This window comes from Anopheles cruzii, chromosome X, assembly GCF_943734635.1.
Source record: "Anopheles cruzii chromosome X, idAnoCruzAS_RS32_06, whole genome shotgun sequence".
Classification (NCBI taxonomy): Eukaryota; Metazoa; Arthropoda; class Insecta; order Diptera; family Culicidae; genus Anopheles; species Anopheles cruzii.
The window spans coordinates 6,497,501-6,558,448 of record NC_069143.1 but is presented as its reverse complement, the minus strand read 5'-3'; the positions used below and the strand labels follow the sequence as shown (position 1 = coordinate 6,558,448).

Genomic DNA, 60,948 nt, shown 5'->3' with positions numbered 1-60,948 from the left:
CCATTTTTGTGCGCCAGGCTTCGTTCCCCCGTTGGATGCATCGATATTTTTGCACATTTCAGATGAAAACAAAAGGGAGCAAAACAAACCGATAGCGAAGGCGGTTCGATAAAAAGAAGAAGAAGAAGAAAACATGTGGTGGTCTATCACCACTTGTTTGGCATTTTGTACTATAAGAAGAACTGTGTCGTCACTGCGCTACACTATACTTGGACGATCAGGATGCGACAAATGGAACTGGTTGTAAATTGAAGCTGGACTGCGGACTGAAAACTGGACTGAGGTCTAGGGGTATGTGGGGGACCTGGTTTGCTGACACTTCCCGTTCCGTGTAGTCTAGAGAATAGAATCCTGCCTGGGCCAAATTCGGTCTGTTTCGAAGTTCGAAGATAGTAGCAGCAGGAGACTCGCACGGCAGCAGCAGCAGCAGCAGGGCAAGTAAGGTAGGGTGGGAAGGGGGGGGGGGGGGGGGGAGCATTACTACTGTAGTAGCAGAAAAAGAGAGGTAGAGATAAGCAACAGTTACAAAAAAAAACGCAAAGGAGGCACCGATCATCCGAGCAGTCCTGCGAGCGCTACATGGGAGCCGCAGACTGTATTTTGTTTTCTTAGTTAGTAGTACACACACAGACACACACACATACACATTCGTGCACTATTCGTGGTGTACACAGTATGCGGTGTGTGGCTCATAGAAACAAAGGCCCCAGCGACGGTCGCCCGTTACACAGCTGACAGACAACACCCGGCCTGTCGGCTAATGGCGGCTGATCGCACACTTATATAGAAAGGTTTCACGGCGGACTTAAACACTTTGATGCTAATACTAAATAATAAAAATATAAGAATACTAAAAATATTAATACAAATAATGATAATAATGATAATAATATTACAACTACCAATACTACCACTTAATAGAGACTGGTCGAGGCGACGCGTAACACTCCCGTGCGGGGTGTACGTCCGGAGTGAATGGGATAAACGGGAGCCAACAAAGTAGTAGACAAAACACGACAGCCCAGGATGAGCCCGTGTGCATGCGTGTTTTGCGCGGGTGTGTTTGAGTGGGACGAATATAGTAGCAGCGCGTTAAGGACGAAGCGACAATTCCAGCGGCACGAAAGAGTCGAGCCGCCGAGCTTGTGTAGTGATGTGTGGTGATCGCAGAAACAATTTAAAAAACAAAAACCATTCACTATTTTCACCGGGGGAGCGTGACGCGTATGTTCGATCATCTCTACCCAGGATCATCATCGGCAGGAGCATAGATGTTTCTCTCTCTCTCTAGGGCCGTGAGGTGTTTTTAAAACCCCTTGGAATGCTTAAATCTTGTTAATTTTTTCGGGGTACGGAATGCGGAGTTTCAACTTACCGGTCGAAGGAAGGAATTAAAGCAAAACCTATACTAGTTAGTTACTACTTGTAAATACCATTAGCAAGTGAACCATTCTAATCAGATGTACAAGCAAACATACGCCCACACATACACACAGAACTAGGCACGCACCAACAGACAACAACACGTACACAACCTCACACATAGTCATACACACATGATTAAAATTTGAAAAAAAAATAAAATAAAATTTAACTAACATTCGAGAAAATTAATACCTATTGAATATCACTTAAGAACCCGAACAATGCGGAGTATAGCTATGCCAAAAAAAAGAGTGTGTAAACAACGAACTAGCGAAACGTATGTAGCGAGACACCCGATCCACATACGAAGAACACGGCTAAGTCGCTGGGAACTGGGAATGAAACCCGCCAAGAAAGCGAGCGTGAGGAGTGTGAAGAAAAGCGTAGAGGACGAGTAGCGTTATACCAAGTAATTACAGCAATTACACGTTTGTGTTACAAAACAGCTGAATATGAGATTTATATACACGCAACACCACCACTACCATTAAGCAAAACAAAACAACAAACATGATCCAAAGGGCAAGCTACGGTTTGCTGTTTTCTTTGAATTACAAATGGCTCTGTTCGGTTAGGGAAAGTGAAGATGAAACTCCAGTTTTTAGTATATAACAATTGCCAACAGCAAAACGATGCGCACGAAAGATGGCCCATCAGCGCTCGCCAACAAGTGTTAAAGGAAAAGGAAGGAGCGATGGGAGCCGGTAGGGACGAACTACCGCGACGATTCCAAGGGAAGAACAGAAGCTTTGCAGTAAGAAAGGGTTCACAACGTCAACAACGTGAAAACGATACATATATATTTATATATATAAATTTATATATATTTATATACATATATATATAAATTTATGTATATTTATATATATTTATATATAAAATATAGTGTCTTTTATTGAATTTACATTAATTGTCAAAGCTTATGAATTAGTGATTTATCAAACCGGAATAATTTAGCTATTGAAATTCATGTGAAACAAGAAACGGTTGCGGGAACCCATACGAACGGACGAATGCTTTGAAAGTTGCTAAATAAGGTTTACGCCACGGTAGGCGAAAGCAAGGGACAACAGGCGACACTACATCATCCGGTAGATGCCTCCCTGCGCACTATTCAAAACTGTTAAACATAGTATATTTAAACATTTAAATTAAGCGAGCACTTAACGAGAGCAAGAGATGGCACGAACAGTGAACGCAGGGGCCAGCGAGTGTCAAAGTGCAGTATACCTATTGTTACACATTTCTATAAAAACAAACATTCGTGAAGCTAAAGATGGTAGACCCACCACACACAATACGCACGGAAGAGCATGCAACGAAACTAAATTTAGCTTTGTTCAATCGACTATTTCAACGGGCCATTTTCTTTCAACGCTAGTAATGTAAGAAAGTTAAAGGATTAAACGTGCGAAGCGAAACATTCAACAAAATCCCGAAACACATATTGAGAATAGGAAAACAACATAAAACTGATCATTCCAAAAAATTTACGTCAGCAACCAATGACGAAACTTAGGTAGAAGAAACAGGAAACAAAACGGAAACCAACATATAACACAACAGAAGGAAAAACACACAACACAGGAAAGACAACAGAAACCAATATAGAAAGAGAGTGAAAAGAGACAGGAAGAGAGAGAGAGAGAGAGCGAGAGCGAGAGAAAGATAGAGAGAGAGAGGAGAGTAGGACTCTATCTCTCGTATACAATATACACATATACAACAGAAATATTTAAAAATACGCAGTCAAAAGTCTCTTTATGTGTTATTAAATAATTTGACTTGTTACAATCCTGCGTTACAAGAAAATCACTACAGAACAACACATCTGGTGAACGAACGAGAAACACACATACAAAACAATGAAAAAGAAGAAAACCACACACACACAAACGACCAGAAAACTTTTCTATGCTATTCATTACCAGAAGTTAGCAAAAACTATGCTGAAGCGTACCAAGTCAGACAATAAAGATGAAAACAAACTTACCAATATAAGTTAAACTCTAAACGCTGTCTTTCCATTAATTGCACTGTCTAATTCTCATGCATTCCAATATTGTCTGTAGCCTGTTCATATGCAAATTGTGTTACGGTGTTTGGTGTTCATAGTATACGGTACCTGAATGAACTTTTAAAATTATTGTTTTTTAAGTTGTTCCTATTGCGGGAAACCCTTTTCTGTTACCCCCACCGCCTCTTGGTCGTCGCGGATATTACTGCTTTTGGTGGACCGCGTCTATCGTCCGCTTAGCACCGATCGCCGCACCCTGTTGACGGTTGTAGCAGCATGGCGTCCGCAAATCCGAAGATCCGCCCGCCCTCCGGAAGTCCGAAGCACTGGATGTCATCGTGTTGAAGCTTAACCCAGTTGAAGAGTTTCACACACAATTGAGAAGGAAGAAAACACGTGTAATCGATACGAAGTCTCACGAAGGAGAGAGATTTATTTGCACTCATGAATTCGGAAGTTACAGTCGTAGGCGACTAACAGTAGTGCTACGGTAACGTTTCGTTGCACACGGCAGCTAGACCACGGCTGGGAGACACCGGCTCACGTGCGGGATGCGTTCAAGTTGCCTAACTAATCGGTCATCGAAGAAAACCTTTTTCATTTGTTCCCAATGCGCGCGAAACATTTCGATGGCCCACCCGCAGCTGGTTTCTGACGTTTGGCCGGGAGCACGATTATTCATCGCCCTATATTGGTACCAATACCGTAGTAATGTAGTAGTATAATCACCGAATTGCACTTGGTTATTTGTTCATTACTCCTAAACGCTATAAACTGCGGCTATCATCTGTCCTATCAGCCGGCTCGCCACATCGTTTGCCGTTCGTTGCGGCGCCCTGGCGCCTCCCTCAGAGGTCGGGCCCATCGGGAATGTGATGTACGACGACGTCCTGTCCATCGGGCTTCCGGAGGGTGTGAGGTGGTCATCGGATTCACGGACGACGGCATGACGACGCTACTACCGTCAACAACACGTGCGGTGATCGATGCTGAGCGGGCGATAGACGCGGTCCAGCGACGATCCAGTCAATCGGTGACGCGGGCGCTGCCGGCCTTGATATCCCGTTGCGCTAATCTCTGTCATTCCTGCTACCGCTGCTGCCAATATCACTGAAAAAGCTTCCTTTACTTCTTATCGGATAGAGCGTAAAAATCGCGTAGATACCCAGCAGGCGCCTTTTGTCACTGTGTGGGCTTTACGGCTGTTTCCTGTGGGACATAGCTACCCCGGATGCAACCCGTTACGATGCGGAACATATTCCATTTCCTGGTGGCCTAGAACTGTCGTTGTCCGTTAAATTAGTTCGCTCTTTTTAGTTAGTAAGTAAGTGATGAGTAAGTAACTGAAAGACTAGGCTCTTGCTCTGAAAGGTGGATTCCTTGTTGTTGGTTGTTGTGGTGCTTCCTACGAAGCCGACAGCACTCGGCCCCATCGCGGAACAGTGGAATATCGCAACGTCCTTAGCGACTAGATCTGACGTTTTGCAGTGGCCTTGTTCGTTTAGTCCTTGTACCTGACGTTCGTCTCGTCCTTCTTTGCTGCAAAGAACGGCCACGTGACTCTAGAATGTGAGGCAGGAGACAACTCACCCTGATTGTCCTGAGCCACGATGCTTGGCGTGGTGCACGTCACGCCTGCGATGAACTGTCCCGTACCCCGCTACCCCATCTCTTAAAAAGATGGTGTTACGCTGATGGTTCGGAAGCACGAGTTTGGTGTACGAACGATGAACACCGGCTGTGTATTCAAACACAGATTGTTTTGGCGTTTTTGCCCAGCACGATGCATAATGTTCCATTGCAACTCGCATGCGCATTCCGAACCAGGCGATTTTTTTATTTTCTTTCGGTCTACCATTGTATTCGCTTGGCAGCTCTCGCTAAACACAAACAGACCGTACCAGCTGGAAGTGTATTGAAGATTAAATAGTTCTACTGCAACTATTGTGCTGGTGTTGTTATGACCATTGGCAATTACGTTGGCAATAGGCGGCGTGCTGAAGTGCGTGCTTGGTTTCGGAACGAGGAGCTTTGGTCAACAGGGACCAAATAAGATGTAAATAAAGTGGAGGCGCGTGTGACCGAAACACCTTTCACCTGTGAACTGTACCGCACCCCTAGCAAAACAAAAGTCGATCAAATAGAAGCGCCTCAACATACGACCACCGTGTAACTGCGCAAAATAACTTCATTACTGTACGGGGTGTCTTCTGGAACACCTTCCGGAACACCTTTGCTATGGCAACCACTGCACCGAATGTTACGGAAGACCCGTCGAAGATCAGCTACTCGTACGCTACACCGAGCGGTATTTGTGTGCGCTTCCGCCAAAGCCTGGCCCAGTTTAGCGATTTGTTTAGCGAGTTCAACAAATACATCGCGCCGGCCTATCATCATGACCGGTGCGAACGGTCTGTCCACATGCGTCTCTATTCCATGAACAAACGCGAATTTGCAACCGTCTTTTTGGCATTTTTCGCGTGCTTCGGACTTGCCATCTTCATCGGGCTCGCAGGTCCACCGATCACGGTGATGACACAGGTGAATGGGAATACGCTGCTGTCAAACGCGAGCGATGATGGTGGACCCAGCAGGAGCAATACTGATTTAAGCCATCTTGCACGTGGCCCGTTCGTGATACACACTCCGCTAATGACGACCTACTCGCAACAATTGTGGATTATTGCAAAGCTGACGACTGACAATACGGACGACGAGATGTTCGACAAACGGTTCCATGTAAACGTGCAGATTGCGGGCCTTTCGACGGACCATAGACCGATGCCGGTGCGTGGAGCGGGCCCAAATGGCGCGGCTGTTCAGTTACAGAACCGTACGCGTCATCTCACCTGCAGCGATCAGGACTGCGCCGAGTTCACTGTGTTGCATATTGGGTTTCTCGACTACGCCCACTACATCCTCACGGTGCGGTTCTACGGGTTGGAAGCCTTCCACCAGCGCTACACCATTCACACCGTAGAGTTCTACCTTAAGTCGTATAATCCGGCCTTCACGCAGATCGAGATATGGTTCCGGTTCATATTCGTCCTTTTCACGTTCATTGTCACCTGTTGGTTCGCGCACGCGCTACGTCGCTTTCCGCTAGGCGACTGGTCGATTGAGCAAAAATGGCTCTCAATACTCCTGCCACTGCTGCTGCTCTTTAACAGTGCGTTCTGGTTTCGCTAACCAAGCAAGCTAAAATGATTTATAATTCAAAACATTCTTTTGCTCGTTTTTCTCCACTATACAGACCCCATCTTTCCGCTCATCTTTATCGCTAACAGTTGGTTTCCTGGGATGACCAACGCGCTGATGCAGGCCACCTTCCTGTGTGCCATCCTGACGTTCTGGCTATGCGTCTATCATGGGATGCGGCAAAATGAGCGCAAGTTTTTAATCTTCTATCTTCCGAAACTGATTGTAGTGCTACCAATCTGGCTCGGTGGAGTGGTACTTAGCATCTGGGAAAAGTGCGACGAGCTGAACGATCCCACTTACAGCCACTTTGATGATTCGGAAAACTACAATGTATGTGCGCGTGATGCGGCTCAAATCATCGATGGTTTTCAGACAATTCGTTCCTTCCCATTTTGCAGGGCTTAAAAATATTCGTCTCCATCGCAGGTGCCATGTATTTGTTGTACCTGGGGCTCTTAATGCTGAAAGCCTATTCAGAGCTGCGCTCGATGCCATACTTTGGTAAGAAGTAAACATTTTAGCCCACTGTTGGTGTCTCGGTTTTAACTTGTCGTGCCGTTTTTGCGATACAGATATGCGCCTGAAGTTTCTCACGCTGTTGATGGTGATTGTTGTGTCGATCACACTGATCGTAACGCTGCAGCATTTTGGTTTCGACCCGTTGGAGGACAATTTTACGGCGCAACTTTCCACGACGTATAAGAGTTCCGCTCAATTTATGTGTTTCTACGGATTACTGAATTTTTACATCTACGCTATGGCTTACGCCTACGCACCGAGTGGACCGGCCATTCACGGTACGTCCCTGCGTCCAACTGTAAACGGCACTGAGTCTGAGGCAGTCTTAATACAGCTCCGTTTGCCTTCGCAGAGCCCACAATCGCCAAGGATAATCCTACGTTCTCGATGACCAACGATTCGGATGAGGAGGTCATGTACGGGTCCGATGAGGAAAGCCGCCGACCATTGAACGCAACTTGCCGAAAGGGCAACGATTACGACAGTGACTAAACTTATGCAGTAGAGTCATCGGTGTGCTCCCAACCATCCATTTGTTGATTCCTCAACCTCAACGACCATACAAACCGTTTGTTTTCGTCAAACAGACCACTGCAACGGAAAGACACATTATTCATTAGGTTTTCAGTGACTGCGCTATGCTGTGTCCATATGCCTGGGTGAAACAGAACTTTAACGTTTTTTTTCTGAGAATCGGTTCCGACAATTGTGTTTGGAATGGGTCCTGGTAATCGACAGCAAAACATAGAAATACCGATCATGGCTTTCTAATTTCAACATTCCGGCTGAACTTGAAACATAAACAATACTCGCCAAAGCCACACTGTCGTTTATGACCCCGGATTCGATACTGCAGCTGTCAGTAGACTATTTACACCTCCCTAGGCGAATTTCTTTAAACCATTAAAATAAACCTTCAAAAAGAATATTGCTTTGGTTTTACTACACAAAAGCATAGCACAACGAGGAGTTTTTCTTTAGCGCCAAAGAAAGCATCAAATGTTGCCAATTCACTATAAAGTCTTTTTGCATAGCCGACTGTGGTGTAACGCAAGGCACGGTGTAACGAACATTGTCCTATAAAAAGTTTGAGCCACGCTCATCGTTATAAAGGAACTAAGGTTGTAAACAATTCAACAACAACCCCACTCCAGCATTTTCTTTTGTTCCCGATACGGGAGGACCTTAAAAGAGTTTTCAAAATCACATTTGACATACATATACAGATTAATTCATAAGTTTAAACCATCTTCTGCCATGCCATCATGTGGTGTAATGTTTCTTTCAACCAGCTATTCAACCGCTCTGGCGAAAAGTAGGGCACAAGAGGCAATGGCACAACGTTCAGCGTTCATACTCCAGGATCTCTATAGTAACTAACTGACAGACGCGTCGTAACGGTGCCGGCGTAGGTGTGTTGATGATGATGCAGTGCAATTTCCATAAAGCTACGTGTGCCATATTCTCCTTCCAGGCGCATCTTTTTCAGTAGGCCCTGAACCGTCAAACGGTGTGGAGTGAGATAGTGAGAATCGGTGATCGAAGCGCTTCGCACTTCCAGCTGCTGGTAACAAATCCCCTCTGGTATAGTTGTTAAATTAGCAAACGAATCATATCGAATTGAAATATTACATCAAAGAAAAGCCATCGGGCAGCGGCTCGTGCGGTGTCGTACGTAATTTAAAAACGGTTTAAATTTATCCAATACCGGACCGCCGTCGTGTTTAGTATCGCTTTCGGTGTTTTGATATGTTACAAGTTTGAAGCAATAAAACAGCGAATGGGAAGAACGAACCGAAGATAATATTAATCGTTCGCAAGGATCTATCGTTGGGTATGCGGTGGGCGAGTAAGAAGCCATCCCTTCCATTCGAGTGTGTGCTTTCGTTTGTGCGGAAGTGGGTGGGTGGCTTTATGTGCATGCGGTCAGGTTAATGCATGGGAGCGTGTGTGTGCCGCTTAGCGAGAATCGCTCTTATAACAATCAATTACCAGCAGCAACAGCAGCAGCACCACCACTACAACACACAACTATAACACAATTTCCCCAAACCCATTTACCCGGAAACGGTTTCTGTGCCGATGCATGGCGGGGAGCCCTATTCATAAGCCCTACGCTTGTGTATGGCAACGTTGGCGGCAGCTGCTACTACCCCAAACTTGCGCTGTATTGGGCGTAACATACACAAACGCAAAACTTTTTTCCGCCCGGTTGCAAACAGATACGGGAACTTTGCTACGTGGATTTTCGAAACCGGCGGTCTGACTGAACTTGATGAGACACGGTGGGGTAGGCACCATTAAATTAGTGAATGGTCGGCTAGAACACCTTACCGCAGGAGCACCTGACCGGGAAAATAGTCGCAGGTAATTGAATCCGCTTTCCCGGAGAGAAAATGAGCCACGTAACACACATCATGTACTTTCCTGTTTCTTTTGTAGCGATTGCTTCCGCGAAACAAGACCATAATATATTTGTGTTAACTCAATTATTTCAACATTCAGGTGGATATGATGTACATTAAAGTCAGTTGCCTACTAGCACGGCTGTACGTTGCCTACACGAAGTCCGGGCGATGATACATAGCCGTGGCTTTTAGGTTCGTTTCCTAACAAGCATAGCCGCTGTATTGTCCGGCAATTACAACCGCTAAGCTGTTTTTGGCCTGCAACAGAGACAATGTTAATCTCTGTTGCTTACTGTAACGTTGTCTTGTTACGGACGGGGTTTTTAGCCTCACGCCGGCTTCGGGAATCGAACCTAGGTTACCGACTCATCCATCAACGGTGCATTAAAATCGATGACATTACAGTAGTACCAACAAAGTTACCTACGATCCTTAGCCAATTAGCCAATGCCCACCAGGGCTGCACTTTGCGGCAGGGGCCTCCGTTTCATATTTTATATATGAAGTTGCCATGGTACAGTAATGCGATTGATAACGGAAGCATGTTTTAAGATTCCCTTGCAGTTCTTGAAAATGGTTAATGGTATTTTAAAGAACTTGGCCCACGCCAAAAATAAATCGTCAGAATCTGTTATTACAGTTATCTTATACTTTACTATAGCGATAACTTTGATAACAAGTAACGGCATTAAGGGGAATTTCGGGATTCAGTGCAAACCAAATTAGTTTTGTGAACTTTTTTTAAAGCATGAGTTGAGCTATTTTATCCCAACCTTTTGTACATTATTAACAATATTCTGTAATTTTTTCAAGCGGAAATACCATATCCAAGAGTACGTAAAACTGCCTATAGGTTCTCTAACGTTTCAACGTTTTCTAATTATTTATTTTTTCATTAATAAACATTTCCATTGGCTATCTAATAAATGTACACGGTAATTTTCCTTGAAAAACTCCGCCCCTTGTGGCTGGGAAATCCTCTTAATGTTGAAAAAAACCTTTAACGAAACGTTGGGGGGAGTTATTTAGTATGTTGAAAATGTTTGCCAAGTGGTCAATGTATCGGTCAAGTAGTTTTCAAATGGCAGTGAACACGGACTCTGTGAGTCAGTGTGAGGCCTTTATGTGAGTAAGGTAAGGTGCGGCGTTGGAAAAAGATAGCTAACTCTATGCTCGGCTATCGCTTAGTCTTGTAGAGGTGTTGGTTCCGCTGTCTTACCTTAGAGGTAAAAAAACCCACCGTCCACTTGATGATAAGAAGTCACGAAATGCTGCTCTTTATCGCCCTTCCGCGCACCGTTGATATGATAGCATCCACTTGATGCCCTACTTTTTTTGCTGACCTGTCAGCAGAACGGAACACGGACACAGGACGGAAATGTCAGATCTCAAACGATGATTTGCCATGGATCCGATCTTATAGCCACGAGGCCAGGTATTCTTCTTCTTGTTCGGCTACAACAGCCGAGCGATCTTTGTCTGCACCAGAGGCAATGTCAGTCTCTGTTGCTTTCTGTAACGTTGAAGTCACGGTACACTACAAAGGCGGAATGGCAGGCAACAGCAGAAGCACATGGATACCGGCAAAAAAGTCGGCAGCAATGTCCTTGCATATCTGTGGATGATGGGGGTGGGTGGTGGGGGGAGCGTTTCAGCGTAAAAAAACTTTTTGTGAATTGTTTTAAAGCAAGGAAAGGATTGAGGAAATTTATCCAAACCTTTTGTACATTATTAACGATGTAACGTGACAGAGCTTGTCCCAGAACGTCTTAGACGAAAAAAAAAATGTATGGTGTTTACCGTTAGACGAAACTCGTCTATCCCTCATGCAGAGCACTTGCCTAATTTTCATCACATCGTGTTGGGATCGTGGAATATAGCATGTACTGAATGCATTCCACATTCGCAATGCTTTCCACACTGTCGTAATAGCATTACCGATTCTTCACGGAGCGTATGTGTTCCGGAGGGTGCTGCTGCCGGTGTGCATGGTCACAAAGTGGAGCAAGTGCCGGATGGCAGTGTGCGGGTTACTCGTGCCCTAGCTTCACAGCATACCACCCGTGTTTAAAGGCATCTTTCATCACGATCATTTTGATGTCGTGTGTCGGTTCACTTGTGCAGAATAGGCACCGCAATCGTATCAACCATATGATTGATGCTGTAATACGCGCCACCCCTTAGGGTTGCCCAGTGCTTTGCTGCAAACACGACCGTCAGGTGATCATTGTCGACGATCATCTGGCTAATACAGCTAATGTTATGCAGTTCGATACTGAGAAACATAGAAAACTGTCCAGCTCATAATCTACATATCGTTCCATCATACGAAAACGCATGCGAACTGGCACCACACACCCCAGCAATTAGAACTATTAGCATATTTGACGTCGCCGGTGTGATTGTTGTTGGTGGTAAATTTTTCAAACTCGTCCATCGCTTTGTTCTGCAAATTATTCCGGCAATTGTCTTGGCAGAAGGCCGAGGAAAATAGCAACATTTTGCGTGTTCAAATGATCCGCGGTCGATGACCGGACGATGATGGATTGACACTAAATTTTTGTAAACAAACCGGAGGCCCACAGAGCAACTGAGGTGGTCAACACACTCATACTAGCACAAAGTCTAGCTAAAGTTCCGGTAGCTATTGTTCCGCACGCATTCCGGTCCACGCGCAAACCTCCGGTAGAAGTTGCAGCCACGAGGCTGTGGGTACATCTCACAGAAAACCCAAACCTCGGAAAGCTGTGTGGGATGTTGCCGCCAACAGCCATACAATTCCAGTCTGTCTGCTTTGTGCCGATTTTCCTGCGTATTTTATATATTGTTTTAATTTGGCCTCAATTTCCCAACCAGCCAATTTGGGCTATACCAAAGAAATCCGTTGCGCGGTACCCCACAACTGATGGTCCACTAGCTCAGCGGAGAACTATCTCTTCAAAAATGTGAAATCTTGGGGAACTTCTTTACTTATACTGTGCGTTGCCTATGTGCTATGTGGACCTACACTTAGCGGTGGCACTACGTTGCCGATCTGGTTTTGCAACTACGTCTAGCTACGAAGCAGCGACACACACGCGCCCCACCTAATGGTTTACCGTTGTAGAGGAAATTTGGGTTACACAGGAGAGAGGTTCTTTTTCAGCATAACAAATTTAATGGGGTCAACATGGGAGCAGTAACCAACATTGGTCCCCAATTTAATTTTTCATTTTGTTGATCGAAGAGACTTCAGCGATCGAAACATACGATCTGTCTGTCGTACGAATGTGTTTCTTGGAACCACATCCCGCGGACACTATAAAGAAATAATACACACCACACACATTCAAGGAACTAATTGATTAAATAATGGCTTTGGAGGTATGCTCTGCAGAGGTAATCCAGCTGAGATGGCGCTAATATATCGTCTTAGCCTGAACAAGAGAAACAGTGCAGAAAACATAATATTCAAATTGCATCATGCGGCGTGGTGATGACTGTGGGCGCATAGTTAAATGTCGTTTGTGTTCTCATTCTCACGAGGGAAGCCGATGAAGAGCAAGCCACGTCATAGAAGTAGTTACTTCAAACGCATCGGTAATGGGATACATTTTAAAACATTTGCCCCTGCGCTACAATTTGTGAATGCGCTGCTGGTGAGCGTGCGGCGCATAGTGCAAGGACTCTGTGTTTTGCCTGGATCTGATCGAGTCGTGTTACAGTGCAGTTACACTGGGGAAACAGAGCCCCACAGAGAGAGAGAGAGATGTAAAGGAAGAGTGAGAGTATCAGTGGTAATAATGTAATAATGAGCCTCAAATTTAATTGTAGGACACGCTTATTTGATCACCCCACCAGAGAACGCATGTGTAGCCGTGTTTGTGAAACAGCTAACAGAGCTGGGAAGCAAGTTGCTAGACGCTGTCAAGACTTTGGACGCTTCGGTCTAGTTAGCTCGATTTAAGATTACTTTACACTTTACAGGATATACCAAGAGCGGGCTGGTTTGGGCTAGGTTCGTAAAAAAAAGCATTGATGGTAATGCCAATGCCAATATTTTGGTTCCGATGGTCTTCTTGAGCAGATTGGAATCTATTTTAATAATTATTAAATAACATAACAACGGTCGTTATCAATTCCATTAAATCTGAGGTTAATGATTATGTTACATCGGAACAATGAATAAGTCATAACCTTGCCCTCGGTAAGCGCCTGACGGTTACAGGCGAGCGCGTCAGGTGCAGCACCGCGTTGGGTTAGCTCGGGCATCCGCCATCCGACCTTTTCTCACTTCCATTCGAAAATAACGTGTTCCACATTTTTCTCGATCCCAGGGCACCGGGTGCAGTCAGGGGATCGCAAGAATCCCTTCCCGTGTACGAACTCTCGGAAAAATCCATGCCCCAGGACCACCTGGAGTAGGTCGAAGTTCACGCGTGTATGTTTCCTACTGCTCCATTTGACTTGTCACGTTGGCCATGATCATTGAAACAAGTCTGGAGGAAAGTTTGGACGGTATTCTTAGGCTTACGGTTTCATGCAATTTTACTCTGGCTCTGGCTATCGTTTGCCGCCTTGAAGTCGATGAAGTGGTTGTGAGTGGTAGCTTATTTCATGTGCCATTACGAGCGAGTTATGGTCCAATAAAACCACACCATAGTTTGGTTTCCGTTATTGATAACACCAGTATTATCCGCGCCGGTGATTCACTGTGAAAAGCTCACGCAGTGACAGGGAGCCAACGGAGGTGGGTGGGGATGTGGGTACGCGGTGAAATCATTCATATAAGAGCAGCGTACGCTTATTACAGAAAGTTTTTTTAGTCGAAGATTGCTTTGATCAGCTGCCATCGGTTGTCGTAACGGCTTGATGTTGGCACAAGGCGTTAGGTGCTCTTAAGAAACTCAATCTTTTTGAAAAGTTGTGCAACATGGTAAAAACAATGCACGTACAACACAACATGCACAAAACAATGGCCGTTTTTGCAACGAACCGTGCAGTTGTGTTGGTGATAGCCTTACAGGTTACGCCGTTTATTGTTATTTAATGGTTTCGGCAATTCCATAATTTTTTTCCGTTTGACTTTCTCTAGCCATGGTACGGTGCTCCTAGTAATCAACTGCATAGGAGTTGTAAGGTCAAATAAATTAGTGGAGAAATGTTTCAAGCCATTTCGAGTTGTTTTATTTGATACTTTCTCCTCTGAAACATTTATCTCTTTTTCAATCTTTTACGCTCTGGTTTGACTAATAGAGAGAAAGAGAGAACGAGAGAGGGGAGAGAAAGAAAGAGAAAGGGGAGGACGTAACGGAGTGCGGCGAAGAGAGGTAGCGATCGATGACTGTTTGCCTCCAACTCTTGATTTGCTTTCCACAATTTTCATTTTTATTATGCATCCATTGCACAGTTGCTAGCGGCATGAATGTAGAGAAAACGCTTGAGGTGTTTCTATGATGTCGGCTCCCCATCTTCCTATCTCTATTTGACTAGAATAGCGTCGATCGGCACGAGAAGAAAAATGTACTGGTTTCCGCTCAACACAGCGCACAAGCAAGAAAGCGCACTGCGTACAATTTTGTCCATCTCAGCAAATTCAGAGGAGTTCTTTATTTGGTGTAATAATGCAAAACAAAATTTAGCTTACGCACTTTAACATGTTATTGAATGTAAAAATTAGCACTGATGTTGTGAAATGATCCCTTATGATCATATTTTCCATCTTCGATACAACAAAACGAAACATCATAACATTTACACGTACGTGAATCAAAACATCTTTCGGTACATGCTTGGCGCTACTTGCTGGTGATTTGAGTTTATGAACATTTGCTTATTACTGATACTTCGAATTGGAGGAAAGTAACCCTGTGGTACGTTTACGTTTAGGAATCTTCGTACAGCACCAATCGCGATAAATCTGTTCGGCTCATCTGCATGCGGCCGTAAAATGGATTCTCAGCTGGTCTGGGCACGCGACATACAAGATGGCTACGTGCAGGGTCGCATCACCGAGATCGGAAGTACCGAATATGAGATCCAACCTCTCAACAGCAAGTTGCCCAAGCGAAGCTGCATACCGGAAGACATATTTCCTTCTTGTGAACTTCCCTCCGACCACGACGACAATTGTAAGATCGTTTCCTCTGCACCACTTCGTTTTCTTTCCAGTCATTTCTTGTTAAACTCGTTTTTTTCCCTTCTAAACCTTGACAGGTGAGCTACTTTTTCTCAACGAGGCCACACTGTTGGATAACATTCGGAACCGGTACTACAAAGATAAAATTTATGTGAGGTGCAGTTATGGTTTGATATCAGCTTCATTTTTATTCATTCGGTTTTTGTTTAATCTCCAGACATATGTGGCGCATATTCTGATTGCAGTCAACCCGTACAAAGAGATCTCTGGTCTGTACTCTCACGAGACCCTCAAACGTTACAGTGGGCGATCAATCGGAGAATTGACACCTCATGTGTATGCTATCGGTAAGGGTTTTATTGTCCATCTAATGCGTAACCAGCGCACTCTCATGTTGTTGCTGTATTCTCTCTTCGTCGCAAAACCAGCTGACAAAGCAATTCGCGACATGCGAACCCTGAAAATGTCGCAGTCGATCATAGTGTCCGGGGAGTCGGGAGCTGGTAAAACGGAGAGCACCAAGTACCTGCTCAAATTTCTGTGCGATTCGGGTAGTGCGGCCGGCCCAATCGAGCAAAAAATCCTCGACGCTAACCCAATCCTCGAGGCGTTCGGTAACGCGAAAACAACGCGCAACAACAACAGCTCTCGCTTCGGAAAATTTATCGAGGTCCACTATGACCGACACTGCCAAGTGGTCGGTGGTCATATTTCGCACTATCTGCTGGAGAAAAGTCGCATCTGCACGCAGAGCCCGGACGAGCGGAACTATCACGTGTTTTACTTACTGTGTGCCGGGGCGCCAGCCGCATTGCGTGAGAAGTTAGCCCTAACGCGACCAGACGACTACCGTTACCTGGCGGGCTGTACGCAGTATTTCACGCGTGCGCAAACGGAGGCGGCGGTGTCAGAGTCTTGTAAATCGCGGATCCACCTAAAAAAAGGACCACTGCGCGATCCGGTACTGGACGATTACGAAGACTTCCGCCAGTTAGAAGAAGCACTTGGGAGGCTCGGGCTGAGTGAAGCTGAGCGCATCCAAATTTACTCTCTGGTGGCGGCCGTGCTGCACCTCGGAAACATACGCTTCGAGGAGAACCCGGAGGACATGAAGGGTGGCTGCCGGATCATGCAGGAGTCGGAAGCATCACTAAAAGTGACGGCTCGGCTGATCGGATTAGATGCGTCCGAGCTACGTCAGGCGCTCATGTCGCGGGTGATGACCAGCAAAGGCGGCGGCGTAAAGGGTACCGTTATCATGGTATTACTAAAAGTGCACGAAGCGAACAGTGCACGGGATGCACTCGCGAAAGCACTCTATTCCAAGCTGTTCGATCATATAGTCACCCTGATCAACCAGAACATCCCCTTCCAAGCATCCAGCTACTACATCGGTGTTCTCGACATTGCAGGCTTCGGTAAGGATATAAACGTATAACATTTGGTATACCGCTTTTCTAATTGTTTTTCTAATATTGTCTGCCATAGAGTACTTCACGGTCAACTCGTTCGAGCAGTTCTGCATCAACTATTGCAACGAAAAGTTGCAAAAATTTTTCAACGACAATATTCTCGCTGCTGAACAGGTCCTTTATTCCCGGGAAGGCCTCAATGTTCGCGAAATCAAGTACACTGATAATCAGGATATTATTGGTAAGCGTTTGTGGTGATTTGTGTGCGTAGTTCTATCAAAAGAATCTATCGTAAATAAGTTGAAAAGCAAATTGTTGGTTTAATTTAAAATCAAAAATAGCGTTATCGTACCTATGAAGTAACACATTAACTTGTCTCTATTTTTGACAGATTTGATAGAATCGAAATCGAACGGTATTTTCAACTTGCTCGATGAGGAGTCGAAGCTACCACGACCCTCGTTTTCTCATTTTACTACCGAGGTTCATGCCGCCTGGAGCGGCCATTATCGACTTTCGCTGCCGCGTGCCTCTCGCCTAAAGACCCACCGTTCCCTGCGCGATGACGAAGGATTTTTGATCCGCCATTTTGCAGGTGCCGTCTGTTATAATACGGTAGGTGTTTTATGAGCACACACGATGTGGTATTTTATTGATGTAAATGTTGTGAAGTCCTGTCACTAATGGTGTTGCTGTGTGGCGTCACATTTCAGAACCAATTCATCGAGAAAAACAACGACGCACTACACGCATCTCTGGAAAGCCTTGTGCAAGAGTCAGAAAATGCCCTCCTAAACGCGTTGTTTAGTGGAGGGTCGCGGGGCGGAAAACCAACTACGGCAAACGTTGGTAAACTTTCCTTCATCTCTGTTGGCTCTAAGTTCAAATCGCAACTGAGTGAGCTACTTGAGAAACTGCGTAGTAACGGAACGAACTTCATACGATGCATCAAGCCAAACAATCGCATGACGGACCATGCATTCGAGGGAGGTTTGGCGCTCGCCCAGCTGAAGTATTCGGGTACAAACTCGGTATTGGAGTTAATGGAATATGGCTATCCATCGCGCGTACCTTTCACCGAGCTGTACAACATGTACAGCAGCTATCTGCCGGTCGAGCTGGCACGCTTACAACCGCGCACTTTCTGCGAGGCGATGTTGTACTCGTTGCGGCTGAACTCAACGGATTTTAAATTTGGCATCACAAAAGTATTTTTCCGACCGGGCAAATTCGTCGAGTTTGACCGCATTATGCGTTCGGATCCGGAGAACCTGAAATCAATTGTTGCGAAGGTGAAACGCTGGATGGTGCGTTCGCGCTGGACAAAAAGTATTCGTGCGACGCTTTGCGCGATCAAAAGTACGAGTGTCGTTTCCACTGCTCCAGTGTCTCAGTTTATTTTAGCATACAATAACGGTTTCTTGTTTTATCCTTCATGGACTCCATTATTCCCTTCATTTAGTCAAAAATCGAATGATCTACCGCGGGAAATGTATCGTGTTGCTGCAGAAAACGATTCGAGGGTACCTGGCACGTAAACAACACCAAGTAAGGCTTCGGGGCATTACTAAAGTGAAAGCAATCAATGCCAATCTTGGCAAGATGCACGCAATCGCAGGGCAGCTACGGTCATCTGATCGGTATAGGATGCAGGAACGTATTCGAGTCGTTCAAGGTTTGATTTCTGAAGCCATAGCACTAATTAAGGCGAACCCGGTGATCAGTGCTACCAGCATCGACCTGCAGTACAGTAACATTATGAAACGTTTCGACGAAGACATGAAGCTAATCAACGTGAAGCTACAGGAGCAAAGAAACGCCGAAGAGCAAGAACGGCTAAATAATATCAAACTAGCCTTGGAAGCTGAACAGCGCCGAAAGGAGGAAGAAGAGAGGCGCCAGCAAGAGGAGGAGGAAACTAGAAAAAGGTGGTTATTCAAAAATCGCTTCTCGCTCCCACAGCTATAAGTGTTTGAATTCATTTTTGCAGAAAAGCGGAAATCGAGACTCGCCGCAAGGAAGAAGAGCTGAGGCGTTTGCGCCAGGAAAATGAGGATCGTAAAGCAGCGCTTGCTCTTCAGGTTAGTCATAATTTCTCATAAATCTGAGTAGTAATGCTTTCATGGGTAGAAGAATATAACAAGAATACAATTTTTCGTATCTGTTATCATTGTTCACCTTTTACTTATTCGTTTTCAGGACCAACTGGAAAAAGAGGCACAGGAAGATATACATTACAGACAACAGCTGGAGCAGGAACGGCGTGATCATGAGCTTGCCGTACGTCTGGCGCAAGAATCAAATGGACAGGTTGAAGAGAGTCCTCCCGCGCTGCGCAAGTATGAAGCCTACTATTCTCTATTTGCACCATGCACTAGATTCACGACACATTGCATATTGAACACATTAAACTCAATTGTTGCATTTTTCAATCATTTTTTCTGAACACCCACGATTTTTTCTAGTTTTCCTTAATCATGATTCACGTTTTGAACACTACAATTCCTGAAAACATTATTATCTGCGAAGTATATAGTCTATTGCCAAAACACATTTTTTCTACTCATTTTTTCATTTCACACATTTTTCTTCTCATTCGTTTTGTTCCGTTTGTTTTTGTTTTGAAGAAATACATCACCTGTATAAAGCGCTTCGCACTAGCTGTCAAGATTGGGACTTTATATACACTTAATAATATAATATAATATCAACCATTTTATTGGGTGTTGGTAAAATTGGGTGACGGTTTTCTGGGTTGTGTTCAGAATCTATTTTCTGCCACAACGAGCCTAGCACTACTTTGGTTTCTTTTTTTCCACTTAAGCATACACTCACTATAAAGCATTCCATAATTTCAGTTTAGTTAGTCATATTCTCTGACTCATTTTCAATGCATAGAATACAATATTTTAGCATGTGTTGCCGGTCGCAAACCGTTGTTGCCACACGATCACACTCACAATTTATAAAAACAACATTCTTTGTTTGTTTCCATCGTGTTCTTCAATCGCCAATACTCTAGCGGTACTCCAGAAGTCGCGCCCCTGGGCAACGCAAATCGATTGATAAGGTACATTTGTAAATTTTCAACATTTTATCCCGTCCACAAACCCAAACCCACTTCCGATCGCTTCTCTATATCTGTTGTCATTTCTTTTGGTTTTACGAGATATTGACGGTTTCCCACCGTCCAAATTTCTACCACACGCAATTTCGAACGCAGTAACTATAGCAAAACACCAGAATCCGTTCCGGTGTTTTTGTATCTCTTTGGTGCATTTTTGATAAAATATGGAATAACATGGATTTATTGTCGAGAAAAAGTAAAACGAAGCATCATAATTGCAACACATTTTGCAAAATGCAAAAGCATCCTCCATAGCGGCCAAACATAAGACACTCTTACCAAATTGACTAAATTCTCTGGAATCGTGCTGTAAAAATGTGTAAATACAGGGTAAACTTCACAGCTCACCGTGTGTGTGTATGTGTTTGTGTGCGCAAAGATACTGTATCTTGTCTTTTACCAATTTATCAATTTCCATTCCCAACCCCGGCACATCTTACATCCCCGTGATACACGCCAACAACAACTAATTCCGCTTGTGTTTTAGTTTTTCGAGAGGTGTGGAATTACCGCTAATGATGAAAAGCGCAAACTATTGCTGTTGCGTTTGCGGTGACCGTTTTCCGATCTGTACTTAGCTGTTCTTTGTTTCTCACGTTTTACTTACGTCGCCGTTACGTATGCTACTTTGTTTCTTATTACACCGGCAGATCGGAAGCAATCCGTGCTCAGCAGCAGCTTGTTGAAAAGCAAAAGCACGATCTTTCGAAATGGAAGTATTCGGAGCTAAGAGATGCGATCAACACGAGCTGCGACATCGAGTTGCTGGAAGCGTGTCGCCATGAGTTCCATCGTCGGTTGAAGGTGTATCATGCCTGGAAGGCTAAGAACCGTAAACGCACTATAATGAACGAGAACGAACGAGCACCACGCAGCATCATGGAAGCTGGTAAACAGATCTAGGACATTTTGCTAGAGACTGGTTGGTTTGGTGATTTGTATTTTTACCTTTATTTGTCTTTCTCCAATCGTCAGCGACACGCTCGCCACCGTTGCTGTCGCCGCGGCAGGAAGTCGTGCCGACCGGTAGCGTCCATCGCTACTTCCGCATTCCGTTTGTACGTCCGTCTACTGGTGGGGGCGGCACCGAGACCTTCGACAGAGTGGGGGATGACAACAAGCGTGGTTTGTGGTTCGCCCACTTCGACGGCCAGTACGTCGCACGCCAAATGGAGCTGCACGCAGACAAACCACCGATCCTGTTGATCGCTGGCAAAGACGACATGCAAATGTGCGAACTAAGCCTGGAGGAGACTGCCCTTACACGAAAGCGTGGCGCCGAGATACTCGAACACGAGTTTAACCGCGAATGGGAGCAGCACGGTGGCAAGCCGTACAGTCGGTTGAATGGAAAGAAAATGTAAGATCCTGCAGTGATTGAAAAATATATGAAGGAAGGGTAGTAGCATTCGCGGCAACATTGGCCGCGTACATTTCGTTAGCCCAGTATTCACTTCTTGCGTTAACTTCTTGCCGATTATTGGTACTATTATCGTATTACTGTTTGTAAAAGCGTAATGCCCGCCAGGATTGTACTTGTAGCTTTTGTCCATCGTATTAAACTTATTAGATTGGTGCTACCTATCGTACGCATAGCAACAGCAGCGTACATGATGGAACCGCTGCAGATGGAGTGTATACCGTGTCTTGATCAGGTGCCTTTTCTTCCGACAAGTTAAATTAAAAAAAATACAAAGAAAACTATATATTGAGTATTATGAAATGAGAGAGAGCAAGAGACGGGGCGAGTCTAGGATGCAATAAGTCGAGTTTCTAAGTTGTTTGCATTGATAGTTTACTTCCAAATATCCGTATACCTTCAAGCCTCGACTTATTTTTGAAAATATTTAAAATCCAGATTTATGCAAAATATAATAGTAGCGTATGTATGGGGTACGTTGGCGAATCGGAATTCGATAGAACAAATTATTACTATTATAACATTTTAAACTATAATCAGTGAAGAGATCGAATTTTGCAATTTAACTGACAATATAACATTATATATATGACTTCGATTTCATACATCTTTGTTTGTTCTTTTGTTTTCATTTACCGTGCGAAGTGCTAATATTTTAAAGCAGTGGCTGTGTGTTTCATGCTCTCGGCGTTTTGGTTTGAGCAGAAAATTCCGATAAAGATGACCGCAGTGCTTGTGATAAAATGATTAATTACAATAAAAACTGAAATACATTTAGGTTGACGTTATATTAAGATCTTGTAAACATTCGATTTCATGGCTCGTCCGTAGATCATCCATCTCCCTGCACCTTCTAATCGGATTTTAAGCGAAAAACGTCAGTTAGAACCCTGACAATGCAACTTGAGTGCAGAATTTTAAGACGGTGTTTACGGCTCGGCTCTGCCCGTTCGAATAATAATAAATAAATAACTCTTCCGATTTCTTGATAGAAATATGCACATTCTGCTCAGAGTGTTAAATTGATTGCTGTTTTGTATACCAGGTTTAAAATACGAAAATCTGATACTTTCCAAAGAAATCAAATGGTTATTACATTGAAATGAAAAAAACCTATTTCATTGAAAGTATGTGCCATGGCTAGATATACATTTCTAAGGCCGCCCAGCAGTTGTCGCGCCAAATAAGAAAGAGAAGAAGAAGAGACCCGTTATCGTTAGGGACGGAAACTCTCAGTTTCCAGTAGTTCATTATTAACCTGAGTTGTTTCGGATGTAGTTCTTTTGTACACCGCGTTTGTCCGATGCGTTTGTACATCGACAGAATTCTTTTAGGCGACCGATCTTCTCTCGACTTCTTTTCACTGTTAGGTACTAGCACCAGGCTAGATGGTGCTAGTCCGTTTGAAACCTCAGGAGTCGATCGGTTCAAAGGGCAGGGCATCTGTGCAGATGATTCAACGCAGGAACCGAGATCTTTAAGAGTTCCGAGTGCGTTTGGACCTACGCTCCTTCACGCAGTACATACAGATATGCGGATCGGATACAGTCGGTGTATTGGCGGTATACTGGCTCCTTACAGACTTTAGCCCGAAGCGATGATCAATCGATGACCCATGAGCAAGCCAGCTCTGAGCATGTGATTTGCACACCACTAGCTAGCCAGCGCATTTGCTGAACTGCCATTTGTAGCGTAGCTATGGTTTCATCAAGTCGTTGCGCTTCTCAGAATGCATATGTTCCATGAATTTTGTTTCATAATCGTGATTCTTTTTTGTAGCGTGAGTCTGTCGTCGCTAAAACCAACGCTTTCAATTGAGCCAAAAACACAACCAGCTTAAATAAAAAAAACTAAAATGATTGTATTCAGTGAATATAGTTTTCGGTGAATTGGTACTTTGCCTTCATTCACAATCATCTCTTCGAAAAACGCTGTCGTCGCTTATAATAAACATAGGGATAATTGGTTCAATGGTTACTGTGTGTGATACGCTAAGAGAGGGGAAAACAAAACAAACAAACAAAAAATTTAAATCAAAACGATTGACATGGATGATACTGCACACGCCTAATGCGAAACAAATCTACGAACTGTTTTCCTATAGGCCTAGTATATTTATATATTTTTCGGAATACAACAAACATTACACATACGATTACGAAATCAATAAATGCTCGCCGCCGTGGCAAGGTTTGGTCTCTCTTATTGAATCCTTGGGCTATCCCTGTATGCCTGACACAACACGCTCTCATCTTCAGTTGCCTATATAATATGAACGTTATCGTAGATTTTATTTATTTGAACGGAAAAAAAATAAATAGTAAGTTCAAAAAACTGCTCATGAAACAATCGATTTGACTGTCACTCGGTGATCACTAGACTTCGTTGTATCTATTGTGACCCTCCAAAACTTTATGGAAGCCACATGTATCCTACAGGGTACTGGTACAAGTGCGAGCCAAGGATGTCTGCCTGTGTGTGTTTTTGAGTGTATCATTCTTATACTCAGCCTTTTCATGTGTTTTTCTAAAAAATTACGGCTTGTTAAATTAAACATAGCGACGACAAAGCAGACACCTAAACGAAAAAGTAAAACCAAAGCATTTCTCACATATCTAAAACGAAACAAATGAGAATACTTACTTTACAGTCACAAAGATGTTTCGCCTGTGTTACGGTAATGATCGAGTAAATTATTCATAAATAACCTCGATCTTCAACCTCTCCTAACTCTCCTAACTGCCTACCAAACTGTCAGGTTGGAGCGATATGATTGCACCAGTTTAGGTCGATGTCTGCAGCTAGGGGAGGATCAGTACTACTGAGACGAGGTTTAGTTTTCAATATATCTTCAAGTTTCAATATACGCTTTCTCACGCTATGTTGATTGTACCGAAAGATTTAACGATGTCTAATCCCTGCTGTAACTGGACGATAGTTCAATAATAGTAATAAAAGGAGCAACCGTGACACACGTTTATTGCACTGCTGAAAAAGTAGGTATAAGGGATTGAGGATGGGCGATGTTGTGAATTTCAATAAACGGAAAATGTTTGCTTTGTTCTGCTGATTTCTAGATTTTCCTTTTTCTGATTTCGCTTTTTGTTATAATTATGAAAATAACTCTATCGATTTATTTTATAGCTTCATGTTTAACCACGTTAGACATAACGGGTCTGCACGCCCGGTCACCTAATGCTGTTGACTATTTTCACCCGTTTCCTTACGTTTATTGCAATCCTCAAGAGTAATCAATTTCAAAGAAGAGAATTTTTCGTTTTGCTATTGACACTACATGATAAGTAAACACTCTAACAGCTAAAATGTCCTATTTATTCCAACGCTCCATATTCTATCGTTGCTACGCAGCCGAATTTTGATGACGGGTTCAAGTGATTGCACATCAACCTGATCAGGGATGTTTTAAGCCGGCCGTAAAAGTGACTATCCGAAGTTTGAAAGTAAAAATACCGACGTCGGTGTAGTGATTTGTTGTCGTTCTCGTATAATGAATTTTGCATTTTCGTAGAGTGCGTATAATCATCACGTGACTACTGTCAATTTAAGGTTTCAGAGAATATGCTTTACCCATACTGAATGTTATTACGGACTTGCAAGCTCATGGATCATGACAAATATAACTTTCGCTTCAAATAGACGGAAACAAATTAGATTCCTTCACGACAAACCAGAAGGTTACTGACCAACATGTTTCTTTTTGGATGCCGCAAGCAAGCACAACAGTGAACACCCCTGTAACACCCATGAAACTACAATAAAAAAAATTTTAATTAAAGTAAACAAAATCACGTAAAACAGCATGCAGTAAAGATATGTTCACCTGTTCACATACGCAACACTAGAACATAATAATGAAAATGAGGAATAAATAATAAACTATTTTTTTCTAACAAAGAAAAGGAATTATTGATTGACTGTCGCGATGGAACTACATTGGATTGAGGGATACGATACGATACATGGATTCTCCATAGAAAATGGCTTAAGCAAATCTTCTTAATCCTCCAATTTGCCATTTGTCCTCGGAACCGGCCGTTGACAATATTATAGAAAGAAAAGAATTATTTACTTCAATTTGACGCCAAGCCGTACTAGAAAACGTGCCAAGACACTCTACCTTAAACCACCAGTCTGTCGTGGTGCAAGATCGCCCGTAGTCATCCCCCAGGCTGCTGTACTGATCTTTCATTCCATTCTGAGTACAACTGTTTAATAACGTATCCCATGTATGTGCAACTAAAACGTGTGTGTTTAATACTTGTCGAGCGCTTTCATTTTGTTTTAACTCAAATACTATGTTCTGATGTAAGTCGTCCGTAGATCATAATTGGCAGGCCATACTACAATGAACAACGGTTTGTGCATTTCTAGAGTTCTGCAAAATCGTGACATTCTTTTTGATCCATAGGCATAGTGATAGACGCAGAGCAAACACATAACTTTACAAATAAAGTTATACAAGGAAAATTATGAATTTCAAACAGGCAATGTATGCATATCATAGGGCGTATCTACTGTAATGGCAACAAAGGATTGTCACTTTAGTACCACTGATCGGCATATATCTGTAGTTTTCTTAAAATAAGAGAATATTTCAATGACCACGACAAACAATACCCGAAAAATAATAGGGCTTACTGATTATAGGGCTTCTAAAAGAGCCATTTGATACTTTCCTAACTGATGGTGTATAACCATTAAAAATATCTCCTTCATATAATACTATGCACAATAGAAGAATAGGAACCACACGCATTCACGATAGAATTGTTTAGAGTTAGATATCTCTGTACGTTAATGTAGGATCGCGCAGACGGTAAGTTCACTATCCTTTTTTTCGTTTTATATGACTTTCTATTTTAACCACAATCCCTATTAGCCTTCCAATATTTAACACTCTACTTTTCATCTTTAATGGTGACCAAAGCCTTACGCTTATTCTTTTTTTAACATAGATTGGTTGCTACAGTGATGTGACACGCTTTGCAAATCACTCATTTTTGGAATTTGTGTCTTGTTTCCCATTATTTTATCGATCTGGACTATAATTTGAATAATGGGTTGGCCGCACATTGCGAGCGTATAACCGGGCGTATTATAATAGACAAGCGACCATATCCAATTGTCCAATCCAATTATATATAATCCGCACTAAGTGTGCGGACCAGAATTTCTAAACGCAAAAACACGAAAACGTCAGCTTTTTCGCAGAAAAGCTAGTTGGAGATGAAAATTTAGTCCTTTATGACTACAGAACAGCCGCAGCATTTTCTTCTGCTTCTACAAGCGTCACTCACTAGCCAAAAGTCATTCGATCTCCTATCGATCATTCGATGTGTTGATGATTAGCAATAAAGGAAACAAAGTTTATTAATAATATTATTAGACATTATCGTAGTAATAGTATGGTGCATGTAACGATCTTGGTACGATCTGCGCCCGCTTTTAAAAGATAAAGCAGGATCTAATGCTTTCAATCATGATGGTTGGCTGCATAAATAATGAAATGAATTTTAAAAAAATTAAATATTTTGTGGTTCGGAACGAAATCTTAACGATACAATCATTCCTTCTGCTTGCAACCGTACTGTCCAATTTATCCAATCCCATGTATGTGCATGCATGTTTGTGAATATAGAAATGAATGATTCTCATCTGTTTTTAGATAGTGATCGTTTTTTGAGCAATGGGAGTAACAAAAACTATAAGACACAGGCGTATAATACTCCCATGACTCGTCAGCCAAATTCCTGCGAATCATCCGAACGATACATAGCAACTCCACCGTGCTCATACTTGTTTCCAACACCACCAGCTCGAAGATTGTTTGTTACTGCCACAGCCGCAGCCTCTACTTCGCCCTGTTGCTCGATTGTTGACTGATGTTGGTGGATAATGTTGCCAGCAATAGTGCGACGCCCTACTTCCTGCGGCTCAGAAGAACCACTAATCATCGATGTATCAGAACTATCGTCCTGGCTTCCAAGTTCCGCATGGTCCACACTGAGGCGGGAGCTTAACAAAGTATAGTACGTACGGTAGCGCTTAATCTGATCGGATAAGTATACGCAGAAGAGTTAGATATACAAATAAAATCTATAAATTGCCTACGTTGATGCTCTTAATGCCACTCACCTCGAAATCGAGATACTGCTCCTTATCTCGATAATTTTGCAGGTTCAAACCCTTATTGCCAGTTACGGGGTTCGACTTATGCTCCTCAAGCAGGCGCTTATGTTTATCAATCTGATGGTAGTGCGAAGCTAATTGTTCACGCTGAGAGCAGAAAAAACCATGTGACGACTAAAGAGCTTAATTCGAAAGAATTCTCGAGCAACTCACCATAAGTAACTTGCTCTGCATGCTGGGTAACAGTGGGCGTTGGAATCGCCGTTGACTACCTACGCCACCCTCAAGTGGTGGAGCCGAAAAAGCAGCACAAACGAAATTGATTGTGTCTATCCATGACTGAAGCTCCTTCGAGTCTCCCGCTTGGAATAGAAACTCCGATTGATCTGCAGTCTGAAGACGGAAGACGTGTTCCTTCTTTGTATAATCGATCGCTCGAGTGGCCAAAGCATGGTGGATTCGAATTGCATTATGAACGTGATCGGACATTTGGTATTTTCTGAACGTATGCTCGTCTTTATGTAGATAGAGCGCCAGATCACGTACCGTGCAGAAGACCATCTTCCATGACCGACGTCCAAAAGGAGCTGTGCGAAGCAAAAAAGATTAACATGAAGTGGTTTCATGCAAAACTGTGGTTCAAGCGTACACCAAAATCACCTTACTCTCGCTGTTGTTAACCTAGTATACTTACTCCGTTTATTGTTCGCTTCACTGCAACATTTCCGCATAATATAGCCTTTTTTATACTCCACGGCGGCCATCATCGAAGGCGTATCGAAGAAGGAGTTCGAACCAATCGCAGGACCCTGCAAACTTCCTCCGCCACCTCCAGCGTTAGCTACACTACCACCACCGATGCCTCCTCCTCCACTTCTCAAAATACCACTAGTTTCATTACTAAGAATTACACTGCCGCTATTATCTCCCACACGCCGGTCCTTTGCTTCTGGTTCATCGTCACTGTAGAGAAATGAACGGAAGAGTATGATAATATCTATTTATCTATCTTATCTATTTATTCAACACTTACACGGCCCACTCGAATGGTTGATTTTTTATTGCATGGTACAGGTGCTTGAGCACATCTTTAGGAAAGTTAATTCCATCATTGAGTTCTTTTAGATTTTCGATAAACTCTGTGCATGTCATGCGAGCTCGCCCCATGTTGGGACCATGAAGATCCGTGTTTAATAGCATGATTGCGCACGTTAGCGTGTGCACAGAATCTGCAACAGCCAAACAATACAAAAAACAAATTTGAAAATTTCACAGATTATAGATTTGATATTGGTTGTGTGTTCATATTATTTACCTTGAGAACGAAACGAGTCTGGGTTACAATCTAAGTAGCGACGAGAGAAATGGTTTAGAACACGTTCCCGTTCTTGTGTTTCACCAGATAGCGAAAACTGGTTTAAAAAGATGCGCAACGCCTCATCCAATGACTGGTTTTCAAAGTTAAAAAACTTCAGGTATTCTTCAGCAACAGCGCGGGTGAATTCGTTGCTAGAAATAATGTAATAAAACAGAGAAAATGTAGGGTGGCAAAATAACAACGTACTCCATTTCACTAGGCATTTGCAATAGAATAGGCTTACTTTTTGCTCAAATGCCGCGAAACATGACTTTTTTTGAAGCCCTCCAGATTAAACAGGCGCTTGGCTAATCGTTCTGCTGACGGAATATCTACACCTTTCGGTGAGTATTGGAAAGAGTGCAACGACTCGACGTCACTGCCATCATCCGAAACGGGCGGCGACGCCTCACGTGTTAAAAGTCCAACATCAGCAGCACCCACACTTACGTTGGCAGTCTCATCAATGGGTTCATATGCGCCAATGGGAAATCCACGTTTGCTATCAGTGTCGTTTTTAAATGCAGCACTATTAGTCTGAACGAAGTTGGCTTTAAGGTTACTACCTATAGCACCACCAATCGATCGTTTCTGCGAGGCACCAGTATTGATGTCTTCTTCCATAATCCCCCCTCTAGTGTCTTTAGTAGCGTCGCCAGATCGTACTGGAATTACGACACGGTAATCGCGTTCGACACTGGGGTATTCGCCACGAGTGAAAGCCTCTGACAACAAGATCGTCGAATCGGAATCTTCGCTTGGATCGCTAAGTATTAGATCCATTAGTTCACCCGTAGTAAGCAAATCTTCGCCGTTATCCTGAAAGTCTGGACTTGAGATGGCCTCGGACAAACTTAGATCCGTTCCGATTGACGTGTTTGCTATACCCGATCCCGAACCGCTACCCATTGTACCGGCTTGCAACGCGACAGCGCGTCCTGCTGTCTGCTGTTGGTGGCCTACAATATTTGGGCATCCGAGCGCTGATGAGATGTTACCGGGAGCACTAGTGGCACCTGGTTCTAACTGGCCACCATTGCCATTTCCCTGGTGTGAATGTTCTCGTGAACCGCCAGATGAGGTCATCACGGACGAAGAGACGGATGTGGGCGAAATCGGACTACCGCTTGGCGAATGATGTGTTGAAGAACTTGGCGAGCTTGAAAATGACACTACGGCACGTACGGCCGTCGTAGCCGACGCAGATCCCGGTCCCATCCTTTTATCAATATCGCCAGCTACATTGCCACCTATCTTGAAGGCACCAACGATGTCAGTCTGATGCGCTGATGGTCGATCATTTATCGATTTTTGTACAAGTTCGTGCTCGGAAATCTGCAAACAGAATGCGCCAATCAATAAATGTACTCCTCTTTCATGGTTTTTGATCTCAACCTACCATGGGATCCTCAGGAGCATCGTAGCGTGGGTCGAGCAAAGTATTCAGCGAGCTATTTACGTCCTCGTCGATGTCGATCGAAACAACTGCACCGATGCCTCCATCGCGTTGCGACTGTTGTAAATGATCCTCTGATCGGCTAGTCCGGAAGCCCACCGCATAACGTTTACGGATAGCTCCTCCATTCCCTGCATCAACAAATGCAGAGCCTACCACATCGCTATTGGTCGATACAGCACCCGCTCCTCCCCCAGTACCATCTAAGGATGCAAATTCCTGATGCTGTGATGAGACGGAAACAGGAAGCGCTCGTAAAGCTTGCGCAGCCTGTTGTACGTCTTCGTCATCATTCTCGTACAACCTTGACAGAGGAATAAGGCTTCCAACAGATCCTGGAGGATGGGCAGTTTGATAACTAATGCTTTCGTCAAAAATGCCTTTTACCATCATATAGTCTGGGCTGGTTGGTAACGAACTAACAGCTATCTCGTTATTAGATCGCTGTAACCCACTGGAGGAGTTACCACTCGCACCTCCACTGTTGAATTGGGATCCACCAGCAAATTTCAGCGTTGGTAGCTTCTCCCCAAAATCTTTACCATCCGAGACAATAGAAATCTGTGACGACTTCATATTGTAACTGTTGCTCAAGCTAACGAGGTTATCATCTATGACACTCTTTTGCTTGGTACGTGCGAGGTCATTGCCTCCGATCGACAGAAGAGGAGAAGATGGACTAGGCGGTTGTGTCGCATCATTGTCGATTCCGCTATTCGGTCCCACTAGACTAGTACTGACGCTACTGGAACGCTCTTCCGAGACGCTCGTCGAAGATGATAACGTATCGTAACCGATGGGTGCCATGTTCTTGCCTTTTCCACTGCCTCGCTTCTTGTTGGTTGTTCCCTGCAAGCCAAACAAAAGTGAGTGAAGAAAGCATTTATAATGCAAAATCAGGAGAAGCAAATTAACTATCCGTTACTGTATATACCTCAAGTTCGTATCTTGGTTCGAACCACGATTCTCCAGTCATTACATAGCGGCGGTCATCGGAGCGCTTGGAGGTACGCTCTTCGGGGACATTGTCGCCGTCTTCACCATCGCTGTTATCGTCATCATGATCATCTCTGTAACCTTGTGCATTCATCTGCGAAACCGATCGCGCAGGTTGTTGACAGACTCGGCGGTTGCTGAGCGGTGACTGTGGAGCACTCCACGAGTTGGTAGTTGGAATCTTGGAGCGCCGGCCGTTATCTTCCAATATATTAACGCGGAAAGTGCAACTATGCTGCTGTCCGCTACTGGCAGTCACCTTTGGAATCGTGTGGATTACTTCAGGCAATTTTGCGCGCTTCGCTTGTGAAAAACGGGGCGCTGGAATGGAGCTGGCTTTGCGTAACGTTGGGCTTTGCTTCGATGCATTTTTTATGCTGCTGGCGGTAGTTTGTTGCTGGTATTCAACTATCGGACTGCTCTTTTTGTCGCTCAAGTTGGATTGCGATTGAGAGAGATGTTTCTTGCCAAGAAATTGAACATGTTGGTGTACATGTTTATGAACGGCTTGATCTAAAGGTGGTAAAGGATGAAAATAACCTCCGTTATATTGCAGACCGCGTGAGTTTTCTGCTTTTTATTTACTTTCTAAAAGCATTCGATAGTGGTTTAGCTGAAATAGTTTCCACAGATACATACCACGTTTCATTTGGGCTCTTATGGGATCGGTAGCCGTTCGAAGGCATTTCAAAACTGAAAATATTTCATGAAATTACACCAGAACAGAATGGATGGACGATGAGCATAATTATCCAAGTTTGTCCAAGTCGCATTCAAATTTACCTTCATGAGGCGGGCTAAACTGAACATCATACCCATTTATCTTTAGAAAGACATCGCCTACTTGTACCTGAGTAAAAAAGAGCAGAGAAATGTGGAAACATACTAAGTGTTGTGTTGGAGTGTTGGAAAGCATAATAAGTGTTGGACGAGTTGGAAGCACAATAAGAGACGAAGCAAGTCTAACCTTCTCACAGAGAGCTGCAGGCGTATTCGGGTAGATACCAGAGATCACATGCTCCACCAGTTCCGATTTATATAGCTCAAACCCGAAGCCCCAGCGATCGACTGGACGTGGTATTGTAACAGTGTACACTTCCTCCTCCTTTTGTGGTTCCAACTGTGGACGAAACTCCCCGGAGCTTCTGGCCGCGCTACAGACTAGTTTTTTTATTTTCGCGTCTGAAATAGATATATGGAGCGTAGTAGAAGATGTTCATTCGCCTCGCGCAGTCTCTTACCTTTGCGTAAATGAAGTTTCATATTTTTCGGTGACTGTCTGATTAATTTGAGAACTGAAATTGATAGAAACAAAAGGTATTTGAGTTCGTTACGAAGACATAGCATGTGAATGAGGGACATAAGAAAAAGCTGATCAGGAATTAACACAGGATGATGCCAAGATGAAATATGTACCGTGCTTGCATTCTAACAACGTGACATCCTTGCCATTAATTTTCAAAATGACATCTCCGATCTCCACCTGAAACAGAAGAGATTAGTAACACGCAGTTAGTGGTACAGTTGACGATGCAACATGAATGTTTGAAGTTCGCAAAAATTCGGTTGATGGCCAGTGAAAATGTAACATACAGTGACGAAACAAATTTTATCATCTGAACATTAAAATAGAAAGTTAAATTGACGCGTCTTTTTAAATCGCTCTTTTAAACCGCTTGGTATTATTATATGATGTTATGGCATACATTGAGGAAAATATACTTTGTTTCACACCAGAGAAATTTTTCAATGTGAATGTAAATTAGCGAATTTCACATCCCGAATTTAAAACACAACTCATAGATAACCAACAGAGTCAATGCTAAAAGATGGTTTCGTTCAACGAACACGCAAAGATGACATTGCTTTGCAAAATGTGGCTTTTCTAAATCTTGAAACTGTTTATTAGACCTGAGCAGCATGCGGCATTGACAACGAAATGTATCGCACATCTAGCAGGCATCGACGTACTCAAAACCACGAAAAAAGAAAATGAGGCGCTTCATATCGTGCGCATCGATGCCTTGAACAACTGAACATTGAACACTTGAGCTACTCTGAACATTTCGTTTCTGTTGGCCCTAATTGGACACTAATTCAGCCACATATTTGAAAGATCGAAAATACGAAATTTGTGCACTTAATATCAATCTTTACCTTCGAACACATTGCTGCCGGTGAATGCTCCAAGATTTGGTAAATGACATGTTCTCCAGTTTCCAGCTGGCGAACCTTGAAGCCAAATGAGGTACCTCGTACCATCCGTAATGCGACCGTAACTTCTTCGGCCATTTTGGATGTCCGACTTAGACCAGACATTTAAACAGATCCGGCACAACGGCACTTACTAACACCATTAACAGGATGCTGCTGGAAGTAAAAACGATTTATTTTAAATATGTATTTTGTTGCGTACTCGAATTTGTAGTAATTACCATTACTTTTTTTTAATTTTAATTTAATAGGAATACAGTTATTCATGTAAGTCTTCATCCGAGCATGATTCCGGACATTTTTGTGCAAAATTATGGTGATATCCCCGACATCTCCCTGACAGAAAGCTCCACTGGCTTCGGAGTGTTTAATCCCGTAGCCGAAGTATTTTTTAAGCTGAAGCAGTCTTGACAACTCTGTCTCCAAAAATGGCAGAGGTTGTGGAACGAGGACCAACTCGGCAGATTCCTGTTTTCTATCTCCCCGCAAGTGTTCTTGCGGCTCTGGGAATGGGAATGTTTCCGAGGACAATGACCCAGAGAACAGCATCCTAAGTGGGAAATGGATCGTCTTCGGTGGTCGTGTCTATTAAGTAAATTTCATAAATACGGCCCAGTCTGTTCTACGACCCAAAAATAAAGAATACAATTTTCCCTAAATTCTCGTTGCACATCACAACACCTCACTGAAGATTGCTTCACACTGATTGAATGATGTGCCGGTGTTTGATTGCGTTGGTTGGTGCTGAAGACTGAACCAGCCATCATGGTTACCATGGGGATGGGCTGCTTCAAAAAGTTGACTTGAAAAACGGTTGCTTTGATTGTTGGCTAGCTGATCGACAGGTCTTTCGTGCTGGGGATGGGTTTGTGAAAGGGTCACCGCCTGCAAACGTTTTCGTAGGTTCACTAGACTTAACCACCAGCCGAAACCCGTTGCAGACGATGCAAAATCCAGCAGGCGATCGGTGTCTGGCAAGTTCGAATCAAAAGAACGTGTAATCTTTGGGTGCCCGTAACAAAATGAACCGGGAAATTATAAAGGAACATGAGGATCCAGACGAATGTGATTCAAACGATATATGACTGCAACGGATGTAACTTTTCCGGTACCGCGTCCGCGAACCTCATCTTTTTTTCTACACACACATACACGATCATTCATAAAAATGCCTAAACAATGCTGGCTACTTTATGCACAATGAGCTATTTTCGTATGAAACACCTTGCAGCATTTCAACGTTGCCTATTATTCCCTATAGTGCTGCCCCTTAACACTATGTCTAGGCCCACATGTTCGCTTAACGCTCCTTTTACAGATTCCACTCATAGGATAGGATTCGGAAGTGCGAGATGATGGCAAAGATAGTGATGAAAAGAAACAAATAAAGGGATTCTTATCACCTTGCCCATGCGTGAGTCCAAAGCAAATCTCGGGCTCCGCCAACTTTTAGAATCCAGCCAGCTGACCAATGGAGATGTCACCAAAAAAACCCGTCCATAAGCGTTGCGGCAATAATGGTGTTGGTTCGACGCACACGCACGTACCTACCTCAATGCGAGGCTGCTGCTGTAACGGTTCTGTCGTCCTGTATGATTCTGGCCCGAAGATAGAAAACGAAAGAAACTGTTAGCTCACGGAATGATGAACCGGACTTCCTTCAACGGCCCGCCACCCAAAACTAATTGGTACTGACGGTCGGCTTTCTCACCGTCCTCCTTCGGTGGGTGAGCGGCTGGAATGTAACACACTTTGCAAAGAGCACTGCTCCAGTACAGGCTCCCGCAAATACACTATGCCGGCATTTCGGAAGCGCGTTAAACTGAGCAAATTGAAAGGCAATATCCGACCGCACTGCACCCGTGCCACACCGTGTTTCTATTTTTGTTGGTCACCTAATTCCTGTACGCTAATCGGACGCTCGACACTTCCAGCTCGTACATGGTCACGGAATTATTGTTTGAGTGACGCATCCATTTCACTATGCCTCTAGTTATCCGGCGATACGACCGGTTTCACTTCTCCATCACATTTCATGTATGTCCTAGCGCATGCTTTGAATGTGTTTCGGTCATATTTTCTTTAAGTAAGTAAGTAAGTAAGTGTTACAATGCTGTTTGATTATTTTTAACAATAGAAACACAACGCCAAATAAAATCAAAATGTATTATGTCTTTTCTTCAAATTAAACAAGGTATTTACGAACTCTGAAGAGGCACGATTTGACTTTTCGGACGAATCTCACGTCCAGATGTCGCTAGTGTGTCCCAGAAAAAAGGAATATTTGGGAATACACGGGCTGTCATGTGTGCTGTGAATGTGTTTTTAGAGATGCATGATCAATTCTATCCCAATATTTTACTCATTGCTTCGATGTAACATAATTCTAATTTTCGGATTTCATTTAATTTATTAATTAATCATTAATGACGAACGTTTTTATGCCGTCTTTTCCTATGTTGTATATTTATATTTCCTATCGTTGGCTGTGTGTTTATACTCTAAAATCTACTCGGAAACAACGGAAATCTGAATATTGCCAGCCATTGTTTTGTAGTTAGTTGGTGTTGGCAGAGTTAGCTCTTGGAAATTTATCATTTCTTTAGCTGTACGAAGAATGATGTCGCCTAGACTTTCCCTAGGCTTGACTTCGAAAAACTAGGCACACCATATAGCCGTACGGTAGTGTGCGTGTATACCCGTTTGCACCATTAGTGTTTACGCCGCGACATTGTTCGCGCACCATTTAAACTCGCACGATTTTGCGATTTTTCCCTACTTTCTGGTAGTACAACTGCCGGAAGAATTTGCAGAAGCCACTTTAGACGGCAACACACAACAACACTACTATAATTACTTGAATATGATGTCACTAGATGATGAAAATAAATCTTCATCGAAAGTTGTACAGCGTTAATGACAGTAGGGGGATTTGGAGATTAACGAAAGAAAATTTCGAAAATAACGTTTAAGCGAAGTTTGTAATGCTGCGTAGATTTGCATCCGTCAAAACCAATCCAATACAACCATCACCAGTTACAATCAAAGCAACCGTTGAATGAGTTGTTCATTTTGTGTTGACAATTCTTCAGTGAAGACGCAATTGTATTCCAGTGAAATAAATCTGCAGTAAGTCGATGTCCAAGATGGCCGAAGAGGTTACTGCTATATTGGACAAGAAGCAAAGTAAGACGTTCGGCTTTACAACTATCCAGCTGGATTGTGGCAAACATATCGTTTATAAAATCCAGAAACGTACGCCGGCAGCAGCTTGTTCAAAGGTAATGATTAAGTGCACAAATTTCGTATTGTTAATGAATTTCTGCCCGACGTTGTCTCCGCGCCGCGTTGCGCCGTTGTCTGCGCTCTGCCGCGACGATTTCTAGCCTCTCGGCTTCCTGCTGATGCAGTACCCAATCTCGCTGGAGCTGATGTAAACTTACGTTTATGCAGGAAACTCCTGTAGAACCCGTTGTTCGTAAACACCTGGGTGAGGTAGAAGTCTACCCTTCCGTGGCGACGCTCACACCATTGCCGAACGTTTGGTATGAGCCGGTGGGTCCACCGAGTGCAACTGGTCGAGTGAAGGCCGGTGGCCGATCTCCTCCCATTTCGCTTGCCACTCCTCGTAGCTAGCAAGCCGCTGCCGTGCGCGGATCGTCGTTGCCGAGATCACACGTCCTGCCAGCCGGGCCTCCTGTCGGGAATGGTAGTGACGGGCGTCCTCTCTCAGCAGATACTGCATCGGGAGCATAGCAGCGAGCAGCACTCTCGCCCAGTATCCGGTGGTGACGAACGCACTAACTACCTTTTGGGCGATTGCACCCTGTGCGCGTTGGACTGCGCGGCAATTTTCTCGGATCGCCATGGCTTCCTCAGCACAAATCGGCGCGGCATATCTCATAGTAGACTCAGCAACTCTGGCCAGGATCCGGCGGGCGCAGCTTCCAGGGCCTCCGTGATTCGCCATCAGCACTCGTAGTGCCCGTACTTGTCGCTCCGCTTTCTCTGCCACTGCCTTAACATGGTGGTCTATTGTTTAGTGATTGGTTGGGGCGGTTTCCGTAATTAATATTTCTTGTTCTAATGGATTGATCTACATCCATTGGTTCGGGTGCTTGTTGTCTAAAGAGATTTCTTGGTGGTATGCCTGGTGGTTTATTATTCTGCCATTGATTATTGTATCTTTGTACTGGGAATGGCCTTTGCCATGGTGGAGGTGGTTGATTATTAAAGGGTCTCGGCGGCAGCGGAGGTCTATTGAAATTATTGCGAGGAATATGTGGGATTAAGTTTCTTGGTGCTACCGGTGTTGTTATTGGTTTTGGCCGCGCTAGCATTTTTCTGCACTCAATATTTTGAAACGATATGCAGTAGCTGTATGCTGCGGCCAAGGATGTTGGTTCATAATTTCTTATGAACTTATATATGTCACCATCCAGTCCTCTGATGAATGCATCTATTGCCTTTTTATTGTAAGTATCTATCAAGGCTTTGAATGCTTCCGGATGCCTGAAACGGTCATCAGTTTTCACTTGGTTTGCTATTAATGACATGAGGCGGTTGACCTCATCGTAATATATCTCCTATGTGCTTCCTTTCTGTAGCACATTCATCAACTGGAAATCTAATGTCTCCAGGTCACGTTTTTCACCGTAGTAGGTTATTAACGTCTTCTTAATCGCGTTCCAATTTATCCCTACATTCGAGGCTAGTAACGAATCGTTTGCTTCTCCGCGTATTTTCCTGCGGATGAACTTGCAAATCATGTGGAACTTATTTTGCAGTTACACCGGATGCCTCGAAGATGTTTGGTACAGTCTTACTAGACTGTCCACATCCGTTATCCAGCTATTTAATTCACTGGGATCTCCTGAGAAATTGGGCAGATCCTTCACTAAATCCGGTATTTTTTCGAACGTTTACGGATTGACTGCACTACCGCCCTGCCGTGTAAAATACAGTGGAGGATCATTATAGTCCTCACTTGATGCTGCTTAATCGCGAGCTTCTAAGGCAGTAAGCCGGGTTACTATCTGTTCTAACTCCTGTCGCGACATTATGGTATTGTTCTTTGATACCTTGTTTAACGCTTTAATTAAATTTTCCAGTTTCGTTTCTGGTTTATTATGTTCACGGTTTTTTCTCGTGTTATTTATTATTCACGATTTTTTCGTGTGTTATTTATTATTCACGGTCACTTTTTTTATTTCGCTTCTTGCGATTGATTTCACTTTCTGTGTATTATATTTGTATATACTCGTTGTATTATACTCACGTGACCTTTTTTATGTTTCGCACTTACATGTATATGCAGAACATTTTGTGGGGATACCACAAAACAGGCGGGTGACCCAAGCGGTGATGTCTCCTCTCAGTGTGTCGATTTAGTCCTTTTTTCTGCCAGGTGAGCTGCTAACTACCTGCGGTACTCGGGAATCTGGTCACACAGCTACCACTGGATTGTCACTTTCAAGGGGCGATCGGAACACTCTCGTCACTTTCACTATGACGATTTTCACCGAAGGGTCCCTATTCGGGCGCCAGTTAAGCACGAGGCTGCGTAGGGGGTCTTTTAAAAAAGGGTTGTATTCTTTATTCAACATTTTTCTTCCCACTACACACTGCTTCGCGGGTTACAATTCACAGTCACCTTCTTATTCACAACGATGCTGACGAATACTCTATGATGCTGGAACGCATTGACCGCAAGACCGAAGTTAACTCGAAGGAGGGCACGACTGGAACAGAATTCCGAGTTAGGCTTGCTTCGCTGATTTATAGATTCGCGATCGTGCTGGCGCCATCTCGGTGGTGTGTGCGATGACGTCTTCTTCTGTCGATATGATTGGTTGATCGTATTATGCAACTCAGCATAAAATGTCTTCTCTGGGGCTCGGGCGTCGATACGATGTCTTCTCGTAGCTGGTGACCGTGTGACCGTGTGTCGTTCGAGCGTCGCGTTCGGAGAATAATTATGCTGATACAATGTTACTTCACTCTCAAGCGTGCTAACAGTCGAGGTTGCGCTGACTGTTTATATTGATCGTTGGTATCGTGCCAACTGGTGCGGTATCCGAGTTGGACAGAGTTTGATTACGGCAGCAGGTATACCGTCGGGTCCAGCACTGTAGCTCGTCTTTAGTTTCAGAATCGCTCGCTCGACTGCGTTGGTGTCGACAATCAGAGAAATAGATTGCAGGACATTGGTCGGTACACTGAAGGCGGCTAGTTCGATTGCACAGGCGTCGCTGGTATGTGTGGAGAAAACGTCCCGGAATCGATTGGCAAAAACTTCGCATTTATCCCGATCCGACTTGGCAGTAACACCACAATACTGTATGTCACATGGGGCCTGGTGCGTACGTCGCTTATCGTTGACAAATTTCCAGAATGCCCTCGGATTGCACCGCAGGTTGCCCTCCATTTTATGCACATGCTGCCGGTAGAACATCCTGTTTAGTGCGCGATACGCTCCGCTCACTGCTCGGAGGTACAAGATATTCGCATGCGTCGGGTGTAGTTTAGCCAGCAGTCGCGCTCGGTTCTTACGTCGTTTCATTGATATTAGCGATCGGTTAGACCAGGGCGGAGCGCGGGGTGGTCTGCACATTGGCACAGCAGCCGCGAGGTATGCTTCGCAGAGTGTCGTTGAAGAAGCGCACTGCGCTGTCGATATTTGTTGCACTGTACAGCTCCCCGCATTCAGTGCCGGCAATGATGTCACTTATGAGTGCATAGTCAGCTCGTCTAAAATTTAAGTCAATTGTTGATTTATTCGAGGACCTCGAGGACCCCTGGGCTGTTAGCGGTAAGAGCAACGTCTACAAGCAGAGCAGGATGATGAGTGTCGCATGGGAGAAGCACGATGGGTTGCTCGATAACGAGCGCAGCCCTATCCAGTGCATCGTTAACGAGGACTAGATCCAGCATGCGACCGTTGGCATTGTATATGCAGTTTTTCTGCATCAGTCCGTGGAAGCTTAGGAGCTCCCAAAACAGGTGATTTCTGAAGCCGTGCGAGCCAGTAGGCTGATTAAAGTCGCCAATTAAAAGAAACCGATCCTCTATGTTTGATCGCGCTAGGATTTCGCTGATGGACGCACTTAGGTCCTAGGCCAGTTGTTATTTGAAACGATGCTGTGTGTGTGGAGCAGTCAATCATCCATGCCGCCTGACCCATCGTCGGCTCTAGGTATCTCACGCAGTTGCAGTTGGCTCGGAGGGCTAAACGGAGATATCGCGCGTGAACAGTGAGGCGGGGACGGGGTCGGTTGGTGGAATTGCGATCCGAACGTAGTGTAGTGATAGTGTATAGGTGGAGCGACGGCGCGCCGCGAAGTGAGACGAGGTCCGGAAACTAGCGCAGACGACGCCAAAAAAATAGCGAAGCAAATCAGGATCGATAGAATGTTCGATGAGAAGCGCCCATTTTCTTTTTTCGTGGTTTTCGATGCCTACTACATCCAAAGTCGCATGCTGCTTGTTACGGACTAAATTCTTTTACGATATACGAGTAACTGTACTCTATACGGAGACGTGTGAAAACATTCCACAATATCGAACTGATCGTTTTAATATTACCTTACATTGGTGTACGTCAACTCATGTCTTTGCGGCTCGTGGTGGTGGGCACCAGGTGGTGTGGCGCGCTTTGCGCCAGGCGATCCATGCCCGCCCACCGCCGGCTTGAGATCAGGCGGTCTACGTTTCTGCCGTGTGGTCCGATTTCCCACCGTAGACGCACTGAATGCTTCCGACGACGATCTGCCGGAGTCCGAGTTGTTCCCGCCTGAGTTGTCGCCTTTGTTGTTACACTCACTGGCGTGGAGCGTATAAGCATTTTTTCCCGTTTGACGTTCCCCGCAGACTGTCCATCCGAGCCCTGTTTTGAGAGCTGCTGGCTCTCCCATTTTTCCCTCTTTACGTTTCAGCCCTAGACCGAGCTGATAATGCCGCAACCCGATCAGAATACGGGGACGGGCGTCGACATAAGACGCGATCGGTGTCTTCTGCAGGTGCAGGTACTTGAATGCCAACTCGTTGACATCCAGGGTCTGCCTGGGTAGTAGCAAGGAGAGCACTGTTTTCACATCTCTTACAGTATACTCCTTGCCCTGCTCTCCGGAAATCTTCATGTTGAAGCACATCCGATGAATCCTAGCTAGTGTCCACCTCTCTCCGACTGGTTGCTTGCAGAAACGCTCGCATGTTTCTGCAGCCTCCCTTGCAGATCGGGCACACGTGTCGCTTCTGACTCCCCGTGCAAGCAGGCCCCCGCGAAGGAACGAAAAACCTCCTAGCTTGCCAGTGGGGCCAGCGACAACAAAAGGAGGGAATCTATGCCGCCGATCCGATCTGGATCTTGGCCGATCTGGATCTCGGCCTGGATCTGTCTGGAGACGTTGGGCCTGTCCAACCAAATTTTTATTCAGGCAATCAACTGCCTGGTGTCGATCGGTTCACAATGTTTTTCTTTCTTTCCCGATCGGTCGCTTGTTGCATGTTTCGCAATATTCCGTTCATTCGCCGGTGGTCGAGCGTCACTCGTTCCGCAATGTTTATCGTTTGTCGCGCCCGTTATGCTCGTGCAGTAACAGGATGTGAAATACACTAATTTACATTCACATTGAAAAATGTCTCTCGTGCGAAACAAAGTTTAGTTTCATATTCGTTTCAATTGCTTCATATAATATTGCCAAGTGGTTTAAAAGAGCGATTTAAAAAGACGCGTTAATTTCACTTTCTTTTTTAATGTTCAGATGATAAAGTTTGTTTCGCCACTGTATCGTCAGCTGTATCACTAACTGCGTGTTACTAATCTCTTCTGTTTCAGATGGAGATCGGAGATGTCATTTTGAAAATTAATGGCAAGGATGTCACGTTGCTAGAATGCAAGCACGGTACATATTTCATCTTGGGATCATCCTGTGCTAATTCCTGATCAGCTTATTCTTATGACCATCATTCACATGCTATATCTTCGTAACGAACTCAAATACCTTTTGTTTCTATCAATTTCAGTTTTCAATCTAATCACAAGGTCACCGAGAATTATGGAACTTTATTTACGCAAAGGTAAGAAACTGTGTGAGGCGAATGAAAATCTTTTACTACGTTCCTTATATCTACTTCAGACGCGAAAATAAAAGAACTAGTCTGTAGCGGGGGTTTTTTACAAGGCCCTCAACCGGCTGGCGATCCAATTCTACCCCAAATTCCACGTGGTATGTATTTGTGGAGACTATTTCACCAAAACCCCTAATCAATGCTTTTGCAAATACATAAAAAGCAGGAACGCGGTCCGCAATTGCCGTCACCAGAGGCAAAATTGCATCAAAAAAAAGCCCAATGCCACCGAAAGCCAGCTCCATTCCGGCGCCTCGTTCTTCACCAGCGAAGCACGCAAAATTGCCCGAAGTAAGCCACTCGATTCTAAAGGTGACTGCCGACGTGGGGCCGAATAGCGGAAAAAAGGATCATCAGCCGAACGTGGGCCCCGATGCCGACGTGGGGCTGACTAGCGGAATGGACAATAATGCGCCACAACCGCCTAGTCCATCTTCTGCCCCTCTGTCGACAGTAGCGGTAGTTATCCTAGTAGTAGTAGGGGTAATTCTTGGGTTTTTGATTGGTGTTGGTGTAGGTAAAATGACTTGACTTGAATAAATCTGAAATATAACCAGATGGGAGCCGCGGACATGATTGGTCTGTTTAACCATTTGTCGATAAGGATTTGGTTTCTCATTGACAGTTTGGACATTTGAAACCGATGCTGTCGATATGTGTTTGGAAGGTTAGATGCTTATCAAGGAGTATTCCTTTATATTTTGTTGATTGTTTCTATGGAGTTTCGGTGTTGTTAATTTTTAAACAACGACTTGGGATTCAGGGTTGGCTTGTGCACCTTGTAAAGTATACGAGTATGGCCTCAGATTTTGTGACGTTAATTTTAAGTTTCCCTGTCTGGCAATAATTGGAATATTTTTGCAGGGCTTTGTTAAGTTTGTTAGTAGGGGGTTAAGTTGACACTGTTTGGGGTTTTCCTTTCGGCGCTGATGCAGTTTTGGACTCTGGGAATGTCCGAGATGTATTTGTTGAACAGGATTGGGGATAAGACACTCCTTTGGGTGATACAGTAGACAGTGCATTCTCGACGGGTACGATGTTGTCTTTATTAGAGAGGAATGATTGTATTTTATAAGGTTAGGGAAAAAGTCATCGAGGTTTTTCGAGTGAATTTCAAAACATTATGTAACATATTTCCGATGGTCCGATGTGCGTCAAAAATGCACCGTTTTGTTGGAAAATTTGTTGCCATTTTGAAGGTAGCCTCACGATACCCCTCTCATGCCTCTCTTGGTCATTAAAAAATCTTGTTCTGGTTGTTGGTTGTTAAACAATCTTTCGTGAATGCGTGTGGTTCTTATTCTTCTATTGTGCATAGTATTATATGAAGGAGATATTTTTAATGGTTATACACCATCAGTTAGGAAAGTATCAAATGGCTCTTTTAGGAGCCCTATAATCAGTAAGCTATATTATTTTTCGGGTATTGTTTGTCATGGTCATTGAAATATTCTCTTATTTTAAGAAAACTACAGATATATGCCGATCAGTGGTACTAAAGTGACAATCCTTTGTTGCCATTACAGTAGATACGCCCTATGATATGCATACATTGCCTGTTTGAAATTCATAATTTTCTTTGTATAACTTTATTTGTAAAGTTATGTGTTTGCTCTGCGCCTATCACTATGCCTATGGATCAAAAAGAATGTCACGATTTTGCAGAACTCTAGAAATGCACAAACCGTTGTTCATTGTAGTATGGCCTGCCAATTATGATCTACGGACGACTTACATCAGAACATAGTATTTTGAATTGAAACAAAATGAAGGCGCTATTTGAAGGCGCTCGTCAAGTATTAAACACACACGTTTTAGTTGCACATACATGGGATACGTTTTTTAAACAGTTGTACTCAGAATGGAATGAAAGATCAGTACAGCAGCCTGGGGGATGACTACGGGCGATCTTGCACCACGACAGACTGGTGGTTTAAGGTAGAGTGTCTTGGCACGTTTTCTAGTACGGCTTGGCGTCAAATTGAAGTAAATAATTCTTTTCTTTCTATAATATTGTCAACGGCCGGTTCCGAGGACAAATGGCAAATTGGAGGATTAAGAAGATTTGCTTAAGCCATTTTCTATGGAGAATCCATGTATCGTATCGTATCCCTCAATCCAATGTAGTTCCATCGCGACAGTCAATCAATAATTCCTTTTCTTTGTTAGAAAAAAATAGTTTATTATTTATTCCTCATTTTCATTATTATGTTCTAGTGTTGCGTATGTGAACAGGTGAACATATCTTTACTGCATGCTGTTTTACGTGATTTTGTTTACTTTAATTAACATTTTTTTTATTGTAGTTTCATGGGTGTTACAGGGGTGTTCACTGTTGTGCTTGCTTGCGGCATCCAAAAAGAAACATGTTGGTCAGTAACCTTCTGGTTTGTCGTGAAGGAATCTAATTTGTTTCCGTCTATTTGAAGCGAAAGTTATATTTGTCATGATCCATGAGCTTGCAAGTCCGTAATAAAATTCAGTATGGGTAAAGCATATTCTCTGAAACCTTAAATTGACAGTAGTCACGTGATGATTATACGCACTCTACGAAAATGCAAAATTTATTATACGAGAAAGACAACAAATCAGTACACCGACGTCGGTATTTTTACTTTCAAACCTCGGATAGTCACTTTTACGGCCGGCTTAAAACATCCCTGATCAGGTTGATGTGCAATCACTTGAACCCGTCATCAAAATTCGGCTGCGTAGCAACGATAGAATGTGGAGCGTTGGAACAAATAGGACATTTTAGCTGTTAGAGTGTTTACTTATCATGTAGTGTCAATAGCAAAACGATAAATTCTCTTCTTTGAAATTGATTACTCTTGAGGATTGCAATAAACGTAAGGAAACGGGTGAAAATAGTCAACAGCATTAGGTGACCGGGCGTGCAGACCCGTTATGTCTAACGTGGTTAAACATGAAGCTATAAAATAAATCGATAGGGTTATTTTCATAATTATAACAAAAAGCGAAATCAGAAAAAGGAAAATCTAGAAATCAGCACCACAGAACAAAGCAAACATTTTCCGTTTATTGAAATTCACAACATCGCCCATCCTCAATCCCTTATACCTACTTTTTCAACAGTGCAATAAACGTGCGTCACGGTTGCTCCTTTTATTACTATTATTGAACTATCGTCCAGTTACAGCAGGGATTAGATATCGTTAAATCTTTCGGTACAATCAACAACCATAGCGTGAGAAAGCGTAGGTATATTGGAACCTCAACCTCGTCTCAGTAGTACTGATCGTTTCCTCTAGTTGCAGACATCGACGTAAACTGGTACAATCATATCGCACCAACCTAACAGTTTGGCCGAACCCAGAGGGAGTGTACTACTGCCGTGTTTAGTGACTAAGCGTTATCTAATGTTTAAGTACAATGTTTAATGTTTAAATAAGCGCTAATAAATTAAACACTTAATGCTTTAAAAAAGCATTTTTGAAACATTCACATTGAAAAACAAAGTATATTTTCCCCAATGCTCCTCCTCATTACATCATATAATAATGCCAAGCGGTTTAAAAGAGCGATTTAAAAAGACGCGTCAATTTCGTTTTCTATTTGAATGTTCAGATGATAAAATTTGTTTCGCCACTGCATCGTCAGCTGTATCACTAACTGCGTGTTACTAATCTCTTCTGTTTCAGGTGGAGATCGGAGACGTCATTTTGAAAATTAATGGCAAGGATGTCACGTTGCTAGAATGCAAGCACGGTACATATTTCATCTTGGGATCATCCTGTGCTAATTCCTGATCAGCTTTTTCTTATGACCATCATTCACATGCTATATCTTCGTAACGAACTCAAACATCATTTTCTTACCATCAATTTCAGCTTTCAAACTAATCAAGCAATCACCGAAACCTTTGAAACTTTATTTGCGCAAAGGAAAACAGACTGTATGAGGCTAATGAAAATCATGTATGTGAATCATGTGAAACATTGGAACCACCAGAGAAGTCGAAAGTGTACAAAGTATACTTACACTAGAACGCCCAGTCAATCGCAGCGATTTCGGGTTTGACCTACCCGAAACCAATCTGGTGGCGCATGTGATTTTTAAACTCCACCCGAACACACACCTGCAGCTTTTGGTGAGAAAGTTGGACTTGCTTCGTCTCTTGTTGTGCCTCGTCAAATACTTATTATGTTTTCCAACACTCCAACACTTGGTGGTGTTCCTACATTTCTGTGCTCTGCGTTACTCAGATAGGCAGCAGGTAGGCAGGATGTGTTTCTAAAGACAGATGAGCATGATGTTCAGTTTAGCCCGCCTCATGAGGGCAAACTTGAATGCGAGTTCTTTATTCCCAACAAACACTAGGATAATTATGCTCATCGCCAATCGATCCTGCTCTGGTGTTATTTCTGGTGGCTCAGTAACAATCAAAGAACAGGGCGATTCATCACAGCTGAAAGAGACGGGAAAAGCGAACAGGAAATCGCGTGACAGGGCTGCGCATCCTGCGCCAGAAGCCGGGAAAAGTCGGCGACGGTGCCAAAGGGTGCGAGGGCGTCTGCTTGCAGCGCTTCGCCTTGTTCGTGTGTGTGTGCAAAGCAAATAAAAGTTATGTGAAAACGACAGGGCGAACATTATATTAATCAAGTTAAGCAAGCAAACAAAAACACTTATTAACGCAATCAAACTCAATCCCCAAACCGGCGACCGGCTGGTGATTGAAGTCCGGATATCCGAACACATCCCCCCGTAACATCCCGTTTCGCGTGGGAGCTGGGTTCACCGGCATAAAAAAGGGAGTGCTGGAACGCCCGTAATCCGCTCAGATTAAAGTGCCTCGCAAAACGGAGTGTGGCGGCCCGCCTAAGTGCGGCCAAACTCGCCGGCCGCCGCCGCCGCCGCCGCCGCCGCCGCCGCCGCCTGCGGCAAAGACGAGGACGTTGAGGACGACGAAGACGACGACGTTGGCGAGGACGAGGACGCCGACGACGACTCGACTATGACGCTCGTGTACTGGGAACCGAACGCACTGTCGGCGTAGTGCTGCTCCTGGACGTCCTCCGGCCGGTCGGCTAGTGCCACGACGGACGTACGGGACGCGTACCGCTTGCCGGCACTATGGGAAATGTCGCTGTTGTTGTTGTTGTTGTTGCTAATCTTACTGTCATTGTTGTTGACTTTGTTTTTGTTGTTGCGCTGGTCGAGGTGGTGGTGGTGCGGGTGTGGATAGTGGCCATTATGATGCTGATTGGCGGTTGGGTCGCCGTTAGTGCCGCCATTACAGTGATTAGCGTTGTTATTAATTAAGCTCTCGTTGGCCGTTATGGCCGTGGTGCTGCGTCCGGCGGAAGCCGCCGCAGTCGCTAGCTTCGGTGACAGCTTGTCGAGGCTGTGGATCAGTGCCGATGCCGCCTCGTCCATTGGTTCGCCGAGCGGACCCTGCTGCTCCGGTACCGAGGTATCTTCCAGGTAGCCGTGCAAGGAGCGTTGCTGCTGCGAGAGTACGGTGTCAAATGGGGAGTCCGTGGCACGTGCCTTGCCCCCATTCAGGGGCGCCTCGTAGAGGTAGGATCCCACCCGCTGGAGATGATTGTGGTAGTGTGGATGGTGGTCAGTTTGAAGGGGCTGCTGATGGTGCTGCTGCTGATGGAGGTGATGTCCATTCGGGGAAGCAAAGTGCAGCTCATCGACACTGTCGGTCTCCAGCAGATCACCGTAATCGAGCCCAGACGTCGGGTTGCTCACCTGCCTCAGCACACCACCGCCTGACACCACCGCCGAGAGCATGGGGGCACCGAGAGGCTGCACGTTTCCGTGATGTCCATCACCGTCACCGCCAATACCACCGGCATAGACCGAATGTCGCGCCGGTTCCTGGTGCCGGTGGTGGTGGTGCTGGGGCTGGTGTTGTTGAGCCTGTTGTTGTGAGTGCTGCACCTGAGCCGAGCCGATTGGAGGGCCGTCCCCCTCCGAGCTGCTGCAGCTGTTCGAGCTGGCCGAAAACGGGCGCAACCCGAGCGGATCGTGCCGGGTGTCGTACCCGCCACCGTAGAACTGCTCGTAGTACGGCTCCAGGAACGGTCCGGCGTCGGCCGTTTCCGGTTGGCCGGAACCGGGCTCCGGGCCACCGCCCAGGTTCAGGCAGTAGCCACCGGTCGGCTCACCGCCGCCGCCGCCGGCAGACCCATCGTATCCGGCCATCTGCAGCTCGTAGCTGTCGTGCGCGGCGGTGTGCAGGGCCATCGGTGGCGCGACTCCGTGGCCTTGGGCGACCAAACAGGCCGAAGGCCCCACCGGCACCGCTCCCATACTGGCGTCACCGTCCAGCGCGGCCAACTGAATAAAGTTCGCCTGCTGCTGCTGCTGATACGGCTGGCGTTGCTGCTGCTGCTGGTGATGTTGGTGATGCGGCTGGGGATGGTGCTGGTCCTGCTGGTGCACCTGCTGGTAGTGCTGCGGGTACTGCTGCTGCTGATGCTGCTGTTGCTGGTCCGGGGCCTGCAGCGGGGCCGCCTGTTGGTAGTCCTTCGGCATCGGCGCCAGTGCACCGTACTGGTAGGCCGTCGCCTGATGCGATGGTACCGTGTTCGTCGAACTGCGGGTTGCTAACGTCCCACCGACCGGAGACATGTGCGTGGGAACGCCAGCCGTACTCGGGGTCACCGACGCCACTAGCGCCGTAGCCGGCTCGTTGCTGCGGTCGTTCGATGCGTCACTGTTGGTGCTCGTGTTCTTGCTGCTGACAACCGATACTACCTCCGGTTTCACGCTTGCCGGCTGGTGCTGGTGCGCGTGGTTGCCACCTGACGAGTGTTGCACCTCGTTCAGCAGCAGGTCCTGTACTTCCTGATTGCTGTGCGTTCGAGAGAGAGAGAGAGAGAGAGAGAGAGAGAGAGAGAGAGAGAGAGACAGGGTAAGAGAGATTGAAAGCCTGCTCCAATCCTTTTAACGACACAACACGACTTCCGACCATCGGCGCCATAAGTTATGCAATCGCCGCCATAAGTTATGCAATCGGCGCCAAAATCTCTGCCATTGGCGGTGGGCTTGTAGGCGGTGGTGTGCTGTGACGGGCGGCCGATATTGGTCACATTACTCAGCCTTAGCGTCAATTAATCGGAGACTCTGGATGGAATTGGATTGCTCTCGGAAAGTATCGCACCGCCCGCCCCTCGTTACAGAAAACGATACTAATAATCACAATGGCAAAGTCTCGGGCGAGGCTTTCGTTCGAACCGGAGCCACTTACCTAAGCACGTAATTGACGCTGACGATGCAGTGTGGGCGCGAGGACCGCGTATTGTGGACGACGGTGGCGTACGACTGCACCCACGTCCAGCCGCCACCCTTCGTAAGGAATCGATAGTACTTCGTCGTAACCTGCCCCTTGTACATTACTAGCACGGGGCGGCGGTTGTTTTTTGTTGTGTTCACATAAATGGACGGTAAAAAAGGGAGTGTGAGAATCAATCGGGGGTTGGTGGCCGCGGGCACTTACAGATTTGATGCGAGTAGCGCATATGGAGAATGTCGGCCGAGTGGACGTACTGGTAGAGCGTTTTCTCGATCAGATCCTGCGGCTCGTACCCCGTCAGCTGGGCGACTCTGGTGGTGGTGGTTGGAATGAAACGACCGACATCGATTAGTCCCGCCCGGCTAATGGGCAGCGATTTGACAAACGGCGGGGATTTACCGGGGGCGGCTGTGTCAACACGGTCCCCGGAAACCCGATCCGCCATTTACGGCACTTACTTGGCGTCGAGAAAAATCAACTTTAGGTCCATGCTGGCACGGAACATGAACATGTTCTGGTACAGCTTGATTTCCGTAATGGCCGACGGTGGAAGCGAGTGACCGACCGCTACCAGGCCCAGGTTCTGTATGCAGCTGTGCCCATCGCCGTACGTTGCGTCACCCGGGTAGATCCGAGCCTTCAGGTAGCCCGAGCAGTGGATCACCTGTGCGTGCGGGGGAGAAGTTTAGTTGGAGCCGTTTGGGTCGGAGTTCGAAGCGGAGCCATTACCTTGTAGCCGCTCGTCGTGAGGCCAGCGTTCCGCTTCGCCAGCACGCACTTCATGCGCAAAAAGAACGTCCGCTCGATCTCGATCGTCTGCGAGTGCTGGTGCTGACCGTAGGTGTGGTGGTGATGGTGGTGGTGCTGGTGCTGGTGATAGTTCCCCCCGTGGTGGTGTTGGTGTGGCTGCCCGTACCCGTACGCCGCGCCAACGAACGGTGTGCTCGAGGCCGAACCGAGTGGAGAAAGGCTTTCGGCCAGCTGCTGCTGCTGTTGCTGTTGCTGTTGCTGTTGCTGATGGTGATGTTGACGGTGGTGATGCATTGCGGGTAGATCACTAGGCGTCAGTCCTGCTGGCTGACCCGACGCACTGACGGCCTGTGGAGGGGATTCAGGCGTCGCCGGTTGGAGCAATCCGGCGAAGGGTGAGATGGGTGATTCCACCGCGGCAGCCGCGGCGGCTGCCGCCGCCGCTGCTACGGTATCTCCGACCATGGCGAGAACGGTGGCACCGGTTCCGAGCAGTGCCGACGAGCCCTGGACGTCGGCCATGGTGGCACCACCGCCACCGCCGCCAGCCGGTGAGGTGACGAACATGTTGGGCTGCAGCGACAACACCGACGTCATCTCATCCTGGTCGTAGTTGTGGATGTACTCGTAGATCGAGTTCCCCGTCAGCTCGACCTGGCTCAGCCCCAGGTGTACCGAGGCCGTCTCGGAGATGTACATAATTTTGCCGTCCGGTGCGACGACGAAGATGAATCCGTCCAGCGTCTGGAGCAGGTGCGACCCAAGCTCCTTGATGGCGAGGTCGCGCGGATTGTTCGGGATGTGCTGCGAGCCCCACGCGTCCCCCAGGCCCTCCGGGAAGACTTGGCGCATCTTCAGGTAGGACGTGGTCAGCCGGATGATGGACGCCTTGTCGAGCTGCGACGTGATGGCGCTCGGCAGCGGCAGCAGTTTGGCCAGCTCGAGAAACTCGGCATTCTCCTTCTCGCGCCGCGATCGGGCCGCGTTCTTGCTCTTTTCCTTCATCGCACAGCGTGATGTGGGACCTGCCGAGGGGAGTTGTAGTTGTAGGACAGGGATACGTTCAATATACTATACGCTGCCTAAAAAAAAAACGAAAACTAACAACCTAGAGAAGGCTCCCCGGGGAAGGTCCGAATGAGGACTCGAATTTGGAGCTCAAGTAAAGTCCGAAAAACGTTGAGATCACACCAGCACACAGAGCTCACACAGGTCGGTAAAGAGGCGAATGTAAAACGAGACAGGCACGAACATTTGGCTTGTGACAGCATTGTGATGGTTGTTGATGGCTATTTAAAAGCCCTGAGCGTGTACGTGTTGACCATGAAAAGGGTAATTAATGCCGATTAACGGAACGGATGGAAAATCTCTATTAGGATGTTTCTGATTTTCGCTCCACGCCCAACTCCCCCTCCCCCCATCATCACTCTCTCTCTCTGTTTGTGAGACTGTCTCATACACTAACTCACACTATCTTTCCCCGGTTGAGATACGTTCTATTCGCTGTCTCGCCCGAGATTGTTGCAAAAAACACACCTACGTCATCCCGTTCCATAGAAGGCACCTTTATCACTGACCACTGACTGACCAAGCCCATTAGGAGTGAGCTCATTGCTTGGTCATGGTGTGCAACGAACACTTGTACGAACGTTCCTTTTGTCGGTGTCCTGCGACCAATTGGTTCTGAACAACACCCCAATTTTTCACCACTCGGGCGGCCATTAGACACGCCATTTTTAATCACCCTCAGTGTCGGCACCAGGCGCAAAGCCACTACCCTGGCTAGCACACTGCACCCTGGGTCCTGGGTTAAAAGGGTCACAACGCGCACCTGGTGAAAGCAACTTACTTTTCGGCATTATAGTCTAGTATTCACCGGAAGCGCCCAGGTGCGGTTTCAGGTTTGCCAGCGAATCCGGTGTGTCAACGCGGTCGTTGAGTCAGCTGAGTCGAGAGTCTCGAGTTCTGGACCCAGGGTTCTGGGTTCTGCAGCATTCTGGGCCACCGAGCACCGATCAACCGAGAACTGGGAGCCAGCCAGGTCAGCCAGGTCTGGACTAGCAGCTGGACCCGTACGTATCTCACTGGAGTATCCGAAGTAGGGGCCCTTCTGTCGCACAGCACCGGCAGACGATCACTGGTCGGTGCTGTACTTCGCAGTGTCGCGCAGTGTCGCCCGATTAGTGCGCATCGGGTGGCGCGTCGGGTGTATGTGTTTGCGCCGCTCGTAATGCTGCTTCACGCCTCCACGACACTTGGCTTTGGCTAGATGTTTAGTCTACAGGCACACCCAAGGCACGACGCCGTAGACCTACAGGGCACAGATACCCGGTCGGTCGAAGAAAAGCCTCGGTGGGCAATCTGGGGTCGGGAAAACCCCCCGATTTGACCGCCGAATCAAGGACCTTCGGCCGTGATTGAGCCAGTGGTGGTAGTGTGGTAGAGTCTTGATAGTCTTCCAGCTTTTCCAGTCATGCGTGTCGCTTAAGACTGTCTCGCTCGCCCGCTTAGCCCTGGGAGCAAGCCCCGAATTCACAGGCCCCAGCCCCGACCCCGACCGCCATGTTTATGTTTTGCTACTGCACTCCGCACTTACTCGCGGGCTCAGTGTCATTACCACCGAGCGCGGCCGCACCGCACCCTCCGCGCAGCTCCGCGTTTTGTTATTGCATGAGCTTTGCTTTGTTTTATTTTGCGTCTTCGTGTTTTGTGCCACAGTGTTCTTCGTTTGGTCGGAGCCGGAGCCGGTCAACCTCCGGAGTCGCGCGGAGGAAGGTTGACCGGAGTGTTTTGCTTGTGCGCCGGTGCCAGTGTTCCCCCCGTCGGTTTGAAGGTTTTCCCCAGCACCCCCGGTTTGGGCAGCGGTAGCAGCAACTCAAGTGTGGCATGACCTCCGCGATGCCGTTAAGATCGATCCACCGGATCAACCGGGACTGGACAGTACTAGTCACCTTAGCTCACTGACTACAGTTCCTGCAGGCCGTCCAGGTCAAGACCGTTGTTTTTTAGGGACGAAGACAAACCAACCTACAGAAAGTTCACGTAAGTGTCTGTGTGGAACTGAATATCCCCCTCATACCATTATCCGACGAACGCGCTGATCCTTCCGTGCCCTTCGCACAGGAAGACAGTAGAAAGGGTTACACGGGCACCGCAAAGGAAGTCGCCACACAAGTCGATTGACGGGCCGTCTCAATGTCTGCGATCGATCGATACCTAAAACGGAACCCCCGTAGACTTGAGGACCCGCGCGAAACCTGACACCTTCACTGGGTCCAGGATGCGGATATGCGGGTTGGCCGCCGGTTGCGAACAAGGCGGAGGAACGTCTTCCCAAAAAAAAAAAAAAACAGACAACACAGATCGCAGCGCAACAATGTGATTACCAGCATCGCACGCCGAGCTCACGTCAGGCTCACCACAGTCGCACGGGACTTTGAAGCGACAAATTACCATCAAATTTACGACCCCCTAAACTCGGGCCGGAGCCAGAAATAAAAGCGCGAACGGAGTAACCCTGTTGTATCGCCGTGGTCACGCCGTTGGACTATCAGAGGCTGCCAGTGCATTTGTGGCTCTGTATTGATTTACGATCTGTGCGACGGCGACGCGGGCGCGGCCTGCTCGCACTCGCAGTTCGATAATGAGACGAGCGGCGTCTTCTGTCAGAGGTTTCCGTGTGTTTGTGTGTCAGGCACGATGAGGCCATCGCTAACTCCGCTCGGTGTCGGTCACAAAGAAGCACGCGCGCGCGCGCGGCCCGGACCAAGATTGTCAAAGAGGTTTTTTTTTTGGTCCGGACCTCGGACTCCGTCCGGAGCACCGAGACCCCGAGCAAGACCGAGACCCCGAGAGATCGAGGGTGTAAGTCGCCTGTAATAGGATCGCGCCTTCGATGGTGCTGTCACGCAACACGACGACGGGGACGGCGGGTATGGTCGTAAACATTGAATCGGTTCCGCACACTCTCTCTCTCTCTCTCTCTCTCTGTGGACCTCGGATGCCGTTTTTGTTTTTTTTGTATCTGAGGCCTCCGGTTTCCGGCTAAGGCACCAAGGCTGACTCAGATCGCTCCCGACCCGACTACCGTGTGGGGGACATCCAATTACCCGGGACCCGAGTCAGACACATGATGTACACAGGGTGCGGTGTGCGGTGACGGCCAACTTTCGGCGAAAAGACACTAGTCGGAGTCGGAGCCGAGGAGCTCAAACAGATGGGCATTGGTCAGCCATCTGTATATACTCACTCAACAATAGACCAGAATTGATTGTGTGCGCGCGCGCCCCGCTACTGTTGCACGGGTTAATGGATGGCGGGGTTTCTTCTCTGACTCTGACAGGAACTACGATCAGGCTACATAAAACGCCGTCGGGAAAGCCACTCCATGGCGAGTCAAAAACACAACGCTGCGGGGGGTAGTGTTCATACTTGTCGTACTTTGACACTTCTGCTCCGTTTCCGTAGCACTCCCCATACTGACACTGCTGCGGTGGTTGAGCTCAATGGACTTCAATATAAGTTTTAAAGTGTTCGTTCGATCGTTCGTTTTTAAACTTTTGTCTGCTTATATTGACGCACCGCAACTCCTGGCCAAGTTAGATCTATATGTTCCTGCCCGCCACTTAAGACGTCGGAATGACATGGAGATCAGAACTGCTCCAGGAGTTACTGTTGCGGGTCACAATCCCGATCCTTTTTTGTCGTACGTATAACCTTTGCTCGTCTCAAATTGACCATAACATGTCTATTCGTCAGTGTCGTAGTTTCCTTGGCCTCGCGTACTTTTAATGCCAGGGCTTTTTGATCTCGTCTTCGCCAATTGTTGCTTAGGTTAGCTAGGGTTTTTCAAGTCAGCTGATTTTTAACTTTTTTTTGTCAACTAGGCTTCGTTGCCCATTGTCAAATTTATACTAATAAATAAATAGATAAGGTTGACTAAAACAGAAAGCCCATTTTCTCGGTAGATCGGCCAAACAAATTCCAAGTTTATGCTCGTTATCAAGGTGGCTATTTCACACATAAAAATACCCTTTATGCTGTTTTTTGTTTGTTCCATTCAGCGGAGAGCTAGAAAGGCGTACACAATGGAAGTGAACAATGACAAAATTTGGTATATTTCACAGTTTCGCAAAGGCATTTCCGCCGTCCTCGAAAATGTCCTCGATAATCAAAGTTGATCGGCATGTTAGTACTCGCCGGAATCGTCCAGGAGCTAAAGATCAACCATCAAACAGTTTTTCAAACCATTTGCACAAAGCTGAATTCCGAAAAGAAGCTCGATGTTTGGGTTCCACAGCAGTTAACAAGGGGTGATGGCTGGAATTTCCATCTCCGAAGCTTTGGCGGATGGTGACTGCGGATAAGAAATGGGTCACGTCTACAGTTGGTCGCCAAAAACTTCGGGAACTCTTGGTTGGGAAGTTTCGAGATCAAGATCGAGATTGCTAAAAATAGATTGCTTGAGTTTTTTGCCAATAAGGACCAATACTTCTGCAAGAGAGCCGTTATGAACTTGTACCTTGGCAACAAATACTACAACAAAACGGCACATATTTGACGCAAGCCGGAGCATCGGAAACATCCGTAATAAAGTTTTGAAATTCACGCAAAAATAATGGACTTCTTTTAAGCCAAACTCTATAGTATTAGGAAAACACGACCACCGAACCGGTGACTCAAAGTAACAAACTGGAGCTGTGAATGAACTCGACATTTTTATCGAGTCTACGGCGGTAATCCTCGGCAACCCGGCATATTACTAGAGCCTACCAGTAACGAGGCAACTAATTAAATTATGACCTTTTTTAAATATTTCTTTAACATAATTAAACTAATCATTGAAACTAGTGCATGTATTGTGTATTGTATCCCACCTAAAAGGCCCGAATGGTGGACCGTAACCTCAGAAACCTTCTCCCGTAGGATCCTTTCTTCTCCGTTTCAAAGCCTACCCGACCGAGGTAGGTAGGATCGAGACCCGCCCGGCACATAAATGAAAAGCGGAATCCTTTTATAGTGCCCCCCCGACACTTCTGGATTAGCCCTGGATGGCTGCTAATAAAAAGGGATCCTTAGGCGCTTACACAGAGGTCCTTGCACTCCGGCACTGGGGGCGGCGCACCCGCCGATGCCGCTCTAAGCGCTGATGCCGCCTGAAGCTGGATGGTCTGGTTGAGCCCGTTGATTGTTGATGTGACTCCACACAAAAGAGCAGCTCGCCCGTGGCACATACACGTATAAACACACACACGCACACACACACACACACACACACTCTTTTACGATCTGATCTTTCACTGTACACGATTGAACGAACGATCTCCGCAGGTCCAGGATATCAGCACCACGATCAGCTCCCAACTTGGGTTCATGGGACGCAGCTTTGCAATACTCACCGGGTCGTTGCACCGCAGAACACCGGCGGCGGTGCCAATGTCAGTGTCGATCCTTGCGTGTCCCGGGGGTCCCGGGAGCGAAACTTCGACTCCGACGGGAGTGTCAAGCCGGAGTGTGTTTTGTGGCCCGCTCGTCCGGAGCGTTGCCGGTCGTCTAACAAAAGGCCCCGAAGTTCGGGCAGGGCACACGCGCTTCACGCGTGAAAACATACGCCGCCGCCGCCGGGTCCACGGCGAGGTGTCGCAGCATCCTGCCAAGAAAGCATGAACGAAAAAGAGAACGAGAGAGAAAGAGGCAGAACAGGGGCCGAAACCTAATCGAACGTAGCATTGTTTGCACGTTTCCCATTTCCCTTGCACACACACGGCCGAATCGGGTCGACAATAAGAGAATGAGACAGAGAGAGAGAAAGAGGGAGGGGGAGAAAAAAGACTGCTATAAGTGTGAGCAGGACAGGAAGCGAGCGAGTGAAAGAGAGCCATGCGCGAAAGGGCGGAAATTATGGTAACGGCCGACGGTGGCGGCGGCCTCCTCCGACCAAAAGGAGAGGATGTAATAAAACAAAACAAGGAAATAGTTTTATAATGAGAGCCTCGGTGCTAGCGAAACACGAGCTCAGGCGGGCGGCCCGAGTTTTCCCGAGCGGCCAGGTTTTCCCACCGTCCGCTGCGTGTCCGCAGCATATTCCGGAGCCCAGATTATGTTGCCATAAAATGAGATGTGGCTAAATACGTACCTTAACGAGCCGAATCTGTGGCATAGGAAAGCGATTTCTAAAAATTTTCAAGGTGTTACAGATCCGTCACTGTAGAAGCACCCAATCTGACATTAAATTATTCGCCAAAACGTATTTTAACTTCTTTGAAAGTAATTTTCTTCTGAGATCTGCATGCTTCATGCGCCAGCAATTTATCCATACAATTTTAAAACTGCAAGCTACGACAAAAATCGACATATAAGCCTATTAGTAAAGAGTCACAAGAGACCACATGCTGTCCCGTCTGCTTATTCGCCTTTTCTAGTAGAGCTTCCGTGACCAAACACTAAACACTAATCAAACACAATGGGGACTATTTCAAACCATTCGCTCAGGACGCGTTAACAGAAAAAAACCCTTCGAATTCGAAAAAGAGGTTCAATACTTGTCATAGTTCTCCCAACGTACACCAACAACTTTCATGCAGCTCATTATTCGTATTATTGCCAAATCTGTACCCCTTTTTTAATCCTTTCGTGTTTGATACAACTGAGTCGCCGCAGGGTCTTAACAGAACTTGTCAAAGCCTTACCCACGAAGCTCCATCGAAAGACACCCAATTTTATGCAAACTCTTTACTCAGTCGTGCATTAGTAAATAAAAAAAAAGTGTGTTGAGCACTTAATTTCAAAGAAAAAAAATTTGCCCGGAAGTTACCAAATTATGATGAGTTTCGCAACTGATTAGTAAATAAAAAAAAAAAGGGAAGCAATGATTTAAACATAAAGTCAATCCCGGGCGGACCTTTCACAGATCTGTACTGGATGAGCAAGTGTTGGAATAACATCTTATGTTTCTACTTTTTTCTACCTTAGCCCCAAGAAACATTTAAGCCAACATGCGTTCCACAATTGAGATTTTTTTTAAATTGGATCTTTATTAGACATAAATGCTTGGTTACATAAGAGCACAGAGATATTCCACATAGGGGTTGCAGCTATTTAATAAGTCTAAGATATCAAAATGATTGAAATGAAAATGTTTCGATTTAAATCTATTTAAATTATATGTTATGGCACGTGGCATTGAGTCATTTTGTCCTACTTATAACTAACAACATCTTACCAATAGTTAACTTTACAAACTCCAGATAGTTAGCTCTCGAATTTTTGGGTGGTTAAAATTATTGCATCTATTGATTAGTCCTTTTTTTAGTTTGTTAATTTCGAACGATAGTCTTTGCACGCCAGCAAGGTTTAGGACGAGGATCATTCAGTTTAGGATCATTTTGTGAATTTTATTCAGTCCAGTGATTTGTACTCACTGGAAGTTAGTTTTGGACCATTGTTCCACAACTGAGATCGTAACCAACATCGTAACTCGTAAACGGACACGGGCCTCTTTACTGCGGCAAGCTAAATTGTAACCACAGTTTAAATGCTCGTAAGTCTTGGCGTACGTGGCGACAGCGTCCCAGCGGCTCCGCGGAGCGCTAGTTGTTGCGCACGAAATTCGATACGCCGCAGGCACTGCACTGTGTGGTGGAGTTCCCACAATCGGCCCCGGCGGGGGGAGGGGTACACTGCACTGTGTACAAAGTGTGACAAATCGCTGCCCCCATCCACCACCAGCCAGGCAGCATAATGCCACGGACGATAACAAAATGATGAGAAACGATGGGCCGGAAATTGGAAACGGAGCCTCATCCTTTCGGCTCATAAGCTGCTCGCGTTTTTCTCTTTTCGCTTCTTTTTTAATGGATCACATTCAGAAAACAACAATAAAAAACAACAATGTAAACAGCACCGCAGACACACTTTAGGCACGAACTTGGCCGGCCCCCGGTCCCGGTTGGGCGTTGAGCTGCTGGAAGGATGCTGCTCTTCTGGTGCCGACCCTGGTCAACGGCCGGTGGGCCTTGCCGGAAGGAAAGGGCTGCGAAGCGGCGAAGCGCGCGTAGTCCAATCAAAACAACATCATCCACTCGAAATCGATTCGGGTTCGCCGGAGTTGGGGCCGTCGCCGCGAATGCGCCACCCGAGCGTGACATCGGCTCCAGAGCTCCGGCGTGTAGCTCCGCCTTAACCGGGCCGCGGGAACGGTTCCCATAAACCGTGACACTTTTGGCGACGGTTCCATAAAATCTGCCTTCGACGGCGCATTTCGCAGCCGGAATCGGCGTAGCTTCGCGGAGACCGATTTGGTCCGAATCGTGCTTAGATTGCTGTAGACGGGAAAGGGAGGCGAGTGAAAGTTTGTTCAGTCCCTTATGCTACTACCGAACAGAAATCCGTTTCGTTTACGATTGAAACAATACTATTACACGTGTCCATTGAAAATTGAAACCCTCAGAAAGAAAGTGAGAGGCAGAACTTTAATACGAATCCGTTGCGTTTTTTGCCCAAATGTTTGTTGCTCACATTATTAGCTCTAGGTCTGCAAATTTCTACTGATTACGGTGGAAATATGTCTTTAAAATACTTAAAATGTAGGTACTACAAGGTAATCGTATTTCGTGGTATCAAAATCACAGGGTTTGAATATATCTTTCAACGCAAGAGTCAAACGTTTAGTTAAATGTCTGCCATTTCTGAAAATGAATCGCTCAGCAACAGAACAACTTGTTGAAATGATTAAAACATGCAACAAACTAAATGGATTCAATTTTTTGAATTTTTCCGCAAATTTTTCTAGCACAGTTTTCTTCATCGACGAGGCACATTTTTCTCTTGGCACCTTGGCACAGTAAACAAACAAAATTGCCGCATCTGGGGCCTCAGATCGATTAAGGAGAGGCCATTACATCCAGAGAAGGTGATTATGGGGTGGTGGCGTTTTGGTGATGTCCATTGGCCACCAACATCATCAGCGATTTGGACACCG

At 45.7% G+C, this 60,948-nt stretch overlaps 4 protein-coding genes across 6 annotated transcripts; 2 read left to right on the top strand and 2 right to left on the bottom strand.

Moving 5' to 3' along the window:
* Positions 1-5,358: 5,358 nt before the first annotated feature.
* LOC128278464 (transmembrane protein 181) lies at positions 5,359-8,079 on the top strand. Of its 2 annotated transcripts, XM_053017205.1 has the most exons (6): positions 5,359-6,003; positions 6,037-6,611; positions 6,696-6,973; positions 7,042-7,144; positions 7,216-7,440; positions 7,497-8,079. In XM_053017205.1, exons 1-6 carry the CDS (start codon positions 5,681-5,683, stop codon positions 7,652-7,654), a joined length of 1,662 nt encoding a protein of 553 aa, XP_052873165.1. In that variant the 5' UTR covers positions 5,359-5,680; the 3' UTR covers positions 7,655-8,079. The 2 variants fall into 2 exon arrangements, with proteins under 2 accessions (XP_052873165.1, XP_052873157.1); XM_053017197.1 differs by having other exon boundaries at positions 5,359-6,611; positions 7,515-8,079.
* Positions 8,080-8,663: 584 nt separating this feature from the next.
* LOC128268988 (myosin heavy chain 95F) lies at positions 8,664-22,534 on the top strand. 2 transcript variants are annotated; one of them, XM_053006315.1, is made up of 14 exons: positions 8,664-8,729; positions 15,439-15,680; positions 15,766-15,839; positions 15,906-16,035; positions 16,117-17,106; positions 17,177-17,341; positions 17,492-17,715; positions 17,814-18,459; positions 18,563-19,028; positions 19,091-19,181; positions 19,300-19,439; positions 20,123-20,170; positions 20,878-21,116; positions 21,203-22,534. In XM_053006315.1, exons 2-14 carry the CDS (start codon positions 15,500-15,502, stop codon positions 21,589-21,591), a joined length of 3,783 nt encoding a protein of 1,260 aa, XP_052862275.1. In that variant the 5' UTR covers positions 8,664-8,729; positions 15,439-15,499; the 3' UTR covers positions 21,592-22,534. The 2 variants fall into 2 exon arrangements, with proteins under 2 accessions (XP_052862275.1, XP_052862282.1); XM_053006322.1 differs by lacking the exon at positions 20,123-20,170.
* Positions 22,535-27,300: 4,766 nt separating this feature from the next.
* On the bottom strand, positions 27,301-33,898 carry LOC128278421 (PH and SEC7 domain-containing protein). Its single transcript, XM_053017153.1, has 14 exons — positions 33,764-33,898; positions 33,023-33,089; positions 32,574-32,788; positions 32,451-32,456; positions 31,590-31,700; positions 31,034-31,459; positions 30,554-30,835; positions 29,399-30,489; positions 29,113-29,306; positions 28,831-29,026; positions 28,492-28,760; positions 28,011-28,384; positions 27,804-27,944; positions 27,301-27,718 (listed from the first exon to the last, which is right to left on the bottom strand). The coding sequence occupies exons 1-14, from the start codon at positions 33,896-33,898 to the stop codon at positions 27,407-27,409; spliced, it is 3,819 nt and encodes a 1,272-aa protein (XP_052873113.1). The 3' UTR covers positions 27,301-27,406.
* Positions 33,899-47,557: 13,659 nt separating this feature from the next.
* On the bottom strand, positions 47,558-52,828 carry LOC128278410 (protein single-minded-like). Its single transcript, XM_053017142.1, has 6 exons — positions 52,819-52,828; positions 50,949-51,994; positions 50,678-50,883; positions 50,424-50,530; positions 50,175-50,322; positions 47,558-49,778 (listed from the first exon to the last, which is right to left on the bottom strand). Exons 1-6 carry the CDS (start codon positions 52,826-52,828, stop codon positions 47,789-47,791), a joined length of 3,507 nt encoding a protein of 1,168 aa, XP_052873102.1. The 3' UTR covers positions 47,558-47,788.
* Between the last annotated feature and the right edge of the window lie 8,120 nt (positions 52,829-60,948).

Coding starts and splice junctions, on each gene's coding strand:
- LOC128278464 (XM_053017197.1), top strand. CDS start 5,681: ATGGCAACCACTGCACCGAATGTTACGGAAGACCCGTCGAAGATCAGC. Junction 6,612..6,695: donor ACTGCTGCTGCTCTTTAACA/GTGCGTTCTGGT, acceptor TCCACTATACAG/ACCCCATCTTTCCGCTCATC. Junction 7,441..7,514: donor GAGTGGACCGGCCATTCACG/GTACGTCCCTGC, acceptor TTGCCTTCGCAG/AGCCCACAATCGCCAAGGAT.
- LOC128278421 (XM_053017153.1), bottom strand. CDS start 33,898: ATGGCCGAAGAAGTTACGGTCGCATTACGGATGGTACGAGGTACCTCA. Junction 31,460..31,589: donor GCTCCGATGACCGCCGCTAT/GTAATGACTGGA, acceptor TTTGGCTTGCAG/GGAACAACCAACAAGAAGCG. Junction 29,027..29,112: donor AGACTCGTTTCGTTCTCAAG/GTAAATAATATG, acceptor TGGCTGTTGCAG/ATTCTGTGCACACGCTAACG.
- LOC128278410 (XM_053017142.1), bottom strand. Junction 50,884..50,948: donor TCACGACGAGCGGCTACAAG/GTAATGGCTCCG, acceptor CCGCACGCACAG/GTGATCCACTGCTCGGGCTA. Junction 50,323..50,423: donor GCGCTACTCGCATCAAATCT/GTAAGTGCCCGC, acceptor GCCCCGTGCTAG/TAATGTACAAGGGGCAGGTT.
- LOC128268988 (XM_053006315.1), top strand. CDS start 15,500: ATGGATTCTCAGCTGGTCTGGGCACGCGACATACAAGATGGCTACGTG. Junction 18,460..18,562: donor GACGCTTTGCGCGATCAAAA/GTACGAGTGTCG, acceptor CCCTTCATTTAG/TCAAAAATCGAATGATCTAC. Junction 19,182..19,299: donor AAGCAGCGCTTGCTCTTCAG/GTTAGTCATAAT, acceptor ATTCGTTTTCAG/GACCAACTGGAAAAAGAGGC.